General features: G+C 35.2%; 1 protein-coding gene and 4 pseudogenes across 1 annotated transcript; 1 reads left to right on the top strand and 4 right to left on the bottom strand.

The window, feature by feature from the left end:
- Positions 1–15,479: 15,479 nt before the first annotated feature.
- LOC110261951 (olfactory receptor 4C3D-like) lies at positions 15,480–16,406 on the bottom strand. The gene has a single exon (XM_021100534.2). The coding sequence runs from the start codon at positions 16,404–16,406 to the stop codon at positions 15,480–15,482; it is 927 nt and encodes a 308-aa protein (XP_020956193.2).
- A 16,012-nt stretch (positions 16,407–32,418) lies between these two features.
- LOC110261950 (olfactory receptor 4A15-like) lies at positions 32,419–33,473 on the bottom strand (annotated as a pseudogene).
- A 5,881-nt stretch (positions 33,474–39,354) lies between these two features.
- Positions 39,355–46,172, bottom strand: LOC110261949 (olfactory receptor 5D3-like; annotated as a pseudogene).
- An 8,478-nt stretch (positions 46,173–54,650) lies between these two features.
- Positions 54,651–54,776, bottom strand: LOC146400479 (U2 spliceosomal RNA; annotated as a pseudogene).
- A 4,769-nt stretch (positions 54,777–59,545) lies between these two features.
- Positions 59,546–60,460, top strand: LOC146400478 (olfactory receptor 5J3-like; annotated as a pseudogene).
- Positions 60,461–72,089: the final 11,629 nt, after the last annotated feature.

Genomic DNA, 72,089 nt, shown 5'->3' with positions numbered 1-72,089 from the left:
TGTCAATGGACTGAATGCCCCAATCAAAAGACACAGAATGGCTGAGTGGATAAAACGGCAAAAACCTTCAATATGCTGCCTACAAGAAACTCACCTTAGGACAAAAGATACATATAGATTGAAAGTGAAAGGCTGGGGAAAAGTATTTCATGCCAATAGACATGACAGAAAAGCAGGAGTTGCAACGCTCATATCAGACAAAATAGACTTTAAAACAAAAGACATAAAGAAAGACAAAGAAGGACACTATTTAATGATTAAGGGATCCATCCAAGGAGAGGATGTTACTATCATCAACATATATGCCCCAAACATAGGAGCACCCAGATACATACAACAAATATTAACAGACATAAAGGGAGATATTGATGAGAATACAATCATAGTAGGAGACCTAAATACCCCCCTCACATCAATGGACAGATCCTCTAGACAGAAAACCAATAAAGCAACAGAGATCCTAAAGGAAACAATAGAAAAGTTAGACTTAATTGATATCTTCAGGACACTACATCCAAAAAAATCAGAATACACATTCTTCTCAAATGCTCATGGAACATTCTCAAGAATCGACCACATATTGGGACATAAAGCGAATCTCAATAAATTTAGGAGCATAGAAATTATCTCAAGTATCTTCTCTGACCACAATGCCATGAAATTAGAAATCAACCATGGGAAAAGGAAAGAGAAAAAACCTACTCCATGGAGACTAAACAACATGCTACTAAAAAACCAATGGGTCAATGAGGAAATCAAGAAGGAAATTAAAAACTATCTTGAAACAAATGATAATGAAGACATAACCTCTCAAAATCTATGGGATGCTGCGAAAGCAGTGCTCAGAGGGAAATTTATAGCAATCCAGGCCTTTCTCAAAAAAGAAGAAAGATCCCAAATTGACAACTTAACCCTCCACCTAAATGAATTAGAAAAAGAAGAACAAAGAAGTCCTAAAGTCAGCAGAAGGAAGGAAATTGTAAAGATCAAAGAAGAAATCAATAAAATAGAGACTCAAAAAACAATAGAGAAAATTAATAAAACCAAGAGCTGGTTCTTTGAAAAGGTGAACAAAATTGATAAACCCCTGGCCAGACTCACTAAAAAGAGGAGAGAAAGAACCCAAATCACCAAAATTATAAATGAAAAAGGAGAAATCACAACGGATACAGCAGAAATACAAAAAACCATAAGAGAATACTATGAACAACTATATGGCAATAAGTTTGACAATCTGGAAGAAATGGACAATTTTCTAGAATCTTACAGCCTGCCAAAACTGAATCAAGCAGAAACAGACCAACTGAACAGACCAATCACTAGAAATGAAATTGAAGAGGTCATAAAATCACTCCCTACAAATAAAAGCCCAGGACCAGATGGCTTCACAGGTGAATTCTATCAAACATATAAAGAGGAATTGGTGCCCATCCTCCTTAAACTCTTTCAAAAGGTTGAAGAAGAAGGAATACTCCCAAAGACATTCTATGAGGCCACCATCACCCTCATTCCAAAACCAGGCAGAGATACCACCAAAAAAGAAAACTATCGCCCAATATCATTGATGAATATAGATGCAAAACTTCTCAACAAAATCTTAGCCAACCGAATCCAACAACATATCAAAAAAATTATACACCATGACCAGGTTGGGTTCATCCCAGGTTCACAAGGATGGTTCAACATACGCAAATCAATCAACATCATACACCACATTAACAAAAAAAAAGTCAAAAATCATATGATCATCTCAATAGATGCAGAAAAAGCATTTGACAAAGTTCAACATCCATTCATGATCAAGACCCTCGCCAAAGTGGGTATAGAGGGAACATTCCTGAATATAATCAAAGCCATTTATGATAAACCCACAGCAAATATAATCCTCAATGGGGAAAAACTGAAAGCCTTCTCACTCAAATCTGGAACAAGACAGGGATGCCCACTCTCACCACTGCTCTTCAACATAGTTTTGGAAGTCTTAGCCACAGCAATTAGACAAACAAAAGAAATCAAAGGCATCCATATAGGAAGAGAAGAGATCAAACTGTCACTGTATGCAGATGACATGATTCTATACCTAGAAAACCCTAAGGACTCAACCCCAAAACTCCTTGAACTGATTAATAAATTCAGCAAAGTGGCAGGATATAAGATTAACATTCAGAAGTCAGTTGCATTTCTGTATACCAGCAATGAAGCATTAGAAAAGGAATACAAAAATACGATACCTTTTAAAATTGTACCTCACAAAATCAAATACCTCGGAATACACCTAACCAAAGAGGTAAAGGACCTATATGCCGAGAACTATAAAACCTTAATCAAAGAAATCAAAGAAGATGTAAAAAAATGGAAAGATATTCCATGTTCCTGGATTGGAAAAATCAATATTGTGAAAATGGCCATCCTACCCAAAGCAATCTACAGATTCAATGCAATCCCTATCAAATTACCCATGACATTTTTCACAGAACTAGAACAAACAATCCAAACATTTATATGGAACAACAAAAGACCCAGAATCGCCAAAGCAATCCTGAGAAACAAAAACCAAGCAGGAGGCATAACTCTCCCAGACTTCAAGAAATACTACAAAGCCACAGTCATCAAAACAGTGTGGTACTGGTATCAAAACAGACAGACAGACCAATGGAACAGAATAGAGAATCTGGAAATTAACCCTGACACCTATGGTCAATTAATCTTTGACAAGGGAGGCAAGAACATAAAATGGGAAAAGGAAAGTCTATTCAGCAAGCATTGCTGGGAAACCTGGACAGCTGTATGCAAAGCAATGAAACTAGAACACACCCTCACACCATGCACAAAAATAAACTCCAAATGGCTGAAAGACTTAAATATACGACAGGACACCATCAAACTCCTAGAAGAAAACATAGGCAAAACACTCTCTGACATCAACATCATGAATATTTTCTCAGGTCAGTCTCCCAAAGCAATAGAAACTAGAGCAAAAATAAACCCATGGGACCTCATCAAACTGAAAAGCTTTTGCACAGCAAAGGAAACCCAAAAGAAAACAAAAAGACAACTTACAGAATGGGAGAAAATAGTTTCAAATGATGCAACTGACAAGGGCTTAATCTCTAGAATATACAAGCAACTTATACAACTCAACAGCAAAAAAACCAATCAATCAATGGAAAAATGGGCAAAAGACCTGAATAGACATTTCTCCAAAGAAGATATACAGATGGCCAACAAACACATGAAAAAATGCTCAACATCGCTGATTATAAGAGAAATGCAAATCAAAACTACCATGAGATACCACCTCACACCAGTCAGAATGGCCATCATTAATAAATCCACAAATAACAAGTGCTGGAGGGGCTGTGGAGAAAAGGGAACCCTCCTGCACTGTTGGTGGGAATGTAAACTGGTACAGCCACTATGGAGAACAGTTTGGAGATACCTTAGAAATCTATACATAGAACTTCCATATGACCCTGCAATCCCACTCTTGGGCATCTATCCGGACAAAGCTCTACTTAAAAGAGACACATGCACCCGCATGTTCATTGCAGCACTATTCACAATAGCCAGGACATGGAAACAATCCAAATGTCCATCGACAGAGGATTGGATTCGGAAGATGTGGTATATATACACGATGGAATACTACTCAGCCATTAAAAAGGATGACATCATGCCATTTGCAGCAACATGGATGGAACTAGAGAATCTCATACTGAGTGAAATGAGCCAGAAAGACAAAGACAAATACCATATGACATCACTTATAACTGGAATCTAATATCCAGCACAAATGAACATCTCCTCAGAAAAGAAAATCAATCATGGACTTGGAGAAGAGACTTGTGGTTGCCTGATGGGAGGGGGAGGGAGTGGGAGGGATCGGGAGCTTGGGCTTATCAGTCACAACGTAGAATAGATTTACAAGGAGATCCCGCTGAATAGCATTGAGAACTATGTCTAGATACTCATGTTGCAACAGAAGAAATGGTGGGGGGAAAAACTGTAATTGTAATGTATACATGTAAGGATAACCTGACCCCCTTGCTGTACAGTGGGAAAATAAAATAAAATTTAATATAAAAAAAAAAAAAAAAAAAATGTGGCTTTGGGCCCTTTAGAATGGTACTCTAACCAACTCAGGTAAGAAGCTTGAAATAAATTTATCAAGCACATAAAAAAAAAAAAAAAAAAAAAAAAAAAAAAAAAAAAAAAAAAAAAAAAAAAAAATAAAATAAGCACCAGTCTAAAAACAAGATTTGTGAATGCCCAATTCTTGTGTCTGTGACTTCTTCAAATTGTGGAGACTTGCTGGCCATGGGATGATTTGTACTGAGTCTCCTCCTTTCCACGTGATGTATTGTACCCAATTGCCCTTAAATTGTACTCACTAAATTTAGTTAAAACAAAGATCTTAGAACATGATGTATAGCTGCTGTACCTTGTAAAAGTTAACCAATGTACTTTTAACACTATGATGTAATCTGTAGTGAAAAACTGCCTACATAATCAACCACTTATGCCAATAAAATTTGAGCAGTCCAGCGCCCTGAAAGAAGGGACAAAGAGGCTGTCTCCATTGCAAAAGCCGACATCCATCCCTCTCCTTTGGGAAAAGTGTACACTCCCTAGATGCCGAAGCTGGCCTCCAGCACAGGTTTCCTAAATTCCAACGTCTTTTATTTTTTCCCTATAAGTAATAGTTGATATTCCCACTTGTTATTCAAGCAAAAGACATTGTTTTGTTTGCACAATTGATCTATGTAATTACCATAATAAGCCTCATCATTTTCCAAGTAATACCTGCATAGGGAAATGAAGTTGTTAAGAGACCATAATCAAACACATCCTTTGACTCTGTCATCCAGCTTTTTTTCATATATATAAAAATCGCACAAATAAAGACTAATGATATAGGATTTTTTAAGCTTCTGTTTTCCACATGGATTTCATCTGTCTCTAATTTTAGTCCTAGATCATAAAAGTAGATTGTGTGGGGATATGGCAAGCCTTACTCCCTGCATCTGTCAAATCTATTTGGTAGCACAAGAATATGGTGCTGCTTCTTGTTTACTATTTTGGAAAAAAAAAAAGAGAGATTTGTTCCAAATACTTGTACTCCATCCTTTATAATAATAACTTTACTCAAGCATCTGGGACCCCAGATGAAAATTTATGCCCTCTGAAGAAAACACATAGTCTACTAGATATGAAGAACTGATCCACTATGAGAGTGCTGAATCAATATACTCTCACCTTATAAAATTAACAAAAATAAATACAATTAAATGAAATTGTAAGACCAGAGGAAAAAATTTCTTCCCCTCAACATAGCAGAACCCAATAGGAAGAAGAAAGACTTCTTTCCTTGTAAGTTGTTTAGCCAATGAAGAGCCATGGGATCTTTATTTAATTACTTAACTCTCCAAACTCTCCTTTCTCCTCTATAAAAGCATTCTCTTTTTCTTGCCTTGATGGGAATTGCCCCTGATTTGTCCTGGTTGCAGGCCCCAAATTGCAATTCTTCTTATCCCAAATAAACTCATCTTTGTGCAAAAATATCTGGAGGTCTTTTTGTTTCAGGTCAACAATCAGTGGAGAATGATGGTATTACCATCATCATAAGTGAGTGTTAGCTTAGAACCTACTTGAAGTAATCTTCTGAATTATTTGACTATTTTCATTTTCCCAGAGCAAAATTACCTTGGTAAATGGTCTCAGATTTCTCAGAGGAAGGTTAAGTTTAAGATCTACACCACCTACTTATGATAATGCAAATTTCTTATTCAAAAATACATAAAATGTTATTTCTTTAAAAAAATCTATGGATGTGGAAAATATTCACCTTTGATGATTGGATGAAGAGCCATGATTTTTCTGAATTGAATTCTGGTGATTCAGTTCATACCTCTATTCACCAACTCAGATTATATTTTACTATCACCAACATCATCATCACTGTCAGATTATTTGGATCAGGTTTCCATAACAAAATACTACAGAATGGGGAGCTTACACTACATACATTTATTTTCTCACAGTTCTGGAGGCTGGACATCTAAGATCAAGGTGACCACAGGGTTGGCATCTAGTGTGGCCTCTCTTCCCTGCTGTAGATGGCCAGCTTCTCACTCTGTCCTCACATGGCCTTTCCTCTAAGCAAACATGTAAACACTAGTTCTATCCTATTAGGACCCCACCCTTAGGATATTAAGGATATTAAAAAGCAATAGCTATATCAGTCTCCACTGTTCAAAGCTTTCCAGCCTATACATACAGTATATGAATAAAGAAATTTTTAGATGACTTCATCATCAACTGATCCCTAACTGAAACTTCATCAGAGATGCTGAGCCTGAAGTACCCAAATAAACTGATCAAATTCCATACCAACTGGAGCCATCTGAAATAATATAGTAAATGCTGTGGTTTTAAACCACTAAGTTTGGGGGTGATTTCTTTATAAGGCAATGGTATATTAATTACTGCAGTAATTTAGACACTCTAGTATTAGATACACTAATTGAACTAGATTGACTGGTAAAAAATAGAAAAATAGGTAAATACAGTTTGTATATGACAGTAGTGTATTACTGGGTTGTAGGACACACATGTTATGGAATCAGATTCAGCTACTTGGCTCTTTTTTAAAAATCAGCACTCAAATGTTAGCAGAAATGAAAGGTGCTTTAAATCAGAATGTGATATCAGTCTTCTTTTTTGTCCACTTTTGTGGTCACTGTGCACTGTGTCAGAGAAGAATTCTCTGTATAGGCTCAGTGAGAAATAGGATCTATCTGTTGCCAATCCTGGTCTGGCTCCTGTCACTGCTGAGTATCCAAAATTCTATTAGTAAAGTCCATAACTAAATCCCTTATTGGGCACAATTCTCTAGAGAAACCAGCCAAAAATTTGTGGCGACTTAGGTCATTAAAACTCCTCAACATGGGCATTGTCTTCAGGCAAAATGGGTGAAGGATCCTACCTTTTCACTGTTATGGCTCAGGTTGCTGATATGGTGTGGGATTGATTGCTGGCTGGGGAAATTCCACCTGCCATTGGCACAGCCAAAAACAAACAAATGAACAAATAGAAACAAACAAACAAAACCCTCCTCAACTCAAGCAAGATGGTATTTTGTCATAATAGATTCTGGGTATGTATTTGTCTCCTCTATAGTAGTTCTTTGACTTGCTTTTTATTTCATGGAGCAGAATCTGGTTACCCATTGCCACAGCACTTCACCATCATCTCTCATAAGGACACATTTTATAGTAAATAAAGTAAAGCAAATCACTTGCCATCATAGAACTGACTGGTGTAACTATACCACCCATCACCCAGAATCATTAACAGAGATGAAAATTGGCTTTTCCTGCTAAAGACTGAGATATAGTGCCATGCCATGTAGTGCCATGTGGAGGACCCTACCCTAAAGGTTGGGAATACTGTCTGATATATGTACCATTCAGTATGTGATCAGTAAGATTTGGCCATTTTATACTTTATGCTATGCATACTTATGGGGAAATATTCCCATGCTAATAAATTTTCCCACATAAAACTTTCCCTGCTCCTTTCCAATAGCTAAAAGATCCATTTCCATGTATCTTCCCAGATTCTACAATTTTTGTTTAAATAAGTTGTTCCTTCTAGAACAAGACTGTGTTTCCTCTTTGAGCTCTACTGATGCCTCAATCTAATTATTTATTTTCAAGCCATGAGAGACAGCACTGGAAATGGACATGATGTCTTTGATGAGGAAGCTTATGCAAAGCCTGAAAAGGTTGTCTGCCAACAGCACCCTGGCAACAGGAGCAATAAATTCTTTTTGAAAGGAGAGGAGAATAATTGATCACTATAGTCCACCACTAGTTCCACTTGAATCCATTTCTTATATACAATGTGATCATGGCACATCTAGGGTCCTGTTCTTGAGGGAAACTTGGATGAGATTGTTAGAGGAATGAACTATGCCCCTTGTCATTGCAGCTGATCTTAGAGCTTCAACTTCGATTATCACATTTCACTTTCAATTTAAATTTTATTTCATTTTCCACCATAACCCTGACTGATCTCCATGATTTAGCTGGAGGTCTAGTCTAGAAATTTACTTCTGACATTTCTCGTCACCTGTTCACTATAACTTTCTGTCTTTCTTGGACCAGGGTTCCTGTATTTTCTCCCTTTCTCCAACCATTAGAGGAGAGCAGCAAGATGCCACCACCTCTTGGATCACCTGAGTGACAAAAAAAAAAAGGTTTTTATAAAAACATTATCAAAAGGAATTTAATAACCAGATATGAAAATGAAAAAATAAGAGAAAGCACAACCATCCAAAAATGACTCAAAAAGAAATAAAAAATCTAAGTGCACACCTATCTCCCAAGAAACTATCCTGTTATTATAGATATGATATGATACAGAAAACTCTAAGAAATCTTTATGCAGAGAATGTAAGAATTAATAAGAGAAATCAGGATTTTTGTAGGCTTACAGACCCAAGCAAAACATTAAACTGTGTTTCTACATATTAGCATCAATAACAATTAAAGTATAAAAATAATTTAAATGCCTTGTATAATAGTGTCTAAAAATGTAAGTACTTATGAAAAATGAGAAATATCCCTGCAGTAAAACTATGAATCTTGTCAGAAATAAAATCTTAAACACTAAATAAATAGAAATATATCATGCTCAGGAATTAGAATATACTTCAGGCATGACCTTTAGGAGATGAGTACAATTGTATTTTCCAGAATTGTGAGCAATGATATCCACCCTATGTGTTATCCTGCAATATGACTTTGCCATTTTCCCATCAAATGTCATCATGCTTTTTTTCCACAACTTCAAATCTGGGTAGGCCCTGTGAGTGCCTTGATCAACAGAAGACGGTGAATTTGGGAGTAAGCCAGTTTTGGACATAGCCCTTAACTGGCTTGACACTTTCTGCTTTTTCCACTGGGATCCCTGGGCACCATATAAAATGTCTGACTATTCCAAGGGAATGAAGCTGCCATCTTGCATCTAAATGGATAAGAGAGGAACACTATGGGCACCTTCCAATCACCAATTATGAGATACCATGAATGCAAATTAAGCTATCCTGAATCCTACAGTTTTCCAAATCCAGACTCAATAAGGGAGGCAGAATAATAAGATTCTTTGACCACATTCTTCCAACCATATTAGTGGCAGATGATATTTTGTTTCAAATCTAATTCAGAGAAAGAGAAAATTTTATGAATGATGTCTTTGTCAAATAAAACAGTGTATTCAGACCACTTTATTACCTAGTTCTCTGCAATTCATTAATAAGAGGTAAGAGTGGTACATACTCTCAGCATCTATGTTAACAGTGATATCACCCCAAATATCTAGTGTCAAGTTATGAGTGCATGTTTGAAGTTCATGGATTATGAATTATGCTAAGTTTATATGTGAAATTTGGAGTATGAGTCTTTCTAGAAGGTTATGAAATAGTATAATCAAAAAAGGAGATGGGGATATTGAAAAATTGCAGAGGTATTACTAGATATTTTGAACTATCTGGGAAGGTGAATGGGTCACATTTATGAAAATATAACTCCAAACACAGCTAGAAAATTGGAGAAGATTTTATGATTGCCCAATTGGGAAAATAATTAAGATTTGGTGGTTTTTTCTGCATACACACCTTGTTCATTCAGATTATTTTATAAAACTTAATCTCCTTATGATTACTATTATAACTTAAAAACATTATACTTCTACCTTGAAATGATGAGATATATAAACAAAATAATATATGTAAGATAACTTTCAGATAGAAAAATAAGAAATATACTTGAATTTTTTTGTGTGTGTGTGCTTTTTTAGGGCCGCACCCATGGCATAAGGAGGTTTCCAGACTAGAAGTCAAATCAGAGCTACAGGTGCTGGTCTAGGCCAGAGCCACAGCAATGCCCCATCCAAACTGCATCTGTGACCTATACACAGCTCATGACAAAGCTGGATCCTTAACCCACTGAGCAAGAACAGGGATTGAACACTCACCCTCATGGTTCCTAGTAGGATTCATTTCCACTGCATCACTACAGGAACTCCTATACTTGAAATATTAATATGGTCTGTCTTTGTTTAGAGAAGAGAACTAAGTTTTCATGTCGTTTATTTTTTTCTAAAATATTTAATCTTTCCTAACAATACTGAAAAAAAAGATTATTATTTAAGATAGAAACATGAGAATATCTTACACTAATATAAATTCATAATTTTACCTATAACTTATCAAATATGATATGAGATCACATATGTGGAAACTAATATAAAGATATAAAAGGAATTATTCACAAAACAAAAGCTGACTCAAAGATATTGAAACCAAACTTACAGTTACCAAAGGTGAAACCTTGGGTAAAGGGATAAAGTAGGGGGTTGAGCTTAACATACACATCCTATTATATACAAAACAGATAAGTAAGAGAGACCTGCTGTGTAGCACAGGGAAATCTACTCAATATTGTGTAATATACCTATATGGGAAAAGAATCTAAAAAGGAATGAATGAATACACATATATGTAAAACTGATTTGCTTTGCTTTACACCTGAAAGTGACACAAGATTGTAAGTCAAATATATTCCAAAAATTTTTTAAATAAAATTAAGGAATAAAAAAACCAAGAAAGATCTCCATGTTAAGTGCATCTATTTTTTTACCTTAAACCATGAGAAGAATTTAACAGAATTCTAAAATGCCTTCTATAAGTGATGAACATATTAAAATCATATGATCATAGCTTGATATTAATAAAAAAATTATAAAATTATATGATTAATTATTTTATGTGAGTATAATTGCCAATTAAAAGAATATAGATTACTTCTATGAAAAACACAACTTTATAACCATATACAGAAAAATCATTAAAAGCTTCAAAAATGTAATATTAAATAAATACAATATTTAGAATGCTACCATTACCAAAACAAAATTTTATTCCCATATAGCTTTAATCACTGAATTCCATGTAAAAACATTATCAAGGTATAGTTCCAACCTTACATAAACACTTTCAAAGATGGGAGGCAAATAATATACTTCCTAAGGAATTTTGGGGACTCAACATAATTCTAATACCAGACTAGAACAAGGGAATCACAAGGAAAATAATTAGATTAATACCTCATATTAGCAAAACCAGAAAATTCCGAATATGATATTTAGTTTGATTATTCTGGATATTTTTTCTTCCTTTCTTTTACTTTTTTTTTTCTCTTATATGGCTTATGAATCAGTTCTTGAGAAATATTTAGTCTCAGGATAATTATGTCCCACTACTGATGCAAAATCATTCTAAGTAATCAACACACACACCTGTACTATAAACTATGAGATTTTCCAGCTGGTGATACGAGGCACTATTTCTGGTCCAGTGTGTGTACCAAGCACACTTCACTGTAATCCATCTGGGTAAATCTTTCTGCAGCCTCAGGTAGTTTCCTCAAATGCATGCACTCATCAGTACTCTGATGAGTATTTGAGAGAATCCTCTTTAGTTGCCCAGATTTTGCTATATCAATCCCCCATCTACTATGGCCCCCTGACTCCAACCCCCAGGTCCATACATCTATCCTCTACAAAATCCTATTCTCAGAATCCTAGCTGCCTTGGTCTCCTCAGAACCTCAATTTGATATCTTCAATTCAGGGAGTCTAACAGGATACCTTTTAAAATATCCCTCTCTGTGCCACAACATGGAAAGTTTTTAAAGGTAACAAGCTGGAAAAATCATAGAGCTCAACTTGTTTTCCATCTCTCAGTGATCACTGTTAATTATTTCTGACATATAGTGTCTTTAAAATAATTATTACATATTTTTCTGGTTTGCTTATTTTTCAGAAAGAAAACTTGAGTAACATATCAGTTTTATTCATAATTTCAAATAGCTAGAAGCAACTAAAATATCTTTTAGTTGAGGAAAGGATAAAAAATGTGACACATCCATACAATGGAATAACACTCAGCAATGAAACAAGACTATTGCTAGACACATTGTTATGCATAAATCTTAAATACATGATACTGGAGAAAGAGGCCAGATTTAAAAGACTACATAGCAGACATGATCTTATAGAAAATGCAAAAAAAAAAAAAAAAACTGCACCCTGAATAGTTACACCTAATTTAAAAAATCAAAAAAAAATTGCAGGATAAGGAGTTCCCATCGTGGCGCAGTGGTTAATGAATCCGACTAGGAACCATGAGGTTGCGGGTTTGATCCCTGCCCTTGCTCAGTGGGTTAAGGATCTGGCATTGCCGTGAGCTGTGGTGTAGGTTGCAGACGTGGCTCGGATCCCTCGTTGCTGTGGCTCTGGCGTATGCCGGTGGCTACAGCTCCAATTAGACCCCTGGCCTGGGAATCTCCATATGCCGCAGAAGCGGCCCTTTCAAAAGGCAAAAAGACCAAAAAAAAAAAAAAATTTGCGGAATACAAAATCAACATACAAAAATGAGTTCATTTGTCTAAATTAATGATGAACTCTCCCAAAAAGTAATTTAAAAATAATCCTAACTACAGTAGCATAAAAGCAATTAGGAATAAAATTAAACAAGGAAGTGAAACCATGGTACACTGGAAAATACTTAATATTGATGAAAAAAATGAAAGACACACATAAGTGGAAAGATTGCCATGTTCATTCACTGGAAAAATACATATTGTTAAAATAGCCATACAACAAAAATCAGTGTGAAAAAGATCAGCAATCAAATAAAACAAATAAATTTCATTAATAAGCAGTTGTAGAAAAGGATTACAAATCATTTTACAAATGTGAATTGATGCCCAAATGGTTGGCATTTTGGAAATAACTATGAATGTATTTTTAATTTTTTGAAATATAGTTGATTTACAATGTTGTATTAGTATCAGGTGTATTAGTTTCAGTGGGATTGCTGGGTCATATTGTAGTTCTATATTTAGTTTGTTAAGGAAACTCCGTAGTGTTTTCCAAGGTGTTTGTGCCAAATTATATTACCACCAACAATGTATGAAGGAAGGTTCCTCTTTCTCAGCACACTCTCCAGCATCTATTGACTTTTTGATGATTGTCGTTCTGGCTTTTTTTTAAAGAGGTACCTTATAGTAGTTGTGATTTGCATTTTTCTAATAATTAGTGATTCTGAGCATCTTTTCATGTGCTATTTAGATCTACTGCCTAATTTTCCTTTTTTTTTTTTTTTTTTTTTTTTTTTGGCTTTTTAGGGCTGCATCCATGGCAATGCCAGACCAGAGCTGTGTCTGCAATCTACACCACAGTTCAGGGCAACTCTGGTTCCTTAACCTAATAAGCATGGCCAGGGATCAAACCCTTGTCATTATGGTTGGGTTCATTAACTGCAGAGCCACAATGGGAACTTTTTCCATTTTTTTATTATTTGAGTGGTATGAGTGCTTTTTATATTTTGGGAAATGAATCCCTTGTAGTATTACTTACAAATATTTTCTTCCATTCTGTAGGTTGTCTTTCATTTTTTATTTTATCATTTCCTTTGCTGTGCAAAACTTATAGCTTTAATTAGGCTCCTTTTATTTATTTTTGTTTTTATTTCTATTACAGTAGGATGTGGATCAAAAAAGATATTACTGAAATTTAAGTTATAGAATATTCTGCCTATGTTTTACTCTGAGTTGTATAGTATCTGGTATTACATTTAGATCTTTAATCCATTTTGAGTGTATTTTTATATGATGTTAGAGAATGTTTTAATAAAGTTAAAATTTCTTATAGCTATTCAATTGACCCAACACCACTTATTAAACAGGCATTCTTTTATCCATGGTATATTCTTGCCTCCTTAGAGAGAGCCAGGCACAACTTAGTAAACATAATCACAGTAATACTATGTTTGGGTATTAATGTCTGGTTAAATTATGGTAGATAGAGCTCTAGTTGACAACTGAGTTGTAAAATGTGATATTTGTGAGAAATTACATGAGTTGGAGTGTTGCAGTCAGAGAAGCTGTGACCTACAAGGAGTTATAAAGTAGGATGATAGGATGATCTGATATTCTCCACATGCATAGAGGAGACTTGCACATATTCTATACTTTCTGAACATTCATCCTAGGCATTTTTGTTTTATGAATACCAACATTAGTACTTAATTTCATTAATGGGAAAGAAATCTAAAGAAGATTTTTTTCTTTTACCAAAAAAAAAAAAAGAAAGAAAAACCTCTTACCATACTAATATTGGTCTTTTGCAAAAGTGAAGTGGCATAACTTGAACTTACAATAAAAGGAAAAAAAATAGTATTGCTGAAGTGTATTTCTACATGTGAGATTAGGGTACAACATGATTGTTCTTAAATGACAAAGTGAATCATTAAGACTGCAGGTAATTTTCTTATCTATAGACCTGAACATAACACAATCATGCTTCATTTGAAAAAAAGTAAGGCTGAGATTTAAAGACCTGGATTGAAAGTTTGTAGTTGAAACTTTTAAAAGGAAGCTACATTCTAATTTTCCTGACATACTTTATAGGGAAATCACATGTTGTATGAGGCAAGTAAATTAGTTGAACTCTCCTGGCTTCAATTTGCTTTTCTGTAAATGGAGAAAAATGAACCACCAGTTTAGTGTATTGATAATTTAACCAAAGTGACTATACCTGATGGTAAGGAGTTCATTTTATGAAAATATACATAATAGACATGTAGAGTAATAGCTTTAGAACCTAATCATATAATATTTTGTTGAAATTTCATAAAAGGTGCTTCCCCTTACTTCAAATGAATCTTCAAGTCTTAATATGGAAAACGAAAACATTTCCTTTATATTCAAGAAAAACTGTGAAACATAAGGATTTTTAAGGAAATTGAGAAAATTAAGATTAATTTGAAAATTCAGGGGTTTTTTTGGACCAAGGAAAGAATAAGATTGTAAATTATTCATATCTCCTTTTCTAAATTCCTCCCTTTTTGTTTTTGGAAAATTCACATTACATACAAAAATTCAGCTATGATTCCTTCTTGCAACTGTCCCTTCTCTATGTACTTACTTAAAAATTTGTATCCTTTATTTTCTTTACCACAGGCTAATCAAAATTAGAAATTCTGAGATCAAAATCCCATGGAAAAGCTGATTTCATCTAAGTAACATAAGTTAAGAACTTAGTAAAGTATCAGTAAGCCTGAGAAAAACATACTCTACAATCACCAAAGTGGAAATTTATAACTTTATTTCCATTGTCTGTTCTGAAGCATGGGCAATGAACACTGAAGCCTCGGTAAAGTAAAAGAAAAATTATCAAAATTCCTAATAAATGTCCAACCATTATTAAATAATCAAGAAATGCTCATTTGGGGCTTTTTTTTTCTGTCCATTATCTACAAAGTTTCCTAGTATTCCTTCATAATTTACAATAGGTGTAATCTTCCCTATGTGTATATATATAAAACATCACTTCCTTGGAATCTTTTATATCTTAAGTTACTCTCCTCTTTAACAAACTCCTTATAGCATTTTTCACCTCCATGTTTCTCACTGTGTAAATGATAGGATTTAACATGGGGGTGAGGATTGCAAAGAACACACTCACCAACTTGTCTGCAGGGTAAGTGGCCACAGGACGTATGTAAGTAAAGATACAAGGGATAAAATAGAGTACCACCACTGTAAAGTGGGAGCCACAGGTAGAGAGGGCTTTGCGTTGTCCTTCAGAGCCAAGGGATTTAAGGGAGCTTAGGATGACCATATAGGAAATGAATAGCATGAAAAAAATGAGCATGCACATGCCCCCACTGTTAATTGCCACCACCATTCCAAGCCTGTAAATGTCACTGCAGGCAAGTTCCAACAGTGAGAAGAAATCACACATGAAATGGTCAATGACATTGGGACCACAGAAGGTCAAGTCATGTGTGAAAATAATCTGCACAGTGGAGTGCAGGATCCCCCCTATCCAGGCCACCACAATTAGGAGCTGGCAGAGCCCATGTTGCATGATGTTCCTGTAGTGAAGAGGTTTGCAAATGGCCACATAGCGGTCATAAGCCATGGCCATGAGGACGATGACCTCTGACGCTGCCAGGAAGTGTTCCAAAAAGAGCTGAGTCATGCAGCCACCCCAGGATATGGTTGTCCTCTGATACAGCAGGTCAATGATCATTTTTGGGGTAGTGACAGAGGAGAAGGAGGCATCTATGAAGGACAAATAAGTGAGAAAGAAATACATGGGAGCTGAAAGTGTGGGGCTGAGGGAGATGATGATTACAATAAAGAGATTTGCCAGCAAGGTAAATAGGAAAATGAACAAAAAGACAATGAAGAGTATTTTCTTCAAATGTGGATTCTGTGTGAGTCCCAAGAGAACAAATTCAGTCACATTTTTGGGAGACATGGTGAGAGACATTCAGCAAAGGAACACCTTCCTGAGGCCTGGATTACCTACAAAGGAGTAAAAAAATGATGCCTGTTAATCATGAAAGGGTTTTTGTTTGAATTTCTTAGTACACATAAATAGCAGTCACTGTAACTGTGGGGCATGTCATTGGCACTTTTGCTCCTGGGCTTATTTCTGTTCTTTCTTCCTCTGTCAATGCTGATTTATATCTCTTCAGATAGCTGGTACCTGTCACCTGTAAAACATCTACAGGGCAACACTGGATGTGTAATTTACTGAGAAAACACTGTACTATCTATATTAGATCTAGATTTTCCTCTTGGTTCCAACTCCAAGTGACGTTTTAAGTCATCTCAGTGTCCCATGCTTCTGAGTCCTCCTCTATGTCTGTGAGCTTATGCATGTAATTATCAGATGTATCTTGTAACCTGAGACTTGCCACATGCAGGTAAGAGTCAGAACCTCTTCCAGGATAATTTATATTTGGACGCTCACCTTTAATTGTGGGAAGAAAGACACTATCAATGAATATCTATCACAAGCAGAAAATGCATGTCATTGGTGACACAATTCCCCTGGTGCCCACAAAGACACATTACTATTCAGGTGTGTTTTCTCACTTACTATAGTTCCTGGCATGATGTCTGTACTGTCTGAAACCTATTAGATGATAAGCAAATGCTTAGTGAACTGCCTTTCTCCATGGGTAAGAATAAACCTGTTCCCCATGAGGAATTCAATTGCTCCCGTTCTCTTCTCTTTTATCATTACACTTGACTTTATGGGAAACACGCAAAAACTTTTGAAAGGAAACTGCATTCCAGTTTAATAATTTCTGATACTTTATAGCTTAAGTATGAAAATATTAATTGCCTCCAGGAAATATTATGTTACTGGGTCATTTACTTTGAAGATAATTATGGTGTTTTGATGATTTTTTTTATTCTTTCAAACTCTAATCCGCATATAATTTAAAATAGTAATATTTAGTAAATTTACAGCTTCAGTAGACTTGGATTAAGAAGAAAAATGCAGGAGTTCCCTTCATGGCTCAGTGGTTAATGAATCCTACTAGGATCCAGGAGGATCCAGGTTTGATCCTTGGCCTCACTCAGTGGGTTAAGACATTGCCAAGAGATGTGGTGTAGGTTGCAGGTGTGGCTCTGATCCTGTGTTGCTGTGGCATCATAGACCAGAGGCTGTAGCTCTGGTTCGACCCCTAGCTTGAGAAATTCCATATGCCCTGAAAGAAAAACAAAAAACAAAAAACAAAAAACAAAAACCTCTTGTGTAAGTGTTCAGTACAGAAAAGTCTATAGAGCAAAGGAAATCCTTATTTTCAAAGTCTAAAAGTAAAAATTAAATATGGAAACAGAAAGAAATAGCCTGCTAGACAAGATAGAGAGAAAATATTTCTATTAATATATACACAAACCAACACACATATAAAATTTATTATTTAGGATAAGTACATATTATAAGTTTACTCATTCAACAGATATTTATTGGACAGTTACTATGTCTATTAATGTATGTTTGTTTACACAAAGTCATAAAATTGTCCTCGTTAAATGTTTTTAAATGCCTGAAATTTTATTACTGAACAGCAGCAAGGCATCCATCCATGACTGAATGACCTTCCCACACTTTTATATTTCTGCTACATGCATTCTCATGCCTTCTTATCTCACCTTTCCATACCATCCATTACCCATCATTCCTGGTTATAGGCTACTGCATTATTAATAGTATCGAAATTGGGGACATAAATGTCTCAAAGAAAAAAAGAAGAGAAAACATAAACATAATAAAATGTATTCTGAAAAAAATATATTTTCCTTTAAAGATAAATGGGTAAATGGTTTTAATTTTTAAATATTCAAGATGAAAACTTTATGCATATGTGGAAAAAAGTTGAAGTAGTTCTATTGCATTACCTTATTCTGCGGTGAGCTCCCCCAACAGATTTTAAATGTGAATCACGTACACAAAGTAAGTATTAACATAATTTTTAAAAGTGTTTTTTAAATAACTATGAATTCTTTTTTCCTATGGCTCCACCATACTCTTGCTACAGGAAAAATTTTTAAAAGAGAAAAATCAGAGTTCTCACTGTGGCACAGTGGCTTAAGAATCTGACTCAAGCTGCTTGGGTCACTGCAGAGGTACTGGTTCAATTCCTGGCCTGGCACACCTGGTTAAAGGATCCAGCATTTTCAGGTCACAGCTGCAGTTTGGATTCAATCACTGGCCCAGGAACTTCCACATGTTGCAGATGTAGCCCTAATAATAATAAAATAAACATATTTTTAAAAAGAGAAAAGAAGTCATTATATTTACATATACGGTCAGCACAATTATTAAGAACTGTGGAAAATTTAGAAACCACATGGAATTTTCAAAATTCATGAAATGGATATTTAAAATATAGTTCATCTCTGATTAATGTTTAGGTTTTAACAGAGGTGTTTTTCAAAAATTTCCAACATCTTTTGAAAGTTATTATTTTGTATTTTTAATTGGGGAAATTTTTGATGCAAATTTGAATTATATAACATCCTAATTTATTTATAAACAATCGTTTTATTCTAATTTTAATATATATCTATAAGAAAAAAATGTATTTTTACCTCTAAATTGGTAGTATTATAATTGAGTCTACCTTTCTTGATATTTTGCATGCTGAAGAGGGAGTTTAAATCTCAGATAGGTGAGAATGAAGGGTGATTATAGAATTCATAAGATCCATTTAAACCTGAGAGTCTGTGATATCATGATTTTCTAAAAAATGAAATCTCACCTATGAACTTGCCTGACATGATTCCATGGCCAGGACCTCCAGCATCTGTCTGTTCACCAAGAAAGAAGTTGGAAGATTTAAAATGCCAATTAGCTCAGCTGCAATAAGGGTCTTTCTTGATACATAAACTGTACCTTTGAATAATTCCTTCCTCTTGAGCCTTAAAAGTGCTACCATATATTTTATTGCAGGCAGATTCTGTGAAGTTTCTCTGTTGTGGCTAATTGGACCTCAAGGGTATTTCACCACCATTAGCAGATCTTGCCAGGAAACCAATTATCTCATGTAACTTAACTGAACTTCAAAGGATAACTTTTATAGCAATCACCTTTAATTTTGAACTCCCCCTTAGGTCTATGTGAAGACAAAACACTAAGAGAAAAGAAAACATCATGCTTTATTATGATAGGATGTTACATTAATTATGTCAACTAAAAAGGAGATGTAAAATCATCTGACAAAAAAGATGTAATTAAAGTTAGAAATTTTGAAATAAAAACATTCATTTAGAAAAGAATAATTAAAAACAATGGGATTAATTCTACATCTAAATTTGTATTTTAAAAGTCAGTAATTTTCCTTCTTAGTACCTGTCCTATGTTACAATAAATTTATATAGAAAGCAAGAAATCATTTGATTTCTTATCTGTTTTATACTTCAAAATGGATTTGAGAAACACATACAGGTTTGTGAGTAGGCATATAACAATATACTGAGACATGCTGTGAGGGAAGGTGTCCATTGCTGTACAAATCACAGCAATGTTTTAAAGACCCTGAGTTTCAAAAATCTTCAATTATGTTTTCTTTACAGTGCCTTTCTTATAGAATTGACCTGTTGGAGTTGTTTTTGCCTCTTTTGGGAAAAAAATAATGTTGCAATGATAATTATAACTTAATGAGGGTTTATTAAAGTGTCAGGTACTATGCCATTGGCATTAATAAACAATTTCATTGATATTTTGTAAAAAAAAAAAAAAAGCACTAAGAGAAGAGAAAACAAAAAACAAAAATCAAGTTGACCACTTCTGAATCAAAGTATTTGATAGCAAATGACCATAAGATAGAGCCTGAACATCAACTGCTGTATCAGTTAAACACTTAGGTGGGTAACTATCTGATTTAAACTTTATTCACTATAATGTATTTTAAGTGATTTACTACTCATGCTAGTCATAATTTTGAAATATTGTTTTCATATATACATTAAGTGGTAATTATGTACCAATATAATACTGGCACTTTACACTTGGTATAGTTTATAGTAGTTTTCAAAGTAGTTATATCTTGTGTCAATTCTGGATTAGATTAACATGATGATTATGATAATAATTCCATTAACCATTAAATTCATAAATGGTAAAATGCATTTATTTTTCATATAATCTTTTTTGGATATGCCCATGGCTTACAGAAATTCCTGGGCCAGGGATCAAACCTATGTCACAGCAGCAACCCAAGCCATTGTAGTGACAACACCAGATCCTTAATCTGCTGTGCCACAAGAAAACACATATTTGTCATATAAATTTAATCCCTCAATATTCCTCTGTAATAGAAAAATAGGCAATAATGTCCACAATTTATAATAAGAAAATATAAGACAGGGTATAAGGACACCATTTGCCAAGGGGAAATTAAGAAGCAAAGCCACTAAATTCTGACCAAAAACTCTTATATTTAAGTTATTGTTTTGCAACTAAACTGTCATGATATTCTTATGCTACTACTAACTGTAAGGTTGACTTCATTATCTATTAGAGAAATAAATGCCAATATTGAAATTATTTTGTAAATACCTTTAAATCAATTCAACTCAGGAATACGCTCATATAGAAGAACACCATACTCAAATGTGCTTTCTTTAATAAGAAAAGTAAATTGCATGTCCCTCTGGATCAGCTCCAGAAGATGTGGTCACTGAGCAGCATGTATCATGGAGGAAAACAGTTTAAGAAAACTGAAATCATATGACTAAACCAAGTTTGATTAGATACCCTAAATATTATATTTCCCTGATATTAGGTATGATGGCAATTGCAAAAGAAAGTTTGAAGATGTGAAACTATCAAAAGAGCCAATATGGTATTTTGCTGAATGAAATGTCATCACATGACAACACTAATTCAAAACAGTGCTCTAAGTTACCTTTTTGTTTAGTTGAGAAATCCTTTTTTTGTGCAGTGAAAGAACAGAGACCACTCCAACAGAGAAAAAGGCAAATTAGGAGTCTTTATTACTGGCCAGGGCCACACACTGCCTAAAAGCACCTTGAGTGTGAAGCCCCGAACAAAGAAATGGACCACATTTATAAAGGCAAATTTACATCCAGGTTGTGAGGAGGTACACATGCATAAGCAGGGGTACAGAAGCAAAGCAGTGGTTAAGTTATTTAAACCTTAGTTAGTAATAGTGTTTAGGTTAAATAGTAACGATTTAGGGCAAGGGTTGTTTCCTGACTTCAAGCAGGCAGCTTATGCCAGTGCCAATAAAGTGGTTAGATGACTAACTATGTAGCAGCTGCAGTTCTCCTTATTAGCAAACTTTGTTTTCTAAGGAAGAGGGTGTCAGCCGGAGGCTTAGGTGCTAAGTTGATTATATTACACTGGCACTGTGGAATGTCAACAAGGCCCAGGCCCATGTCCTTCCCTTTCTTTGGTCAACTGTGGAGTAATGATCCTTGTTTTGTTTTACTATATCCCTTATAGATAATCTCCTAAAGCAGTTGTCAGAAAGAATTCCAGGCTCAAGGAACTAAGTGTAAAGCCAAGTTCCTAATAGTGAAATTGTTTTATGGATCTATTTTACTGCACACTTTTGAAAGGCATGTGAATTTAATTGTTACTGATAATTGTTAAGCTAAAAAACTATCATTTCCTATGGCATATAAACAAAAATATTTTTATTTATTTTTTGAATTTATTATTTTTATTATTATTTATCTTTTTAGGACCACACCCAAGGCATATGGAGTTTCCCAGGCTAGGTATCAAATCAGAGCTACAGCTGCTGGCCTACACCACAGCCACAGCAACTGGCCTATACCACAGCCACAGCAATGCAGGATCCAAGCCTTGTCTGTGACCTGCACTGAAGCTCATGGTAATGCTAGATCCTTAACCCACTAAAGGAAGCCAGGGACTGAACCTGTGTCCTCATGGATACTAGCAGAGTTTGTTATTGCTGAGCCACATCAGGAGCTCCCCAAAATATTTTTTTGGATAGCAATCTATAATCAAGTACCAACCCCCTCAAAATTCTGTACAATGTAAAGATAACAGGCTGTGGATTAATAATATTTGGGCTTAGGGAATTCCAATTTTGGCACAGCAGAAACAAATTTGAGTAGGATCCATGAGGATGCATCTTTGATCCCTGGGCCTCATTCAGTGAGTTAAAGATGTAGCATTGCCATGAGCTGTGGTATAGGTCATAGACATGGTTAAGATCTGGCATTGCTGTGGCTGTGGCTTAGGCCTGCAGCTGTAGCTCCAATTAGATCCCTAGCCTGGGAACTTGCACATGCCACAAGTGTGGCCCTAAAAAGCAAAAAAGCAAAAAAAAAAAAAAAAACAAAAAGTATTTGGACTTAAAGCTGACTTACATGTTCATGAGCTAGTTATTTAATTTTTCTGATCCTCTATTTTTTCTGTAAATTAAGAACATTAATTTTTAATTTTACAATGTTGTAACCATTTGAGAACATTTAAAATTTTTCACATCAGCTTAAGTACATTACAGTTAAATTTTATAATAACTGAAAACTTTATCCAACAGAACAAAGTGATATAATTTTAAATATCAGGTATATCAGGTATGTTCCAAGAGAGTGCTGGCAAGTATAATTTTCTATTTTATATTACACACTATCCTAGATACAAGTAGGCCAATATTTTTTTATTACTAACTGCTTATATATGCAGGCATGTTATATAACTATGTAATTGAAATGAAAAAAATTTAATTACTAAAAAACAAGAGATGTTCTGATAAAAAGTTGTCTTTGATATTCTTTAAAATGATTGAAATATCAAATTTATATTTAGAGTAAAACAGATCTGAAGAGTAACCCTGTGATATTGGGTGGATTATTTAACTTTTTTGAATTTCATTGTTCTTCATCTATGAAATGGGAATAATCATAATACTTACCTTGCAGAGATGCTTTTAGTGTCAAGTGAGAGGTGTGGGAAGAAATTTATAGTGATAAATATGAAAATGTAAAGGTCATGATAGAAATAAAAGCTGCCTATTAGGTCATTTATTAACTGAAAATGACATTCCTATTTAATAACATATGGCATTTTTGATCTCTGTATTCTTTACTATGTAGTTCATAGTGCTAAAAATGAGAGTAACAATAGTATAGAATACTGCTATGGCTTTCTCCATGGAAAAAGTAGCAAAAGTGTGCAGATACAAACAAATAGAGGCACAAAGGACAAGACAGCAACTGTGATGTGGGAACTACAGGTACACAGGGCTTTTTTCCTCCCTGCAGAGCTGTGAGTTCTCTAGGAGCACAATATGACTAAATAGAATACTAATAACATTACAGAAGTGATCACAGGTATCACTCCACCAATTGCAGCAACCAAGAGACCAATGAGGATAGTGTCAGTGTAAGCAAGTTGGGTCATGGGGAAGTTGGGTCACACATGAAGTGGTCCATGATGTTGGGACCACAGAAGGGAAGCCAGAAAGTGACTAGGATCTGTCAAAAAGAGTGAAGAAAACCCATTGCTCAACACACCCTCACCAGGAGGCAGCATATGTGGTGGTTCATGAGGGTCACATAATGCAGAGGTCAACAGAAGGCCATGTAATGATCACAGGCCATGACCACAAGGAGGACAATCTGAAGCTCCCCAGAAATGTTCAGTAAAATCTGTGTCATGCAACCACTGAAGGAGACAGCTTTTGAGATCAAATCAGCTATTGTTTTATGGATTATAGAAGAGGAATAGTAGGCATCTAACAAAGACAAAACGTCATGAAGAAATACATTGCAGAATTCAAAGATAGGCTACAGATTATAATAACCACAATAAGCAGGTTGCCAGTGACAGTAATATAAAGAATAAATAACACCAAAAATAGGGTTATCTTCATCTGAGGTTTCTGCGTAAGTCCCATTAAAATAAATTCAGTCACATTCATACTGCCTTTTTTTTTTTTCCATTTCAATGCTGGTGAAGAATTCAAAAGTAGAGAATTAACCTGTAAAGGCAAATTTTTCAATAGGAAGGTCATGAGAAATACCTATTTTAGGTTTTTAGAGAAGTCCAAAACATGTTAATCATAGAAGCTATTTTCCCATGGGTTGAAAGAGAAGAAACATACTGCTTTTTCTATTTTATAAAAAGAGTTAACTTTTGAGACAGTTTAATTTAGCTCATTACAAGGATGCTCAAATCCTCCTTCAACACCTTCTGACAAGTGGTCCCAAGGCCTTTGCTGGAGGACATCCAGACCCAGGGAGCTCACCATGTAATAAAATAACTGCTTCTCAGCCATTAAAAAATGTGAACAACTTTTCATTAAATTTAAAAAATAAAGTATTTGTATAAATATTTGTTCTGATTCTGTACACTTTTGATACAGAGATTAAGTATAATTCACCCTCCTCTTCCATTTGAAAGCCACTTAAATAAGTCTAAGGACACAGCTCTGTGGTCTTTTTCACCTTTTTATCACCAGTGCTTTTTTCAGTATCTGGTTCATGGTGGTTTTCAATAAATATTAAGTGAGTAAATAAGTTGGAAGACTCTCATTTCCTTTGTATTTTCTTTTTCTTTTTCCAGATAACTCCATAAATAGCATTTACTTCCTTTCCTCAAAATTAAATATGAATGAATGGCTGCAATGTTAAAAGATACACCATTTTCACTCATTGAAATCACTCATTCTCTACCCTGAGTAGCTGATTTTTCTTGTCTATTTCAACCACTTCCCCTACCTTGTGGCCAAGAGATAGTACTAGCTTAATATTAAGGGCAAATGAGAAAAAAAATGAAGGAATATCATAGTGTTGTGGCCCTGGTTCCCTGTTGTAGTTTGTTAATGTCTGGGTGCATTTTACTGAGTCTGCACTCTGGGATGGATCTTCTTGGTTCCTGAGATCTCTCTCTGCTCTTTCCAGCCCTATTATGGTAATGACTTTCTACCATTAGCTTCTTACCAATTAGCCCTAGGGTTTTTATCATCACTTAGTTTTCCTAAACTGTATTCATATTTTGATAAACTTTTTAATCCCCCAGTTTAAGCATGCTGTTCTTAAAATTCTAATGGATGCAGGCTTTTTATGTTTTTTCCTTTATAAAAATATAAATACAATTGGGAAAATAGTTTTCTGTATATAAATTTATTTTATTCATATGGCATCTGAACTTCTTTCATGTAGAGCTGCTAAATAAATGCTACCTTGTTAGGAAAAAAGTATTGTGAAAGACAGAAATGTAACATGAAAAATTCTCTGTGTTTTCTATATCAATCCCTTTGGAGCCCTGAATCTGTGGGATGTATACTATTACTGACTTTAAGCTATTTTACAACTCTTGAAGTTATAGGAAACTGACAATAATGCAAGTAATTCTCGTTCATAGAAATTCAAATGTTGTCTGGTAGAAGTTAGATTAATTTCTCTGACCATTTACAGACAAAGCCAGTTTTGTATTATTTGTAAATTCATTTCACCTTCCTTATTGAACAATGTTGAGTGGTACATTTGATTTTTCAATTGATTGTAATATCTTACTAATATTCAAATTAATCAATGAGCTAAATAAAATCTTTGTTATGTGCTCATTTTACATTTGTATAAGAGTCATGATTTTACTTTTTTTAAAAAAGTATTTTCCCCCTGGATATTAGTGTAATGACTGTTTTTGAATGATAACCTAAAAGATTCATAAAAATCTATATATTCTTACCCTTTGTTTGTTCATCATGGGTTTTCTTTTTTATTTGATTTGGGATTTGTTCCATGAATCACTTTGTAGAAATCTCCTTTAAAACTTGTTTGAACTCAGAATGCTGCCTGCCATATCAGTAAACAAAGGATGTTGCAGCCCTCAGCCATTTAGTCACCTGCCATGGGGGAAGTGAGGATGGAAACATAATGCCTAGCATCCAATCATCAGACATTGCAACCACCTCTCCTACAGAGAACCCTGAGGATTCTCAGAATGAGAAAGCACAGGACATTGGCCCTCAAAAGCTAAGGTGGATATCAAAGGAATAATTTCAGTGAACCCAGACTCTTGCATCTTCCCATACATAGAAAGGCACTAAATTCCTTTACTTGAGATCTCATTTTCTTTAATTAACAGTGATTTTTTGACAGTCCAACTGACTTGTCTTTGTTGTAAAAACTCCTATATAACCTGGCTCCCCTTCTTGCCTCTTTGGAGAAATTTCTCAGAGTTATCTGAGATGATGTGTTCTGGCTTAAGTCCTAAGTTTTTCCCACAAGGTAAAACATAACTCTCAATGTTTAGGTTGTGTATTTTTTTTTCAGTTGACACTTCCTTTGAAAAGAAATGTTCAGTAGCTCTTTCTTAGGTTTGTTTCCAATTTTGTGATGTCTGAAATATTACATCTTCTGAGATGATTAAGGACTAAGGAAATTAAGCCTATGTTCCTCTTGATAGATGTTGTTATATGGTAAAATATAAAATTCTGTATGAAGGTTAACAATCTTTATCATAGGTAATGATCAAAACATAATATAGACTGCTTCATAATGCTAAGCCTGATGTGAAGAATCCTATACAAATTATCTCATTTATTATTTTCTTACAAAAATAATATGTAGTTCAAAGATAGGAAAACTGAGACATAGAGAAGTTAAGATTTGTACCCCAAGACATAGTCAGTGAGGAACAGACTGTAGATGTAATTCAAGACTGTCTGATGTCAAGTCTCAATCTTGATATTGGACTCACATTACCTCCCAAGTAAAATCTTACCAAATTTTAGCAGGATCCTTCTTTAATATCCATCTTTCAACAAAGTCTTTCAAAAGTTTGGTTCTCATCCTAATTTGTGGAGGCATTAAAAAAGTATTCAAAACACACTTGGCAGTTTGAAAGATCTCAACTTCTTCCTCTGAGAATTTATCATCTCCTCTCTCAGGAGAATTTAAAATTATAAAGGTGTTTTATTTAATTTGCTAAATCAGTTAACATATAACTAACTCTGTCTATTTCTAATATGCCCTATATTTGTTATTGTAAAAAGAAGAACCAAAAAACTTAAAGTCAGCAGAAGGAAGGAAATTATAAAGATCAAAGAAGAAATCAATAAAATAGAGACTCAAAAAACAATAGAGAAAATTAATAAAACCAAAAGCTGGTTCTTTGAAAAGGTAAACAAAATTGACAAATCCCTGGCCAGACTCACTAAAAAGAGGAGAGAAAGAACTCAAATAAACAAAATTATAAATGAAAAAGGAGAAATCACAACGGATACTGCAGAAATACAAAAAACCATAAGAGAATACTATGAACAACTATACAGCAACAAGTTTGACAATCTGGAAGAAATGGACAATTTTCTAAATCTTACAGCCTGCCAAAACTGAATCAAGAAGAAACAGACCAACTGAACACACCAATCAGTAGAAAAGAAATTGAAGACGTCATAAAAACACTCCCTACAAATAAAAGTCCAGGACCAGATGGCTTCACAGACGAATTCTATCAAACATATAAAGAGGAACTGGTGCCCATCCTCCTTAAACTCTTTCAAAAAGTTGAAGAAGGAATACTCCCAAAGACATTCTATGATGCCACCATCACCCTAAAATGTATAATTCCTTTAGCACTCATTAATCAAAATCTTCTTTCATATTTAATCTCAACAATAATCTTATGATATGAATACATTATTCCCAATTCATAGAAAAGCTGAGGCTTAGAATACTTTATGTCACTTGTCTATGATGGTGTGCCCAGTAAATAGAGCTAAAATCCTGTTTCTGTTGTTTCAGTTCCAAGCACTTAACAATCTCAGTTAAGAATTCTCCAAAATCGGAAATCTCTGGAAAGGGTTGGACATGTTTCACTATAAGCTGAATAATTATCCTGGATTTCATATTATATTATGAATGAGCTTTCTGAGAATTCAACTACGTGGAGGCCAAAGTATGATCTGCTAATAAGTTAACAAATAATACATTCTTAGTTATTTAGAATTGAACGGGTTATTAGAGAGTATCTAACCCATCATTTTATTTTGCATACAAAGAAACTGAAATCTGGGGAAGGAAAGGAGCATTTTGAAAATTGCACATTCTGATTGGAAGAATAAAGATAAGAATTGAGGTTTCCTAAATTTCAACCTGTTTTATCTTTTCCCTGTCTGTAATAGCTGATATTCTCACATGTTATAGAGTAATTCAAACAAAAGACATTGCTTTGTTTGCCCGGTTGATCTAGGTCATTACTTCAGTGAGCCCCATTGTTTTCCTAGTGATATTTTGCCTAGGGAAATGAGAGCATTAAGAGATCACAGTAAACACATCCTTTGTTTCAATACTAAAGGATTTCCTCATGTAAAGAAAAATCACACAAAGTAAAAATTAATGATACAGGGTTCTTTTTTTAAGTTTCCATTTCCACATTATTTCTCTTATCTCTCCATTTTACTCCTAAATCAAACAAGTAAAATTACATGGAAATATGGTAATACTTACTCTTGTGCTGTCAAATCTCATTGATAGTGCAAAAATATGGCAGCGCTTTTTGCTTACTATTTTGGTAAAAGAGATAGTTCCAAATACTTCTATTCTGTTCTTTATAGTATAATTACTTAATCATGAGAGACCAAATATAGAAATGTATGCCTGCTTTAGAATACACAGAGTCTCCTAAATTTGCAGAACTGTCCCACTGAGAGAGCTTTGGGCCAATCTTCTCTCATTTTGTAAAAAAAAAAAAAAATATATATATATATATATTAAAAAATAAAAAATAATGAACCGAAACTCAATTAAATAAAGAAACTATAATGGGGAACTCTTATGCCATTCAACAAAGCAGATCCTGACAGGAATTAAAAAAGACTCCTTTCCTGGCAAGGGCACAACTATTGAAAAGTTATGGGCCCTTTATTTACTTTAGCCTTCTCAACTCCCTTTACTCCTTCATAAAAACATTTTCTTTCCCTTACCTTGGGAGGAATTGCACATGGTTTGCCACAGTTGCAGGTCCTAAACTGCAATTCTTGATGATCCAAATAAACTTGTCTTTCCTGGTGAAAAATCTGGCAGTCTATTTGGCTTTCTGTCTAGTGGAGTACCAATGCTGGTATTCTGCCACCCATGAATAAGTGTTATCGTAGAACCTATTTCAAGTAATCTCCAGAATGTTTTGAGTGTTTCTATTCACCTAGAGTACAATTACCCTGGTAAATGTTCTCATATCCCTTAGAGGAAGTTTAGTTTGAAGATCTATAGCACTTCCTTGTGGTGATATTCCAGAGTACTTATTCTAAAATATCTAATGTATCCTTTGTTCAGAAATCTCTGGATTTGGAAATTATTCACATTTGGTGATTGGATGGGGAGCCATGATTTTTTTTTCTGAATTGAATCCTGGTGATTCAGTCCAGTTTGGACCTCTGTTCACCAAACCTAGATTATATATCATCATCACCATCATCATCTTAGTCTGCTCAGGTTTCCATAACAAAACACTACAGCTTAAATAATAAACATTTATTTTCTAACAGTTCTCAAGCTGGATGTCCAGGATCAAGGTGACAGTAGGGTTCACTTATGGTAAGGTCTCTCTTCCCAGCTTGTAGATGGCCACCTTCTCACTTTGTCCTCACATGCCTTTTCCCTAAGCAAACATGAGAGAGCAACCTCTGGTGTACATTCCATTTCTTATAATGGCATCAGTTCAATTGGAGTAGGGCCCCCTCTCATGATATCAAGAAGCAGCAGCTATTTCAGTCTCCACTGCTCAAGGCTTTGCAGCCTATATATAAGTTTTATGAATAAAGAAAATTTTGAGACAACTTCAGCCTCAGCCAATTTCTAAATGCAACCTAATCAGAGATGCTGAGTCTGAAGTACACAACTGAACTGATCAGATTCTAGACCCACTGAAACCATCTGAAATACAAAAGTGAATGTGTTGTTTAAAGCCACTAAATTTGGGATTAATTTTTTAACTGCAATTATATCTGAAACCCTGCTATAATTTAGACACTATAATACTGGCTCATGGGTAGCTACACTGATTGGACAAAATGAAAAGCTAGTATGTAGAATAAGTAAAAGATTTTACATGTTGAAGTCAAATGAAAGTTGTGGCATTGCAGGTTAGTTGGAAACAGAATAGTTATTCAATACATGTACTGAGAAAACTAATTTATCCTTATGATAAGAAAGGAAAGTATATATCCATCACACACCATACCAAAAATATATGTCCTATGTGGTTTAAAGATGTAAATATGAAAAAAAAAACTTTTCAATGTTTAAAGAAAATTATATTTATACTCACAGCAGGGAAAGGCTTTGAAATATACATGCAGAGATATTTATCCTGAGACCAGCTTCCTTATCCTTTCATTATAACATAGGTGATTAATCCTTGACCCCTACCATGGTCGCTTACTAGAGTGAGCATGGTCAAATACAGTTGTCAACTCCTTCAAATATGATTTTTGATGTATTTAGGTATCAGCAGCTTCAAATAAAATAATAACTTTTGATGTATTTAATTCACTACATTAGAGTCCTTTGCAATTTAATGATCCAGAGTACTTTCAATTTCCTTCAGTGAAGAATAAATGAGACTTTATGGTTGGCATTAATTCAATATATGTCAAATAATAGTAGGCATTAACAATATTAAGTACACTAAGTGAATCCAATCACAAAATAAGAAAGGGAGAAAGGCATATATTATGCCTTTAAGCTAAGCAGTGGTTTGAATTCTAACAAGAAACCTGAAATGTCAGAGCCTTAAAGAATGATCTTTGTAATATAGTATTCAATCTCCAAATCTACTATAGAGAAATTTGTAAACAGAGAGGATACTTTGATTTATCACTTAAGTCAAGAATATATAGTTTGCAGAGAATCAGAAAGACATTCGTTATGTAAAATCAAATAATCTGTGCCCAAAATATTAAACATTTATTGCATTAAAAAAGTACCCAGACGAATTTAATTTAATGTAGGCAGACTCTGGGGCTATATGTGATATGAATGACTTAAACACATATTTCAACTGCTCAAGGAGGCCAGTTGATCTAGATGAACAGGTGGGGTTGGAAAATCATTTTTTCAGTCTAAAACTTGATAAAAATGGACAAAATTAACCATCTGCTACCATTACAGCCTAAGGTTAACAAAGGTTATTTCTTGTGGATTTATACTCAGCTATGAACATGTGCTGTGAAATTTTATTTTATTTTTTTAAATTAACTATACTTTAATTTTACAAATTAATTAGTTAAAAAATTTACTGAGTATGTTTAATTGCACAAGACTCTAGGCTAGATTCTGAGGACAAAAATACAAAAAATAAATAAATAAAAAGACCCTGTCCTTAAAGATTTCAGAGTCTAGTGAAAGAAAAGGACAATGTCATAAAGAAATACAGTATAATGTGATAAGGGCAATAATAAAGTATGTACACAGTCTAAAGTTTAGCGCAATGGAGGCATGGTAATATGGAGGTACAGAGGAATTCATGGTCAGCCATATTTTAAAGAGTATATGGGAATTTGCCATGTGGCCAAGGGAATTAGAGATAGAAGGAAAGAGATACATTTTTTCAACAAACTTCCTAGTTTGGGACAGATATTATGGGATAGATACTTTGAAATAAGCAGTTAAATTTTAAATTAATTAATTTGAAGAGAACATTTGTTTTATTCTATTAGATTAACATGTTTTTAACAATATTTAAACTTTAATTTTAAATTTTATTCTCTGGGATTAAAAGATAGTAAGTTTTATTAGGGCATATTTCTCTGTACTTTACCACACAAAGAAGAACTTGAAATAAAACCAAAAATTTGTTGTCACTAAAGAATCTTAATACAGTATGATTGCCTATGTAAGAGATTAAACCTATGCAATTCTCTTGGCCTTTAGGACTACAAAATATCCCACTTCCATAAAGATTATTTTTATAGTGTTTTCAGAATAAATAGACAAAAAACCAAAGGAAATGACTTTTAAAATGTAATCACTAATCATGGAAGTATTCCTTGATTCTGTAAAGGAATGAATATCACATCTTTACATGATGGATATAACCTTCTTCCAACTAAGGTAATGTTTCTACACCAAAATTTTCTCATGTCATTTTTCATGTCTGCATTTCTCAGGGTATAGATTGAGGGGTTCAACATGGGAGAGATGAAAGTTGAAACCACCATCATGGATTTACCAGTGGGAGAACTGGCATTACGTCTTGCATACAGGAAGATACAGGGAAGAAATAATAAAATGACCACAGTTATATGGGATGCATAGGTGTAGAAGGCTTTGTGATTCCCTTCCAAACTATGAGTCTTAAGTGAATGTAATATTACCACAGTTATATGGGATGCATAGGTGTAGAAGGCTTTGTGATTCCCTTCCAAACTATGAGTCTTAAGTGAATGTAATATAACCCCATAGGAAATTAAGAGATTAAAGTGCATATTGTGCCAACACTAGCTATTATAGAAGGTCCAATGAGGTGGGTATTTGTGCAAATAAGTTTCAGTAAGAGGTACATGTCAAGGCAAATTTGTCAGTGATATTGGGGCCCCAGAAAGGGAGCTGATAAATAAAGAGAAACTGAACCAAGGAATGTAGAAAGCCTCCAGTCCAGGCCGCCAGCAGCATGAGAAGACATATCCACTTATTCATGTTGATCAAAAATTGAAGACATTTACAGATGGTTACATATCAGCCATAGGCCATCACCACCAGGAGAGTGACTTTGGTACCAGTGAAAAGATGGCTATAAAGAATTGATTCATACAAGCCTGGAAGGAAATAGTCTTTTTCTCATGAAGTGAGTCAGTGATCATTTTGGGAGCAATGGCAGTAGAACACACAGTATCTATAAATTATAAGGGAGCTAGAAAAACATACATGGGGGCATGCGGTGACCAGCTGCCCCCACTAGCCACAACAGATTGTTCACTATGGTCAAAATGTAGATAAGTAAGAATGGGACAAACAGAATATTTTGCATATCTGGGTTTTGTGTGAGCCCCAAGAAGACAAAGTCAGTCACATTACTCCTATTTTCCATATGTTCTCCCAAAGGTGTTGATCAGTTGTCAGAGGCTACAAACAAAAGTGACGATAATAAATTTGAAAGAATGCATGATTTGTGTCAAAAATGAAATGCCTTAATAGTGTTCACTCTGCAAGGCCTCACACAGAGTAACTCTTTAGAAAATGAGACTTTGGCATCTACTTTCACAAGTACTCCTGTCATTTTCTCAAATTCTTCGCTTCAACTACAGTAATTAGATTTCAGTATTCTAACTGGGAGGAATATATGAGTAGCCATGTCTGTGAGATGACCAAGCAAACAATAATAATAATAAAAAAACCCGCTTTCTCCAAAATATATCTCACAAAGATTGCATTTTTTACTTTATATATCATTTTCTTTTTTTTTTTTTCCTGATTGCATTTTGGCCTTCTGAAATCCACTGTGAAAACAATCTAATCTCTATTGACTTTATTTATATAGTTATACAAATACCTAGGTATGGAGCATAAAATTATAGGCTGACATTTGATGACTGCCTTTCTGTGTTACTATGAGCTACAAAAATGTTGAAAAATATCACACACACCAGTGAAAGAACCAGACATTTTATGAGTGTTCATTAAATGCTTATTAAGCTCTATTTGCTTAAAGTGAATTTCAAAAATTATGAATGCAACTGAGAAGGAATATATGAAGAAATCTTCTCAACCAAGAAAGCACAATGAAAGTAATTTTTTTTAGAAATACACATGCACAGGAACAAACACATACACAAAATAAGATTTATTACAACCTAGGTTACTGAAGGAAAAAATTTGTACAAATCTAAGTGAATGAGTACTACATAGATAATTTTGCTCTTTTCCAAAATGGGTTAGAATTGAAGATTATTGCTAAGCAGAGCTCAATTATGAATGTCAAAGATTTTAGGAAAAATCAGTTGTATAGTAGTAAGATTTCTGCACACCGCATCTAGAAATACTATTGTATTTTGCTCAGTCATTTTAGGAAAATCACATATTGATGCATATTCTTACTGGAAAGGTGATAACCTTTCCAAATGTGTGAGTTTCTAAATTCTGATCATTGAAAACTTTATTCTCAATGGCAGGCTAACACTTTGGCTTGTTGACCCTCTTTGTATTTATCAGGGTGAACTAGTATGTATTAAAGATTATTGGATTATTTAGTAATACATAGATTAGAAAATTAGACTAATTTTATTGTTGTTGTTGCTCATATTATAAGTACTGGTTATCTGAATCTGTGTGGAATATGAGACATTCATTTTCACTTGAGAAAAATAAATTATTCATTAGACCTTTCAGATATGATCCAAGGCCAATTTAACATGTAATATTTAAATTTTATTTTGGCAAAATTATTTCAAATGGTGCTCCATTTCAGCATCTATAGTTACAGATTATCATTTGTGAAGGGCAGGAGATTTTTCTATCCTATGTGCCTCTGGCAAGCCAATTTGTACTCAAAAATAAGAGGGAGAATAAAAATACCAGGAGAGAAAATAACTACTGACTGATTAAAGGCAGATAAAATACTTAGCAATGATTCTGCAAATGTTAGCCAATAACAACCGATGTCTGAATTTTCAGTTTAATAAAATAATGTTAGTATGACCCTCATAAATACAGATGTTATTTCAATTTTGTTTTACCAGGTCAATTTAGAAATAAACAATTATCTCCTTCATATTTGTATGCTATTTTTGTACTCAGGAAATGTATTTCCTAAATTCAGAAGAGGGAAAGGTCAGGAAATTGGAAAAGAGCTAATGATAGACCAGCATAATGAAAGAAGCATGGGGTTGGAAGCAGATTTAAATTCAGTTCCAGGTTTACCATTTACTGTGTGAACTTTAGTAAATCACTCAGACTTTCTGAGCTTCAACTACTTTATCAATAATGATAAGATGATAAAACATATTACATAGGTGTGTAAGTATGAAATTAAGAAAAGATGTTAATATACTTAGCACAGTCTCATAATTGTGGAGTTCAGAAGAAGTTGGTTTCCCACCCTCACCCCTTTTAAATCTTAGTGCCATGACTAAATGGTGTGTGTGTGTACACATTTTTTTTTTTTACTGCATCCACTACATGTGTTAGTTCCTGGGCCAGGGACTGAACCTGTGCCACAGAAGCAACCCCAGCCACTGGAGGGACAATCCATGATCCTTAATCCATGGCACCACTAAGAAACTTTCCAAATCAGTATTATTTTTTTAAAAATTTAAAAATGACAAAAACAAAACTGAGAAATAATAATATCCAAACTGGGCTGCAATAGAAATATGGGTACGACTTGGGACATCTTAAGAGGGGAGCTCAGCTCTTTTTCCTGAATTTGAGGGCATTCTCAGACATTATAATATTCTTTTTAGAAATTTTATTATGACATCATTCTAGACACATGGTGAATATTCTCAATGCAAAAATCAGGATAACATCCCAGGAAAAGAGGTTTGAGATCAAATTTCAGCAATGAGAGCCTTCAGGAAGATGGACTCAGGAGATGTCTGGCACTGATACTGACAAAGAGTGTCCCCTACATTAGAGGTTGATGGATCTCAGAGTTAAACATTTGAGAAAAAGTTAACACAAGATAGGCCAATGACCTGAAACCAACTCACCCACAGATTGTGTTTCTACTATTAATAGACTCCAGGGAAGTTCCCACTCAGAATTCAAACACCATGTAAACACTAAGAAGTTGGTCCATAAAGCAAGAATCCACAGTGAAGTTAAATTCATGTGATTGGAATGTATTTCTTTCTTAATATCCAGAAAAACTTAGAGAAAGGAAGAGTTGGAGAGAAAAAGGAGAGATTTGGAAGCTGAATATGATTCCTCTGAACATAATGTAGGGCTTCTGTTTCCTTCCATGATCTTGAGAATTTAGACCCCAGAGAATATGTACTGAACTCTTTCTTTTTATAGAAGAAAATCAGAGATTTGATTGAATGCTCTCCTAGCTGGTTATCTACAAGAAGGTTGTTTCTTCCAAATCACTGGAAGGTGTACCTAACCTAGCCTACTTCGTGAAGTTCTTTTAAAAAATGAATTACAGAAAAATATACAAACTGAATTAGAAAACATGATGACTACAGTGAAATCCAAGGTGAAAGATAAATCCAATCAAATGCAACCATTCACAGTCAATTGCTATTGAATTTACTCTGATTTTTCTGTCTTTTTTGGGTAGACAGTGCATGTGCTTTGAGATGTATAAACAACATGACTTTAAATCTGACTTTTTTTCTTTATGTAAATAATTTTTACAGTCTTTGGAAACATTGATGTACTATTGACACTAAAGTTGTGTCATCTTCTAAATATGGACAATTTACACTTCCAAGCTTATATTAACACAGCTAAATAATATACTCTCTTAAAAATGACAAGTGCATTTTGAAAACATGTTTAATTCTCTCGGTGTCAAACAATCAACTGGTTCCACTACCCCCAAGTGACACCCAATTAGATCCTCTCCTCCTTCCCCTGGGCCCCTGACAACCTGACTGAAACTTGCCAGGAAACCATGGCACAACAGAGGCTGTTGATTACCAGGCATAGAATTATTTACTGTATTTATTAGCATGGTCTTGATCCAGAATCCTGTGGGTCTGCATGATTATTCTTTCACTGGGATAGGTTTGATTTCTGCAATGCACACTCCCCTCATCACTGACACCTCTGCACCTTGGACCAACTCTTCAGGAGCCAATTCTATACCCAAGTCTCTCAAACTTGCAGCTTTCTCTTATATTAGTTTTCTTTTTGTTTGTTTGTTTTTGTTTTTGTTTGTTTTTTGCCATTTCTTGGGCCACTCCCACGGCATATGAAGGTTCCCAGGCTAGGGGTCGAATTGGAGCTGTAGCCACCGGCCTACACCATGCCACAGCAACATGGGATCTGAGCCATGGCTGCAACCTACACCACAGCTCATGGCAATGCTGGATCATCAACCCACTGAGCCAGGCCAGGGATCGAATCCACAACTTCATGGTTCTTAGTCGGATTCATTAACCACTGCACCACGACGGGAACTCCATCTTATATTAGTTTTCTATGCTGCATAACAAGTTACCACAGTCAGTGGCTTACATTTCTTCACATATTTAAATCATAGTTTCTGTAGCATAATAGTCTGGGAATTTTTGATTTGCATGGGACAAAAAATTATTGAGTTATGTGAGAAGTTTTGCATAACTTTATAAGATACTGCCAACCTATTTTCAACATTACTGAACATTTACCCTCATTGGAAGTGCATAAGCATTCAGCTTGCTCCACTTTTTCACCAATATCTGAAACTTATTCATTTTAGCCATTCTATTGGGAGTATAGAAGTATCTCACTGAGGCTTTAGTTTTAGCTGTAATAAGAATATTATTGATGACTAATGATGCTTAATATACTTATATATGTTTATAGAATATTTGTATATTCCATTTTGTCAATCATCTGCTCAAATATTTCACCAACTCTTTTTTTTTAATTAAATACCAACTCTTTAATTAAATCGTTTTTCTTCTGGTTTAAGTATAAATAGTTTTTGGCACATTCTACCTACAAATCCTTTATCAATTATATATATACATATTGCAAATATTTACTCATAATCTGAGGCCTAAGATTTCATTTTATTAATGGTTTCATTTACCCTTAATAAATGTTTACCTCATGTTTAATGGTGATGAAACTCCTTTTATCAATTTTTAATGATCCAACTTCTTTATATTTCATCCAAAAAAATTCTCACCCAAAGTTTTGAGATTTTTTTTTTGTCATATGCTATTTTTTTGGTTTTATTTTTTATGTTTACAACTCTGATCCATTTCATTTTATTCATGCTAATAATTGTGTATTGTCTTAAATAAAAAGTAAAGGCTCACTTATCCATGAGGATATCCAGTTATCTCAACATTGTTTTGGAAAAATTATTATTTCTCTAGTGAATTGTGATGATATGTCTTCTTGAAATTTAAATGACTAGAGAGGATTGAGTCCCTTTGGGGACACTATTAATATTCCTCTGCCTTGATTACTCAAATTTTTGGAATAAAATAGGGATTTGAATTTGGGGAAAGCAGGACAATATTTTATTCAATTTTGTTTGCTAGTCAAAAGGTAATAGGTTTCATGAATAAAAATTTTCTGTCACCATTTTTTTTTCCTTTTTAGGAAAGTTCCCAGCTTAGGGGTCAAATTGGAGCTGCAGCTACTGGCCTACATCACAGCAACAGCCACAGCCACATCAAATCTGAGCCCCATCTGTGACCTAAGGCACTGCTTGGGGCAATGGCAGATTCTTAACCCTCCGAGCAAGGACAGGGATCAAACCCACATCTTCAGGGACACTATGTTGGGTTCTTAACACACTAAGGCACAATAGGAATGCCTGCCATCATTTTTTAACATGAATAGTAAGTTATTCCTTAAGTTACAGTAAACTGAAGCATTTGTCAAAGCCATCTCTTGGGTATCAATTTCCTGGTAATTCTAGAGAATCATCTTAGACCTGGACCTGTCTGATGAGCTGAGAATAAGTTTTACTTTGGAAACACACATATAAAATTATGCTATATATGATGAAGCATTTAAAAGTAATTTACAAATATTGAAGAAAACAGTTGAATAATTTTTTTATTTTATATTTGGGTTTACATGTGGTTTACAGCTATTTTGCTAAACATTGATATATGCAATAATTAATAATTAACAATCAACAATGTGCTACTATATATATATATATATATATATTATATTAACTAAAATCTGTTGATTAAAAGATGTGAACTTGAATCACTAATTGCCCTAAAAGAGTTGAACAATCTGTAGCACAGTAAATCACATTATCTTTGGTAAATAATATAATGAATCTCATAATATCATATTGAGTGACAAAGAAATTTTGTGACAATTAATTTTCTGAATGTGTTTTTTTTATATCTTCATTCTGAAGGCTGTAGATCAAGGGATTCAGCATGGAATCACCACTGTATAAAACGCAGAAGACACTTTAACTGTGAGCCAAGAGGTTTTAGTGTTAGGCATACAATAAAGGAAAAGGATAGTTTCATGGAAGATGGTGATAGCTGTCAGGTGAGAAGCACAGGGAGAGAAGGTTTTCTGACAATATCTTCCCAATAACAAATGGGTCTGGGAAGATAAACTGCAAATATCCATTATCATTCAGGCTATTTATTTATTTATTCTGCTGCACTTGTTGGTATGTGGAAGTTCTTGGGCCAGGGATCCAACTGGTACTGTAGTTGCAGCCTGTGACACAGCTACAGTGACTATGCCAGATCTTTAATCTGCTGTGTGACAAGGGAACTTCCTGTTCACAGGCTATTTCAATAAATGAATGCTCTTCAACATTTGAAAATATTAGCAAAACCCGAGTATATTAAGGAGATTTATAATTCTCATTTATTGGAGTAATTACATTAATAACAAAAGATATTTAGAAAATTATTTCATATTCAATCCTAGCAATTTCAAATAATTTTGGCAAAAATATCTGGTTTAGGATTAGGTTTGTTCTCAAATTGAAACTAGGACTACATTCACAAATCAACAAATATCCTATGAATTTTTTGCATCTTCTCCATTGATCACTGCTGCCAGTTTTTATAATACAAAATTTAATTATCAGAAATACTTCATGCCCTCTTAGTGAAAATTAAAATGTCTCTGACCAGGAGTTCCCACTGTGGCCCAATGGGTTAACAACCCTACATAGTGTCCCTGAGGATGCAGTTTCGATCCCTGGCCTTGTTCAGTGGGTTAAGGATCCAGCATTGCCACAAGCTGCAGCATACATCATAGGTGCAGCTTGGATCTGGTGTTGCTGTGACTGTGGCTTAGCTGAAGTTCTGATTTGACCCCTAGCCTGGCAACTTCCATATGCTGTAGGTGTGGCCTTAAATGAAAATGTCTCTGACCATATAAAAGGGCTATCTTTAATTTTTGGAATAATCTATCAGATCTGGGTTTCCATCTTTTCCATCTAAATTGAAATATACCAAAAGAGACCTGAAAAGACCTGAAACCAGAATATCTCAATTAATTTATGGAGGAGTGCTTTGTACGGTTAATGGACTTCAGGAATTTTCCTTCTCAGTAATGAAAAACTCTTTAAGATATCAACAGGTTTAGGCTTGTAATAAAAGTAGCAGTACATTTCAATGAGAATGCAGGTAAAATGGCATTTTATTTGCAGGACATAATATCAAAGAATAAAAAGAAAAAAACTGAAAGCTAAATTCCCTATCTAAACTTTGCCAAATTGTGAGTCTTTAATTTGCCTCTGTATCTATGAAGATATAAACTGTAGAGAATTATAATTGGAGTATTACTCAGTGAATCACAAAAACCATATAATTATTTGAAACTGTCTCTTGTGTCACTATGGCAGATGCATTTTCTTCCAAATCATTAGAGGTAATTATACCACTGCATCTATTTCATTACTTACTTTTAGATTTTGAATTATTGAAATAACACATTGTTGTTGAAGTAAACATGAACTATAGGATTTTAAATAAGGAAAAGAGAACAAAATCTAGAAATGATTGTTATGAATGCAACTGAATTTCAAATCCTATATTCAGAGTAGAGTAGAGAAAATTGGCCAACATGACCTGAAGCAAAGGATGAAGGTGACCCTCACCAGTGATATAATGTACTTATCATTTACCACCCATTGCAGACCAGAGGTGATTTGGGAGACATGCCAACTTAAAGCAATGTGGTCTCCTGGACTGGATCCCAGAAAAGAAAAAGGACATTAATTTTAAAAACAAATAAACAAACATAGAATCCAAATAAAATTTTGATTTTTAGTGATCATAATATAACATTATTTCTTTTTTTATTTTCTTAAATTTATTTTTTATTGTTATTTCCTCCAACACATTTTTTTCTACTGCATAGCATGGGGACCCAGTTACACATACATGTATACATAATTTTTTCTCCCATTGCTGTGCTGCATTGTAAGTATCTAAACATAGTTCTCAGTGCTACACAGCAGAATCTCATTGTTAATACATTCCAAAAGCAATAGTTTCCATCCATTAACCCCAAGCTCCCAATCCATCCCACTCCCTTTCCCTCTCCCTAGGCCACAAGTCTATTCTCCAAGTCCATGATTTTCTTTTCTGTGGAAAGGTTCATTTGTGCTGTATATTGGATACCAGATATGAGTGATATCATATGGTGTTTTTCTCTTTCTGACTAACTTCACTCAGTATGAGAGTCTCTAGTTCCATCCATGTTGCTGTAAATGACATTATTTTGTTCTTTTTTATGATTGAGTAGTATTCCATGGTGTATATATACCTATATACCACAATTTCCTAATCCAGTCATCTGTTAATGGACATTTGGGTTGTTTCCATGTCTTGGCTATTGTGAATAGATCTGCAATGAACAAAAGTTTATTTTACTGTGGTAAAAACACTTAAGATCTACTCTCTCTCTTTTTTTTTTTTTTTTAATGTTTTAGGGTCATATCTTTGGCATGTGGAAGTTCCCAGGCTAGGAGTTGAATGAGAGCTGTAGCTGCCAATCTACACTACAGTCACAGAAACACAAAATCAAAGCTACATCTGCCACCTATACCACACCTCACAGCAACCCAGGATCCCTGACCCACTGCGTGAGGCCAGGGATTGTACCCACATCCTCATGGATACTAGTTGGATTCATTTCCACTGTGCCACCACAAGGGAACTTAGAGATATACTCTCTTAAGATTTTTTTTTCTTTTTATGTATTTCCCCAGGCCAGGGATCAGATCTGAGCCAGTTGTGACCTACTGTGGGAACACCGAATCACTCTGCTGGGCTGGGAATCAAACCTGTGTCCTGGCACTGCAGAGATGCAGATGATCCTCTTGCACCAGAGCAGGATCTCCTTCAGATATTTTTAAGGGTACCATACAGCATTGTTGGCCTCAAACATCATTTTGTATAGCACATCTCTAGATGTTATTCATATTATTTGATTGAAACTTTGTGCCCGTTGATTTGTAACTTCCCATTTCCCCCTCCACTCGCCTCTGACAACTAACATACCCTTCTGTGAGTTTATGAATTTGATTATATTATATATACCATATAAATGGAATCACATAGTATTTCTCTTTTTCTGACTGGATTATTTCACTTAGCAAATATTTTCAGTGTTCACACTTGTGGTCATATATTAGAGAATTTCCATTTTTTAAAAGCCAAATTGTCTTCCATTGTTTATGTATACTACATTTTTTTTTATCCAAAACTACAGAGATGTTTAGGTTGTTTCCACATCTTGGCTGTTGTGAAGGGTTCCGCAACAAATGTGGGAAGGCTAATACCTCCTTGAAAACTTGATTAGAATTTTTTGATAAATATCCAGAAGCAGGATTACTGGATCATACAATTTAATTTTTAATTTGTAGAAAAATTCATACTGTTTTCCACAGCAGCTACACCATTTTCATTCATACCAACAATGTACAATGAGGTGTGATGAAAATTCTCTGAAATATATTTGCATTTTATTTAGTAAACTGAAAATTATTAAAAATTTATTTTTAAAATACCAGTCACTTAATAGTCCCATTTTATTGTGTCTCTAACAATACAAGCAGCTCTGCTTTATGCCAACTCACCATCCTTTCTGAACTGATGCAGCATAAAAGTAATAAGCAGCCTCTCAGCCTCCAGCCCTCCAACTTTGAATTATTTTGCTACTCCCCTTTCAGACTTTGTTTTTAGTGTCTGTGGCTGTGAGTGTGTTGGACTAGGTTGCAGGGTGGTGTTTGGGGGTAGTAAGTAACACTTCTGCACACGTATTACTAAATAATAACTAATTTAGTGAATGTAAACTTACATAATATTTTCTGATAATACATATATTTCACAAAGAAGTAAATAAAACACAAAAAAATCTAATTACCTAGACCACAAAATTGGTATTTGAAGTAGTCCAGATTCAAATATAATCCTCATATAAAGAGAATCTAGAAAATCAGAGCAGCCTTAGAACATACTCCTAAGTATGTCCTATAATCTTAGCAATTATTGTAAGTTTTTTTCAATGGTTGCATTAACAATGAAGAATTTAAATTGTAAACCAAAATGATGTATTACTACTCATCTACCAACTTGAAAATAGTGAAATGTCTCATGGAAGTATTAACTTTTGGCGAGAATGGGCAATAAGTAGAACTCAGGTATAAGATGGATAGAATGTAAACTAAAACATAGGCCTTATCTCACAGAATGACAGCTTATAAAGCAATGCAGCACATCCTTGTGTGAAAATGTTCATAGCAGCATTTCCATTAAAGGCAGAAAAGGAAATATCCAGGAGCAGAATTGCTGGATCATATATATGGTAGTTCTATTTACATTCTCTATTTACATTCTCAATTTACATTCTCACGAACAGTGCACAAAATTTCTCTTTTTTTCATCCTCTCCAACACTGGTTATTTGTAGAATTTGTAGAATGAAGAGAGATGGGGCAATTTAGGGATATTGAATTAAAACACACAAAATATTCTGTATGCAATAAATAAGCATCAAGGATATATTGAAAAGTACAGTAATCGTAGCTATGATCTTGTAATAAGTTTGTTTTTCTTTTACAGGGCTGTACCCACAGCATATAGAAGTTCCCAGGCTAGGGGTCCAATCAGAGCTGCAGCTTTCGGCTTACAATGAAGCCAAAGGAATGCCAGAGCCCAGCTATATATGCATCCTACAACACAGCTTGCAGCAATACGAGAACCTTAACCTACTAAGCAAAGCCAGCAATCAAACCTGCATCATCAAGGACACTGCATTGGGTTCTAAACCCACTGAGTCACACAGAAACTCCTTTTGTAATAATAACTTTTAGTGGAGGATATCTTATAAAAATACTGAATCACTATACTGTATACCTAAAACTAATATAATACTATCAATAAACTATAATTCACCATAAAAGAGGAAGTAGCCAACCTCAATTAATAGCAGTACAATAAGTAAATTATGATATATTAATTTTAGGAAACATGCTTTAGCAATACAAAATGAAGTGCTGTTACATGTAATCACTTACATATTCTTTTTTTAAAAAAATGCTAAACCAAAGAAGCCAGATATGAGGGCATACTCTAAAATTCTATATGCATTTCAAAAGGAAGCAAAAGGGTAACTTTGAGACTCTCATAAAATATTCTCAGGGGTTGTAACTGAAAAGAAACATTCTGAATATGACACAGTTCTTAAAGCAGATTGCTCCTCGTGGTGTTAGAGAGGCACAGCGACTAGAAAGTATTTATGGAAATGTAAAGTATTGACAGAGATTTATCTTTAATTTCTTGGAGAAAGTAACATACAGAACTCCTATTCAGAGTTTAGTCTGCTTGTTTTCCATATTTCCTGATGTGAGAGAAAGAGGGAGAGAAAAGCAAGGCAGCAGAAAAGAAGGGAAGATAACACAGAAGGGTAGTTGTTTACAGACTTCTGTACAGGCTTTAGAGGAATATTTTTAAGCCTCTTACATTCTGGGAGTGATAAATAAACAGAATTTTATTTATTTTTTTCTTTTGAACTGAAGATGATTTTTTAAAGAATAGTGAGATTTAATGATCATATATATACACATATATTATCTAATTTTCTCAATAAATTGTAATCCCATTACTAGAAGAAAAAAATTAAAAATTAAAAGGTATAAACACATTTAAGAAAATAACTCCTTCTCTCTCTTTTGTCAAAATTACATTGAGTGAGAAAACAGTGGCTCGGCATTGATTAATTTTCTGATTGATACTTTCACTTCCTGATTGATACTTTCACTTCATCATTTCTAAGGCTATAGATAATGGGGTTTAGCATGGGGATCACCACTGTGTAAAACACAGTGGCTATTTTGATGAAGATAAATGATCTTTTGGAGCTGGGTGCACAGTAAAGAAGAAAGGTCCTGTGTAAGATGGTGATGGTGGTCAGGTGGGAGGCACAGGTGGAGAAGGCTTTTTGGAGCCCACCAGCAAATGGCATATTGATAATCATAACAATGATGAAAGGATAGGAAGAGAGGATAATCAGGAGGCTATAAGCCTTGTTGACTGTGGAAATGATAAAACCCAGCATCAGGTTGAAATAAGTGTCAGAGCAGGAGGCAGAGATGATGGCAGAATACTCACAGACAAAGTGGTTTATGATGTTAGAACCACAGAAGGATAGTTCCAAAAGAGAATATGTGAGTGTAAAGGATTATAACCCACACCATGAGTAAGATGAGGCTACCAGGAGAGTACAGAGCTTAGGAGACATAGCAACCATGTAGAGCAGGGAGTTACAACAGCCACAAACAAGTCGTAGGCCATCATGGCTAACATGAATATTTCTGTAAACACAAATGTTCAGCCAAAGAAAAACTGCATCGTCCAACCCATGTAAGATATAGTCCTTATGCCCACAACCAAGATCTCTAAGAGTTTGGGTGTAATTACAGAAGAGTAACAGAAATCAGGAAAGGAGAGATGGCTGAGAAAAAAGTACACGATTCTGATGATCACAATCATACCCATGTTCCCCACTACAGAAACTGTGTCGATGGCCAAGAAGACCAAGAAGAGGGGCACCTGGAGGTGTGGGTATTCAGAGAAGCCCAGGAGGATGAAGCTGATACCAACACTCTGATTTCCCTCTTCCATCACTCTGGTTCCTGCTAGAGAAAATCAAATGTCCTTCCTGAGCAACCAAATGTGACAGAGCTAGTGGCTATTATTTTTTTTATTTTCCCTCAGGCTGGGCTCTGGCCTGGAACAGGTGGGTGGAGTTTGGGGTTTCCCAGGAAGGCAAACAGGGCCTAGTTGGAGCCCGAAGGCTGCACTGTGTGTCTTTGGGTGTTTGTGGGGGAGTAGTTTGGGTCCTGATAGAGGGTCAGGGCAAGGATAGACTAGAATGATCTGATCATCAGGGGTGGCTCAGGGAATGCACATGTTTGAATTTACTCAGCTATTCCCCACTTCCCTCCACATGAATGTCTTTATTTTATTTTATTTTATTTTATTTTATTTTATTTTATTTTATTTTACTTTATTTTATTTATTTACTTTTTAGGGCCGGACCTGTAGCACATGGTGGTTCCCATGCTAGTGGTCTAATCGGTGCTACAGATTCAGGTCTACACCACAGCCACAGCAAAGCCAGATCTGAGCTGCCTCTGCCACCTACACCATAGCTCATGGAAATGCTGGATCCTTAAGCCACTGTTCAAACCTGCTATCTCATGGTTCCTAGTCAGATTCATTTCTGCTGTGCCATGATAGGAACTCCTGAATATTTCTTTAAATAGATCCATTTAATTAATACTGTTGACTATGACTAGAAATTCTTATGTTTGCTCTGACCGTTTTAAATGGCCAAGATGTCTTCACTTTCCCTCTCACTTTTCCTCACTTCTACGTTTTTCTTGTCACTTTCCCTCTCAGACCATCAGATAAGCCCCAGTTTTACATCCTTGTAATGATTTCATCAACAGGCTTAACCTCGTTAATAGGTCATTTGTTGCATCTTCTAGAGATTATGAGTGACATCTTGTAAAGATCTTAGGCTTTGTAATATGGTCAACTTGGGTTCAAATTTGGCCTGAGCCACCTATTAATATGTGTCTCTGACAAGTTGTTTAATCACTTTGCAACGCAGTCTCTTATCTATGGAAATATGATAATAAAATAAGCATTCTTTTTATTTTACACTTTTATATAAGGCATAACTTTAGATAGCTATTTTTTAAACATTTAAGATTAAATTGGACATGTAGTAAGTGTAATCTCAAATTTAATTTCTTCTCTTATTATATTTCTAATTCCATTTTTAAATGTGTATCCTTTAATTTCAAATATATGACTTCAAAATACCCTGGAATGCAGCACCAGTTATAACTTTAAAAATCTGAAGTAGTGCAAATAGAGGATATGACATGGAGAGACATAGAGGAAATAGCTGTCTTTCCTGATTCTTTCCTAATGCTTTCTTAGATGCACATTTCAATTAACACCTAAAGCCAGTCATGCATAAACTTTCTTTTCTCCATTTTTCTTCCCTATCCTTATCTGGATTTCTGTGATTCACTTTTCTTCCCAGGTTCAGGTTTTGAGAAAGGCAGTTAGGACTAAATGAAAGTATTCTTAAAAATGTGCTCCCAGCTTTATCCCTAGCTACCACCACCTACTCACCTAGGTAACAATCATCTTTATTTAGCCTGCCTACATCCATCCTTCAGGACTATCTTTCATTAAATCTGAGTCTAGATTTGTGATTAGATCCTTAGACCTTTTCAAAATTACCTCCTTACAAATTACTCGAAATATTGCCTTTCTGTCTGGATTTCCATAATCTATAATGTCACTATATCACCTAGATTCTTTAACTGATACTCCTTTTGTTTAACTCATACCAGCAATTTTGATTGTTTTTGCATAAAACACATTTTTGTAATTTTATATTTTCATTACATTGAACACATTGTCCTCTACCCCCATAAGATTTTAAGCATTACTACCTTTTAATATCAAATTCCTGGCAAAACTCTTCCAGACAACATCGGTGATTAATCCATAACTCAAAGTTATTTTACTGCTCAAACTTGCTTCCACCTAAGTGGTTTTAAACTCAAAATTTGATTGCAAAGTCTGGTATATTTCTCTACAGTTTTATGGGTTTCTTTTTAATATTTTCCAAAAATATTTTTTAAAATCTAGAACAGGTAATATTACTTGAATATCTGTACAGTAAGTTACAGAAGGAATATTCAAAAACAAATGCATTCCAAGAATCTTAAAGATGTAAGAAATAGAGTACGGTAACTCATATTTTTATTCTTAACTGAATTAAATGCATACTATTGTACTGCTATTGGATTTGTAAAGGCATTTCTCTGCCAAAAATATTGATGATTGCAGAGTTTCCCACATCAGAATTAAATTATTGCACTTAGTTTAACAACTAACCAGAATGCAGATACTCTTTTTAGATTTGACTGAGATCTTCTTTGATTTAAATAAGATTCTTAAAATTTATTTCCAAAACACAACTTTGATTAAAAAAAATTGTTGTAACTTATAATAGTAGTGGGTCAAAACTTCTTCCAAAGTATATTCCAGTAAAGTCTTCAAAAAAATTACATTTTTCTCATTAAACAATAAATGAAGGACACCGTAGAGAAACTCTCAAGGGTGAGCCAGACTTTCAACTAAATTTGGGATCATGCTGTATATTTGCATCTACCTGAGTGACTTTGGGGAATCACACCACAGAGAATTTTGATTGAGGTGTTTGTCATGAGCTACAAACAAGACAATTTAAGAAAATCCTTTATTCCTAATTTAGATTGTAATTTATTTAAATTGTTAAATCGTATAGGAATGTTGAACATGCTGATACTCTGATCTTAGAAAAATAACTGTAGCAATCAACCTATTATCTTACATATTGTGTATTCATCAGGGAAAATATGACTCCAAAATTCACAAAGAGGAAATCACAATCACTGACCAATAAGCCATCCATATTACCATTAGTGTGTTATATTCAATTTCAGTCTTTCCCCTTCATTTTCTTATTTAGACATCTATCTTTTTGTAAATAACACTTTCAGTGTCACATTGAATGTAGATCTGATATCATGGCCTTTGCATTTAACACTGAACTTAAACTATCAAAAAAAAAAAAAAACCTCCCAGATACATGTTGCTGGAATTTGCCTGGTTTATTTATATTCAGATATTCTGCAAAATAAATGTAAACACTCAAAAATAGTTAGAAAAATAACTTTTCTGATTAACTTTCCACTCACAGGGGTTAGTCTAAACAACTTCCTCTCTCCTGGCCTTTGTTTCCATGACTGCTCATGAAATTGAATAAGATAGAATACCATGGTTTTATTACTACATCATATGGAAGGGCCACTAACACTAGAGAAATCTTAGCCTGAAGAAAGGACACCTCAATGTTCATTAGGGAATCATTAATCATTAGACTCCATCCCCACTTTCCTTTAAGACTCTTCCACATCTTTAGACATTAGACAAAAAAGTCCCTGAAGGTAATCTATGTAAGAGAAAACATATGCTCTGTATCCTACACAGGGAAAGCATGTGAAGACTGTTGTTTCCTCTTTGATTCAAATTACATTAACAGGTGAATAAAATCTGGCCCATAGATACTGATTGTTTCATAGGGATCACTTTTCCCTAAATTGCTATAAAGTGCTGTATCTGAAAAAAAAAAAAAAAAAGATATTTTCAGGAACACCTTCACACCTTCAGGAGTTCCCTTTGAAGCTCAGCAAGTTAAAAACATTACATAGCCTCCATGAAGATGCAGGATTGCTCCCTGGCCTTGTTTAGAGCTTAAGTTTCTGGTATTGCTGCTGGCATTGATATAGGGAGCAAATGTGGTTTGCATCCAGACTTGCTGTGGACCCCCTAGCATGGGAACTTCCGTATACTGCAGGTACAGCCATAAAAAAAAATAAATAAAACATTCATTATGAATAAAATTATTTTTAATTTTTAGATATTTTTTTAAATTTTTTAATTTTCCCACTGTACAGCAAGGGGATCAGGTTATCCTTACATGTATACATTATATATGCATTACAATTACATTTTTCCCCCACCCTTTCTTCTGTGGCAACATGAGTATCTAAACAACATTCTCAATGCTATTCAGCAGGATCTCCTTGTATATCTATTCTAAGTTGTGTCTGATAAGCCCAAGCTCCCGATCCCTCCCACTCCCTCCCCCTCCCATCAGGCAGCCACAAGTCTATTTTCCAAGTCCATGATTTTCTTTTCTGAGGAGATGTTCATTTGTGCTGGATATTAGATTCCAGTTATAAGTGATATCATATGGTATTTGTCTTTGTCTTTCTGGCTCATTTCACTCAGGATGAGAGTCTCTAGTTCCATCCATGTTGCTGCAAATGGCATTATGTCATTCTTTCATATGGCTGAGTAGTATTCTATTGTGTATATATACCACTTCTTCCGAATCCACTCATCTGTCGATGGACATTTGGGATGTTTCCATGTCCTGGCTATTGTGAATAGGGCTGCAATGAACAGGTGGGTGTATGTGTCTCTTTTAAGTAGAGTTTTGTCCGGATAGATGCCCAAGAGTGAGATTGCGGGGTCATATGGAAGTTCTATGGATAGATTTCTAAGGTATCTCCAAACAGTTCTCCATAGTGGCTCTACCAGTTTACATTCCCACCAACAGTGCAGGAGGGTTCCCTTTTCTCCACAGCCCCTCCAGCACTTGTTATTTGTGGACTTATTAATGATGGCCATTCTGACTGGTGTGAGGTGGTATCTCATGGTAGTTTTGATTTGCATTTCTCTTATAATCAGCGATGTTGAGCATTTTTTCATGTGTTTGCTGGCCATCTGTATATCTTCTTTGGAGAAATGTCTATTCAGGTCTTTTGCCCATTTTTCCATTGATTGATTGGCTTTTTTGCTGTTGGGTTGTGTAAGTTGCTTGTGTATTCTAGAGATTAAGCCCTTGTCAGTTGCATCGTTTGAAACTATTTTCTCCCCTTCTGTAAGCTGCCTTTTTGTTTTCTTTTTGGTTTCCTTTGCTGTGCAAAAGCTTTTCAGTTTGATGAGGCCCCATGGGTTTATTTTTGCTCTTATTTCTGTTGCTTTGCAAGACTGACCTGAGAAAATATTCATGTTGTTGATGTCAGAGAGTGCTTTGCCTATGTTTTCTTCTAGGAGTTTGATGGTGTTCTGTCGTATATTTCAGTCTTTCAGCCATTTTGAGTTTATTTTTGTGCATGGTGTGAGGGTGTGTTCTAGTTTCATTGCTTTGCATGCAGCTGTCCAGGATTCCCAGCAATGCTTGCTGAATTGACTTTCTTTTTCCCATTTTATGTTCTTGCCTCCTTTGTCAAAGATTAACTGAGCATAGGTGTCAGGGTTTATTTCCGGGTTCTCTATTCTGTTCCATTGGTCTCTCTGTCTATTTTTTTAAATTTTTTTTGCCATTTTCTTGGGCCACTCTCATGGCATATGGAGGTTCCCAGGATAGGGGTCGAATCAGAGCTGTAGCTGCCAGCCTACGCCAGAGCTGCAGCAACGTGGGATCTGAGCCACGTCTGCAACCTACACCACAGCTCACGGCAACACTGGATCATTAACCCACTGAGCAAGGGCAGGGATCGAACGTGCAACCTCATGGTTCCTAGTCAGATGTGTTAACCACTGTGCCACAATGGGAACTCCCTATCTGTAGGTTTTGATACCAGTACCACACTGTTTTGATGACTGTGGCTTTGTAATGTTTTTTGAAGTGTGAGAGAGTTATGCCTCCTGCTTGGTTTTTGTTTCTGAGGATTGCTTTGGCAATTCTGGGTCTTTTGTTGTTCCATATAAATGTTTGGATTGTTTGTTCTAGTTCTGTGAAAAATGTCATGGGTAATTTGATAGGGATTGCATTGAATCTGTCGATTGCTTTGGGTAGTATGGCCATTTTTACAATATTGATTTTTCCGGTCCAGGACCATGGAATATCTTTCCATTTCTTTACATCTTCTTTGATTGCTTTGACTAAAGTCTTATAGTTCTCAGCATATAGGTCCTTTACCTCCTTGGTCAGGTGTATTCCGAGGTATTTGATTTTGTGAGGTGCAATTTTAAAGGTATCGTATATTTGTATTCCTTTTCTAATATTTCATTGCTGGTATACAGAAATGCAACTGACTTCTGAATGTTAATCTATATCCTGCTACTTTGCTGAATTTATTAATCAGTTCAAGGAGTTTTGGGGTTGAGTCCTTAGGGTTTTCTAGGTATAGTATCATGTCATCTGCATACAGTGACAGTTTTATCTCTTCTCTTCCCATGTGGATGCCATTTATTTCTTTTGTTTGTCTAATTGCTGTGGCTAGGACTTCCAAAACTATGTTGAAGAGCAGTGGTGAGAGTGGGCATCCCTGTCTTGTTCCAGATTTGAGTGAGAAGGCTTTCAGTTTTTCCCCATGGAGTATTATATTTGCTGTGGGTTTATCATAAAGGGCTTTGATTATATTCAGGAATGTTCCCTCTATACCCACTTTGGCGAGGGTCTTGATCATGAATGGATGTTGGACTTTGTCAAATGCTTTTTCTGCGTCTATGGAGATGATCATATGATTTTTGACTTTTTTTTGTAATGTGGTATATGATGCTGATTGATTTGCGTATGGGAACCATCCTTGTGAACCTGGGATGAACCCCACCTGGTCATGGTGTATGATTTTTTTTGATATGTTGTTGGATTCGGTTGGGTAAGATTTTGTTGAGAAGTTTTGCATCTATATTCATCAATGATATTGGGCGATAGTTTTCTTTCTTGGTGGTATCTCTGTCTGGTTTTGGAATGAGGGTGATGGTGGCATCATAGAATGTCTTTGGGAGTATTCCTTCTTCTTCAACCGTTTGAAAGAGTTTAAGGAGGATGGGCACCAGTTCCTCTTTATATGTTTGATAGAATTCACCTGTGAAGCCATCTGGTCCTGGACTTTTATTTGTAGGGAGTGATTTTATGACCTCTTCAATTTCATTTCTAGTGATGGGTCTGTTCAGTTGGTCTGTTTCTTCTTGATTCACTTTCAAGCAGGCTGTAAGATTCTAGAAAATTGTCCATTTCTTCCAGATTGTCAAACTTGTTGCCGTATAGTTGTTCATAGTGTTCTCTTATGGTTTTTTCTATTTCTGCTGTATCCGTTGTGATTGCTCCTTTTTCATTTATAATTTTGGTTATTTGGGTTCTTTCTCTCCTCTTTTAGGTGAGTCTGGCCAGGGGTTTGTCAATTTTGTTTACCTTTTCAAAGACCCAGATCTTGGTTTTATTAGTTTTCTCTATTGTTTTTTGAGTCTCTATTTTATTGATTTCTTCTTTGATCTTTATAATTTCCTTCCTTCTGCTGACTTTAGGTCTTTTTTGTTCTTTTTCTAATTCATTTAGGTGGAGGGTTAAGTTGTCAATTTGGGATCTTTCTTCTTTTTTGAGAAAGGCCTGTATTGCTATAAATTTCCCTCTGAGCACTGCTTTCGCAGCATCCCATAGATTGTGAGAGGTTGTGTCTTCATTATCATTTGTTTCAAGGTGTTTTTTAATTTCCTTCTTGATTTCCTCATTGACCCATTGGTTTTTTAGTAGCATGTTGTTTAGTCTCCATGGAGTAGGTTTTTTCTCTTTCCTTTTCCCATGGTTGATTTCTAATTTCATGGCATTGTGGTCAGAGAAGACACTTGAGATAATTTCTATGCTCCTAAATTTATTGAGGTTAGCTTTGTGTCCCAATATGTGGTCGATTCTTGAGAAGGTTCCATGAGCATTTGAGAAGAATGTGTATTCTGCTTTTTTTGGATGTAGTGTCCTGAAGATATCAGTTAAGTCTAACTTTTCTATTGTTTCCTTTAGGATCTCTGTTGCTTTATTGGTTTTCTGTCTAGAGGATCTGTCCATTGATGTGAGGGGGGTATTAAAGTCTCCTACTATGATTGTATTCCCTTTGATTCCTCCCTTTATGTCTGTTAATATTTGTTGTATGTATCTGGGTGCTCCTATATTTGGGGCATATATGTTGACGATAGTAACATCCTCTCCTTGGATGGATCCCTTAATCATTAAGTAGTGTCCTTCTTTGTCTTTCTTTATGTCTTTTGTTTTAAAGTCTATTTTTTCTGATATGAGTGTTGCGACTCCTGCTTTCCTGTCATATCTATTGGCATGCAATATTTTTTTCCCACCCCTTCACTTTCAGTCTATATGTGTCCTTTGTCCTAAGGTGAGTTTCTTGTAGGCAGCATATTGAAGGTTTTTGCCTTTTTATACACTCAGCCAGTCTGTGTCTTTTGATTGGAGCATTCAGTCCATTGACATTTAAGGTGATAATTGATAGATGATTATTTATTGCCATTTGAACCTCGTGTTCCAGTTGATTCTATGGTTCTCCATTCTTCCTTTCTGTTTTTTTTTTTTTTTTTTTGGTTGGATAGTCTCCTGTTATTATCTGCTTGAGTGCATTTTTTTTTTCACTTTTTGCAAATGCAATGTTTGGTTTTGGCTTGTGGTTGCCCTGTTTTTTAAGTATGCTAACCCCTTCCCATAATTATGTGTTTTAGCCTGATGGTCCTGTAAGTTCAAACGCTTCATTACTATATTAAAATTAAGATATTGTCCTTGGATAGAGGATGTATCAGTTATTATACTGATAAGAACAGATACTACACTTGATCTTAGCCAAAAGGCTGAGAAGCGATTAGAATTTATTTTAAATACTAGTGGCATCTAGGCTAAGCATTACAACAACACAGCTGAATAAAATTAATTCTTGGTCTTACATGACAGGTTAGATTACTTTTTTTTCCTCAGTGACAGTCATGTAAGTTAATGGTTTCACTCTGTGAAGTTAATAAACTTAAATGCTTACTGTATATTAGACATTCATTCACAGAAGTTCATATGAAAGATTACTTTTTATTTTTATTTATTTTTTGTCTTATTTTTGATGGCTGCACCCATGGCACATGGAAGTTCCCAGGCTAGGGGTCAAATCAGATTTGTTGCTGCTGGCCTACACCATAGCTATAGCAATGCTATATCTGAGCCGTGTCTGCAACCTATACCTCAGCTCAGGGCAATGCCGGATCCTTAACCCCCTGAATAAGGCCAGGGATTGAACCCTCATCATCATGGGTACTAGTTGGGTTTTTTACCAGTGAGACAAGACAGGAACTCCTGAAAGGTTACTTTAAGAATGTAATAATACCTCCAACAGCACCAACACCAGAAACAGATGTAACATTTGTATAGCCTTTCTCAATTTTCCAAAATCATTTCATATATTATTTGAAATTGTATCTTATAAGGCCGCATTTATGAATGAGGCATTCATGTAAATGTTTTTGCATGAAAGTATTTTTTTAATTTTTTTTTATGTCTGCAACCCACACCCTTAGAATATGGACTCAGGTCAGTGACTGAATCCAAGATGTAGCTGTGGCAACATCAGCTCCTTTAACCCACTGCACTGAGTGGGGATGGAAGTGTGCTTCTATAGCAACTCAAGCCACTGCAGTCATATTCTTAACACACTGAAACACAGTGGTAACTCCTGAAGGTTTTAATTTTCAAGCTAATATAAATAGTAATAATAATAATCAGCAAATTTAATTTTTCATAGTCCTTCACAATTTTTCAAGAACATTCACTGTCTCGTATCCTAGAGTATGAAACACAGAAATGATATAGAGTTAAGGTTATTGAAGCTCCAAAAAATCTGAACTATTTATAATTTTTAAATAAATTCTCTTACAATGTACACTCTGTAAAATAAAGGGCTGAACTCCCAGGACATAAATAAAAGAGCAGTTTACTAAGTGTGAATATATGGGGTGGCGGCTATTTTATGGAAAATAATGATTTTTATTTTTTTCTATTAATGACTTTCAACTTAATCTAACAAATAGCTACCATATTATACTATGAACAGGAGGTGAATGGTTAAATGAGAACACCACCAACAAAAAAAACTGTCCTAGAATTCTGAGGCAAATGATGGTTTGTGCAAATTTGTAGAATATGTACTGGAAAACATACACATGCAAACACAGTATATGTGTGTGTGTATACACACAAGTGTATGTATTCTAAAAGTAAATGAAAGTGGTTAAAGAGATTCCAAATGTGGTTAAATGACACATATAATTGGTCATTAGGAAATAAGCGAGGACTTCATCAATTAGGTAACTGATGCTATTCCATAAATTGTCATGTAAAATATCAGCGACAAAAATTGAGAATGGACACTTGCAGCTCCATTTCCTGAACCTCATACATAAAATTAGTTACAGTACAATATCAATATTTAGAGAAATCTAGGCTCAGCAGAAGGTTGCATATAATTTTCCTCCAAGCACTCAGAGGACCACTATTGAATACATGTTAATTTGAAAAAGTTCATATGTGTAGCCTTGGAGTTTGGGTTTTGGAAATGGCCTAACTCATTAGAAAAATAAGGTGCTAGCATCATCTGGACTGGCTACATTATTGTCATGATCATTTTTTATATTTATTGAGAGACTCAAACCAATGCAATTAATTTATCTTTCTAAGATTTGAGATTTGATATAGTGCCATGAGCACAGAGTGACTACATGCATCCCAAGCTTGATGGCAATTTTCAGTTGTCCTAGGTCAAATGTGGCCTGTGAACAAATTTCAATTCTCAGAATCATGGGCATTTAAGGGTCAAATAGTCAAATCACCAAAAGTCTAACCTGATATTTTGTATGCTATAAAAAATGCTCTAATATCTGTCTACTGCACCCTGACCCCACAAATCGACACTTATCTGATTTACTAATTAAATAAATGTATTTTTTCAGTGTAAGCAAGACATGTTTCTCTTTTTGCTCTTGGATACATCTTCTAAAGCCTTAAGATCCACATTCAGTCTCACTCTTCATTCTTAGGCTCCTCAGATGTTCAGTTTTTGGTAAAATACCATCCTGAGTCTAACTTTTCATATCTTTTTACAATTCTTTATGCAATGTGTTTTAAAGTTCATTATTTTAGTATTTGCTCCTTGGTTTCTCAGTATTGAAAACATGTATGAAAAAAGGTGAAAGAAACATAGATTTTTACACTAGATAATTATTTTGTTACAACTTGTTCTATTATGTCTTAAAGTACAAATTAGGACTATTTCTTCAATTAATCTGGGTCACCTATAATGTGAAAAATATGAATCAGAATATTTAATTAACTAAACTCACAGAATTATTAGCGATGATAGTTGTAAAGTTCCAGGAGTGCACTAGATGTTTAATACAGACAAATCATCCTAGCTAAGATCTTAATTAAATTTTGGCTGCCAAACAAAAGGAAACACTCTGATAAAGCTGCTTAAAACATTTCTTGTGTAGAGTTCCCATAGTGGTGCAGTGAAAATGAATCCAACCAGGAACCATGAGGTTGCAGATTCAATTCCTGGCCTTGGTCAGTGGGTTAAGGATCAGGCATTGTTGTAAGTTGTGGTGTTGCAGATGCTGCTTGGATCTGGCATCGCTGTGGCTCTGGCATAGACCAGAAACAACAGCTCTGATTAGACTACTAGCCTGGAAACTTCATATGCCTTGGGTGAGGCTCTAAAAAAAAAAATTTCCTATGTGTTAGTCTGTTTTCACTATTGCTTCACTTTAAAATCACTGTAATTTTTCACCACCTTTTCTTGTGCAGCTGTGTTTATTGATTTGATTGCATTTGATTCACCTTAGCATCTTAATTTTACTTGCCTCTCTCCTTTTTTACATTTAGCATACCATTTCATTCTATATTTACCTCTTTTATATTTTCCATTCTATCTCCCAAATACCAGCCTACTCAATATTACTAAAAATTATTCTTATGTTGATCCCATAGGGTTAAAAAAATTTTGAACCCAATATTTATTCTAGTGTCTTAATTGGATAAATTACCCCAAAATTAAAATACAATCTGGTATATGAAAACCTTATTCAATATCAGGGAAATATTATTCCCAAAGCATGGATTATAGAACTCCATATTCATTAATATTCAAAGAAAATAGATTTAATTGTCAAATTAATGTAAAACATGTTCTGTATTTCTTATTAGGACTCTCAAAACATAGTTGTATGTTATACATTCCTAAAGTCCTGCCACAAAGAAAGATTTCCTTAAAAATTATTTAACCAATTGTCAAAAGCATTAAATATCAGAAACTTGTTTTTCATGTATTTTGGGTCATGGATAAAACCTAAAATAAAATTAACTAAATATGTAACTTTTCCTGGATAAAAACCCAGATTTGTATATGATCTAATGTGCCAATAGCATATGTATTTTCCTTGAAATTGAACTTGAGAATTTTGACTGCTGGGATTAAAATGTATTTTAAAGGTTTTGACTTAATCATATCGGAAAACAATCTGATATGGACTAATTCAAGCCATTGGATAATAAATCCTTCAGGAAATCAGAGGATTAAATTGTAAATATCTGTTGGAGTAGCAAAGAACAACATCCTGCATCAAGTAAGTAATGTTAGCACAGAAAATGTTTACATTTTTTATTCTATATTCTAGACACTTCCAAATCTCATTTTCCATTTTTATGGACAATATTAATTTTATTAGATGATATCATATACATGCATATATATATATACACACATATACACACACATACTGCTCATTTGTTGTTTTTATTATTTAATATATGTTGTGTGTTTTTTGTCAAAATTAAAAAAGATGTCATAGAGAATAACATCTAGATTTATTTTTCTAGATGTCTCAAGAATTTACCTGTTAAACATTGAGTTTTTTGTTCTCTGTTAAGCAATGCTCTTTCTTAAAATATGAGGTTCTTGACTTGTGTTCTGGAATCTGAAATATACCATTATCTAGGATCCCTCTCCTGAGCATTCTCTGTTAATCATTCCTATTAAGGCACTTCATGGGGATTTTAATTTTTCCAGGAGTTTCTGTGGTGCATAATGCTAGTTTATATCCCTTGGTGAGACTTTGTTCCTAATAAAGATTTTTTGTATTAGGGTAACTATTCATACTTGGCAAGAGTTGAATTCACTGATGATTATTTTTATTAACAGAAAAGCTGCAGTTTTATAAGATGCTAGTAGATGGACTTCACATGTTCAAACCTTACCTTTGCTTCTTTTCTTTTCTTTCTTTTTTTTTTTTTTCTTTTTAGGACTGCACCTAATATAGAAGTTCCCAGGCTAGGGATCGAATTCAAGCTGCAGCTGCAGCCTCCAGGCTACACCACAGCCACACCAATGCCAGATTTAAGTTACATCTGCAAACTATGCTGAAGCTGGTGTCAATGCTGGATCATTAATCCACTGAGTAAGGCCAGGGATTGAACCTGCATCCTCATGGATACTGGTTGGTTTCTTAACCTGCTGAACTACAACAGGAACTCTGATCTTTGCTTATTTTCTTTTTCCTTTCATTCTCTGTAGATCCATCTAAGAGGAGCCACATAAACGGCTAACAGAAATGTCAGTGGGATAACTGAATTCCTCCCCCTGGGGCTGACTGATGACCCTGAACTGAATACAGTCCTATCAGTGCTGTTTCTCCTGATCTATCTCATTACTGGGGTGGGCAACATTTGGCTTATCACAGTCATCCTCATCAGTGCCCAGCTCCATTCTCCCAAATATGTTTTCCTTAGCCAGGTGGCTTTCTTGAATTTCTGTTCCTCAGTCCACTCCTAAGATGTTGGTGAACTCCCTAGAATGACAGAAAGTCATCTCTTACAGGTGTTATCTTCTTCAGGATTCCTTTGTCAGCATGCTCCTAACCACAGAATACTTCCTCCTGGCTGCAATGGCCCATGATCTGTAATTTGACATTTGCTGCCCACTTCACTACAAAGGTCTTATGACCACTATGTTCTGCATGCACCTGGTGATGGCTTCCTACCTACTAGGTTGTGCCCACTCACTCACCTACTTGACTAACTTGTTTGGTCTGTATTTCTGTGGGCCCAATGTCACTAGCTGTTTTTTCTGGGACATCCCATTACTTTCTACTCTCCTGTTCTGACACCTGGTACAGTGAGGTTTAGGAACAACCTCAATGGCTACCTTTTTCATGGTGGTTAGTTGCTACCAGGGAATCCTCACTGTCCTTAAGATACAGTCTCTGAAGGTCAGATACAAAGCCTTCTCCACATGTGCCTCCAGCCTCACAGTGGTGACTCTTCTATGGAACAATAATATTTACTTACCTGGGGATTTGCCTCAAGGTACTCACAGGATACAGCCAAAATCCTGTCTGTGTTCCATACCCTTTTGCTACCAATATTAAAACTTCCTATATACAGTGTAAGAAACAAAGAGGCTGAAGAAGCAATGAAAAGCATTATGAGAAAAATCTTCCCTCAGTGGCCATGAGTTTTGACATAGAAACAAATATTGATTGATGCTACAGGCAGAAACATAATTGATATCTGGGTGTTGTTGGAAGAAAAGGAGGATAGTATTTTAAAATAGCATGTCTAAGACAGGATTAACATGGCAGAATAGAAGGACTGGAGCTCAACTTCTCTCCTAAAAACAACAAAGTTCACAACTAAAGACTGAGCACTCTTCACCAAAATGGACCAGAAACCTTAAAAAAGATACCCTAATCCAGAGGAAAAAGAGGAGGACACATCAAGAGGTAGGAGGGGTGATTTCACGATATAAACAACCCCATACCTCCTGGGTGGGAAGCTCAACAAACTGGAAACTAACTGGTTTACAGAGACTCACCTACAGGAGTGAGAGTTCTGTGCCACACAACAAACTCTCACATGTGGGGGTCTGGCCCAGGGATAAAGAGCCCCAGAGCATCTGGCATTGAAGGACAGTGGGGCTTGTGTGCAAGAGCTCCATGGGACTGGGGGCAACGGAGACCCCATTCTTAAAAGGCACACGTAGATATTCACGTGCACTGAGTCCCAGGGCAAATCAAAGTCTCCAAGGGAATTGGGGTCAAACCTGACCACAGTTCTTGGAGGACATTCTGGGAAAACAGGGGTGAACATGGCTTGTTGTGAGGGAGGGACATTGAAAGCAAAGCTCTTGGGAATATTCAGCAGCTGCCTTTCTCTGGAGGTGGCCATTTTGGGAAAATCTGGCCCCACCCATCAGCCAGCTGCTGAGAAGCCCCAGGGCAAACAACAACCCAGGTGGGATCACAGCCTTCCTTTTATCCTTCTTTTTGTTTCTTCCCCCTCCCTCCCTCTTTCCCTTCCCTTCCTTCACACCCTCAGTAAACAGGCTACCTAAAGACCCCTCAGGCACACAGCTGCCTCTAATCCCATCCAAAGACTAAGCCCCACCCATCAGAGGGAGTAGAATCAGCTCCTCCAACCAGGGTGCAGGCATCAGCCTCTCCCATCAGGAAGCCTACACCAAGCCCCATATTGACGTCAGCCACAGGGGGGCAGACACCAGAAGGAAGAGAGGCTACAACTCTATTTTCTGTAAAAAGGTCACCACACCAAAAACCTATAAAAATGAAAAGACAGAGGACTATAACTCAGATGAGGGAGAAAGGAAAAACCCAAGAAAATCAGCTAAGACATGAGGAGATTCTCAACCTCCAGGAAAAAGACTTTAGCCTGTTGATCCTGAAGATGATGCAAGACATTGGAAATAAACTGGAGGTAAAGATGGATAACTTACAGGAAACACTGACCAAAGAGATACAAGATATGAAACTTAAACAAGAAGAGATGCAAAATACAATAACTGAAATAAAAAAATTCACTAGAAGCAGCTAACAGCAGAATACAGGAGGCAGAAGAATGAATAAGTGAGGTGGAGGACAGATTAGTGGAAATTACGGATGCAGAACAGAAAAGAGCAGAAAGATTGAAAACAAATGAAGAGAGTCTCAGAGAACTCTGGGACAATGTGAAATGCAACAACATCTGTATTATAGGGGTGCCAGAAGGAGAAGAGAGAGAGAGAAGGAGACAGAAAAAAATATTCCAAGAGATAATAGCTGAAAACTTCCCTAACATGGGGAAGGAACTACTCACTCAAATCCAGGAAGCACAACGAGTACCATATAAAACAAACCCAAGGAGGAACACCCTGAGACACATACAAATCAAACTGACCAAAATTAAAGACAAAGAGAAAATCTTGAAAGCAGCTGGTGAAAAGAAACAAGTAACCTACAAGGGAACCCTGATAAGGCTATCAGCAGATTTTTCAACAGAAACTCTGCAGGCCAGAAGGGAGTGGCATGATATACTTAACGTGATGAAAGGAAAAAACCTCCAACCAAGATTACTCTACCCAGCAAGGCTCTCCTTCAGATTGGAAGGAGAAATCAAAATCTTCACAGATAAGCAAAAGCTGAGAGAATTCAGCAACACTAAACCAGCCTTACAACAAATACTAAAGGAACTTCTATAGGCAGAAAAGAACAAGAGAAGAAGGAAAGGAAAAAGAGCAGCAAAAACAAATCCAAAGCAATTAATAAAATGGCAATAAGAACATACATATCAATAATTACCTTAAATGTGAATGGACTAAACACCCCAGCCAAAAGACATAGACTGGCTGAATGGATACAAAAACAAGACCCATATATATGCTGTCTTCAAGAGACCCACTTCACTTCTAGGGACACACAAATTGAAAGTGAGAGGATGGAAGAAAATATTCCATGCAAACAGGAATCAAAAGAAAGCTGGAGTAGCAATACTCATATCAGACAAAATAGACCTTCAAATGAAGAATATTTTCAAGGACAAAGAAGGTCATTACATAATGATCAAAGGATCACTCCAAGAAGATGATGTAACAATTTTAAATATCTACACACCCAACATAGGTTCACCACAATATATAAGGCAACTGCTAACAACCTTAAAAGGAGAAATTGACAATAACACAATCATAGTGGGGGACTTTAATACTCCACTTATAGCAATGGACAGATCAACCAGACAGAAAATCAATAAGGGAACACAGGCCCTGAATGAAGCATTAAACCAGATGGACTTAATAGATATTTATAGGACATTCCATCCAAAAGCAACAGAATACACATTCTTCTCAAGTGCACATGGAACATTCTCTAAGATCACATCCTGGACTACAAATCCAACCTCAATAAGTTTAACAAAATTGAAATCATATCAAGCATCTTTTCCAACCACAATGCTATATGACTGGAAATCAACAACAAGCATAATGTCTTCAAGGTTCATATATAGAATTTCATTCCTTTTAAAAAAGAAAAAAGAAAAAATAACAAAATGTCATTGTACTACCAATTCTACAAATAAAAAATAATAAAGAAAAAATAAAATAGGGAGTTCCCATCGTGGCGCAGTGGTTAACAAATCCGACTAGGAACCATGAGGTTGCGAGTTCGATATCTGCCCTTGTTCAGTGGGTTGACAATCCGGCATTGCCGTGAGCTGTGGTGTAGGTTGCAGAAGTGGCTCAGATCCCTCGTTGCTGTGGCTCTGGCGTAAGCCGGTGGCTACAGCTCTGATTCAACCCCTAGCCTGGGAACCTCCATATGCCACGGGAGCGGCCCAAGAAATAGCAAAAAGACAAAAAAAAAATTTTTTTTAATAAAATAAAATAGCATATCTGCAATGATATATCCCTTATTGGCTTTTGGAAACATGCATGCATGTAATATATATTGTATCTTTTGCATGCATATGCTTATATACAATGCAATATACTCTGTAAGATAGAAAAAAACTTTTATTCTACCCTCTTGGATTTTTTGCATAAGTGCACATAAATGAACCTGACAAAAGTTTGATTAACAAGAGGATAGACAAAGTATATTTATTTCTGTTGGCTCAGTTAATAGATTTTATTGGTTATCATCAAATTTGTGCTCAAAATAAGCAGTTCTGATTCCAAGTGAAGAAGAGGGATGTGGAGTGGAAGGAGAGGGGTGGAAAGGATTTATGCCACCACCCTCAAACATCCTCAAGGTGTCCCAGGCGCTGGCTAAGCCCAGTGAGTGGCCTTGGGGCCTGACAGAATGTTTGAGACCTCAGTTGCTTCAGGGCCAGCTGAGCAGAGGCAAAGGCACTGGCTCCAGACTGGTCAGCAGATGGCCATGCATTGGGTCCTTCCTGCATGTCCTGAGTGACTCCTGTTTCTCAGTGCCCAAAATGGCATAGGCCAAGGATAGCTTTGCCTAGTCTCAAAGGAAAGCAGATGTGGGAAAGGCTGTAGCTGCCAGTCTGCCCTAGGGAGCACCAGGTGGAGGGTGGAGCACTGATTAAGAGCCAAGCACTCCAGCTCCTTCTCAACCTTTGCTGCCCACATCCAGGGGAACTCAGGTCAAGAGACCTGTCCCCTATTCCTTTTGAGTCACTCCTTTCCTTCTATGCCCCTGTGGTCACTCTAATGAGGGCCTTTCCTTTTTCAGGTGTTTCTGAAATCTCCACCCGACCTGGGGTCTCCCCCTGTGGTCCCTCCCTTCCCACCATCTATCTCCCGGGGCACCTTCCTAAAACATTAAGCTGATTTTTTCCATTCCTCTCCCACCTAACCCCAGGACAGCTCTCAGTGCCATTATCTTCCACTGTCCAAATGTATTTATATGTATATGAGGGTATCAAAAAAGTGGCTTTCTCAATAATTAGATATAGAGTTTATATACCTAACTTAATATAAGGAAAAGATAGGGAGGCATGGCTGCTATGGGAAAAGTAAATGAGCTTCTAAGGGAACAAGTGGGAGACAACAAATTCTGTGATATTATTTATTTCTCATAGGACAGGTGGGCTTCTACAATTTCTTCCTGGCAGACAAAACAGCCCCAAAGAGAGATTTATGGCAGCTTCACTATAGTAAGTTCTGCCTTCAGTCAGATAAAGGAAGTTCTGAGAAACCCTCCCTCTGCATTGCTTGAATCCCAATGTGTCTCCCATAAACAATGATTCCTTACCACTGTATAATTTGGATACCTTATGCTCCCAAGTTATCTTGACTCTCCAACAACTTATGTAATAAACTGACACCATATTCTACAGATTGGTTAGTTATGAAATACAATTTTCATTTTTGATGGAATATAGAACCAGTAGGTGATAATTACACAAACATACAGAATCACACAACTCAAAGAGAAGCGGTTAATGAACTCAATCTTTACAACTCTACAACAGCTAACACATTTTATAGCTGAGAAACACAGGATCAGTGCAGTTAAAAACTTATCCAAGATAAAAAAAAATCAAGATTTAAGAGATACAATTCAAACATACACGTTCATATATTTGTACACAGAACTCTACTATTTTATGTAAATAAATTTCATGTACATATGTCATATTCCATATTGGCCTAGAACAGTTACATTTTGAATATTTAAGTTTAAAGAATAATTCCATAGTCACCAAGGATGTTTTGACGGAAACTCCCTTTGTGGATTTAAATAGAAATAACAAAATAGCAAAACAAAAATAGTCTATAGTAGAACATTGGAATTTGCTAAAAATCCACCTTTAGGAAATGTCCATAAAACAGTAGAGCCATTTTAAAATAATGACAGTATTTTTTCAAACAAAATGACTTTTAGAACCTCATATTGCTTATGTTCATAATGGCATTGTTTATCCTACTTACTCAGACCTGTATCAGCAGCTTAGTCCACTACTATTGTCATCACCACAGTTGATAAGAAAGGAAACGTCTTTGCCAGTGACACTTCTGCAATATGTAGTGGACAACAGTTTTGAGTTTGTGTAAAGGATGTTTATTATCTATCAAATGCAATGATACTTACCTCATAGCAATAACTCTTATCTGTTAAAATATGTCTATGGAATTTTCCCCCCTTATTTCTTGACAATTACATTCATGTAAATATGTAACAAAATGTGCTAAATCAAATTTTATTTCATTGTTTCTATATGGTCCATATTTTCTTTCAGGATAATTGCATTGTCAAATATTTTAATTGCATATCAAAACAACAACCATGTATTTCCAAAAAGACAATCAATGGTATTGTTATAACCAGTTTGCAAAAGTAAAACTATCTCTTAATAAGAAAATCCTTAGGATATGGTAAATAGCTTTCTTAATTATACCTCATAATCACAGAATAAAATTTAAATCTATATTAGGCCCAAGAAAGTTTCTACATCCTGGAGTATATAATTTGGGTTTAATATTTTCCAAGTAATTTATAGCCTAATAATAAATTTTATATATGAAATGTCTTCATTTTTCTAATTGTCTTCATCTTTATTTCTAATAATGGAATTCTCTGGTAAAACACTTGTAAAATTTTTATTTTGACATTTTATTCAAATACTTCTCTAAAGATTTGTAATAAAACCGAATTCTTTATCAATGCAATTATATGTATTTAAAAGTTTAGTGGGAGTTCCCATCGTGGCGCAGTGGTTAACGAATCCGACTAGGAGCCATGAGGTTGTGGGTTCGGTCCCTGCCCTTGCTCAGTGGGTTGATGATCCAGCATTGCCATGAGCTGTGGTGTAGGTTACAGATGCAGCTCGGATCCAGCGTTGCTGTGGCTGTGGCATAGGCTGGTGGCTACAGCTCTGATTCGACTCCTATTCTGGGAACCTCCATATGCCACAGGAGTGGCCCAAGAAATAGCAAAAAGACAAAAAAAAAATAAAATAAAAAAAAGTTTAGTTATTACACCCTAATATACATAAACGTATAATGAATGTACTACATAATAGATTCTCATAAGGCAAAAACTCAAAGCCAATAATGTGAAAATGAAGATACAAGAAGTGATTGTTCTTTTATCAAATTATCAATTGAATTCATGAGAAATAATGTGAGAACATAGGGCTTCTCAGGTTTTTTTTTCATTGAAAAATGGACTTAAGAACATGGTCATTGAACTAAAATAAAGAAAATAAGGAATATACTCACAGAAATTAGAATTTGCCAAACTGTTCTAGAATGCCTAACACTAATATGTATCAAAAAGTTGCAGTTTGGGCCTCAAAGATATTAATTCTAGTTACCTATCTAAAGGAGACAGATCAATGTGTAGTCTGCATTACTTCAGAAAAATAAAATCATGAATAGTGTGAATGTAGAACAGAGGAAGAAATAGTTGAATAAACATGGCTGTCTGAATAGATTATTACCAAGCTATTTATGTTAAGGACGTATTGATTGAATAATTAATGTAATCTGTGTTGTGCAAGATATTTTATATGTATTACCTAATTTCATCTTCACAAACACAGGCAGGTATTACAACTGTCACTTTGCAGACAAAGACACCAAGGATCAAAGAGATTAACAAATGTTCACATGGCCACAAAGCTAGTAATTTTCTCAACACAAATTCAGGAATACACTTCCTAGATCTAAATATGTTCAACTATCACATAGTCTTCAATTGAAAGGTTACAATAACAAAGACTAGAAAATGTTAAGTCATTAAAAATAGTAGGTACTTTTTGTATATTCCTAAAGGAAAAATATTACTGTATATGTGGAAATAGAAAATATTGTCCATATCCTAATTTCCAAATACCATCCTCTCAATAAAAACAGCAGAAACCACTTGGAGAAGTGGTTTCTAGAGCTAAGTCTAGGAAAATTAAAAAAAAAAAAAACCTGGAGGATGTGGGAAGTGCAAACATAACAAACAAAAAAACTTGTTCAAAAAGCAATGCATGCAGGATCTAATCCAATGATGGTTTCATTAGCAAAGCTGGAATGATTTGGGCAAGAAAATAAGTGATTTTGGTATTGGCTAATAAACCCAAGGAACAAAATAATGATCAATGATTGTATATTCATATAAATAAATATAAATAAATATGAATGACTTCTCTTTACAGTATAATTTCAAATGAAATATGTTGAAATAATGAGGTAAATGGCAATTTACTGTGAAAACATCACCATAGAAATTGGTAGAGGCAACATATTAATGAAATATTTTTAAATTTTCTTCCATATGTATGATTTACATACATGTATATCTCTCTATTTTTAAATACATGTATATATATATTATATATGTGTGTGTGTGTGTGACAATATAAAGAATCATAACCCTACAGTATGGAAATCTCACATACACTATGCTACCTAATGACCAATTTTAAAACCACCAGTAGTTGCACCTATCAACACCATGTATTCTCTTATTATATGAAAAGGGCACACATATCACCATGCTGATGCTTTTTCCCATAATGAATAACTCAAGTTAGTCATGAGGAAAAACACCAGGCTGACTTAAATTGAGAGACATTCTGCAAAATACTTGACCAGGTATCTTGAAAAGTGTCAGTCAAGAAAGAAAAGAAAATGGAACAATCACAGATTGCAGAAAACTGGAGACAGGATCCTAATTGAAGAATATTCTAGATTGGATCCTGGTTAAAGAAAAAAAAAGATTTAGTAGGAATAACTGGTGAAACAAAGTACATAGTTTAGTTAATATTGTATCAATGTAAATTAATTTATGTTAATAATTATGCTATAATCATGTAAGATATTAGCATCTATGAAGCTGGCTAGACTGCATATGGAAACTGTAAGTCTGAAAATATCTAAATAAAAAGTTAAATATAGATGATTAACAACTACAACTTAAAAGAGTATTATAAGATATATGAATTGAATTGAGCAAGCACTTGTTACATGTCCATTGAACCTATAGCATGGTCAACCATAGCCTTTCTACCAATTATATAATGGTAGCCAAAATATCTGTTAGCACACCAAATATCAGAATATTGAGAAAGCAGAAAATTTTTGACTCTTGAAAGGGGTAATCAACTCTATGTAATGTATAACTAGAGACACTTTTATTCTCATCCTTGCAGTCCCACAAAAAGCACAATACCTCTCATTTAACATTTCCTTAATAAAAGTGTGTTGAAAGAATAAATATCTGAGTTCTCTCATGGCCTTTCAGTTAAGGATCCAGGCTTTTCACTGCTGTGGCTCAGGTCACTGTTGTGGTATGGATTGGATCACTGGCATGGAAATTTTGACATGCTGTGGGTGAGGCAAAAAAATTATGATAATAATAATAAGATAATGGATGGAAATTTGAGGTTACAGGTCTACAACCCAATACTTTCAAAGTTTTATTTTTTCAAGACAAAAGTATAGGGGAAAATGTAATATCATTTTTAATCTAATATGTGAATATGTTGATCAACATTTAATTGATATGTCCCTTCTGTAATAGATTTCATTCCTCTTTTTAAATCTCTATAGTGAGATGCTTTTTCCCCAATTGAGAAACTGTCTTGTTTCATCATTGTAATATAAAACTGTAGGGAGCCAAGAAGATACAAGGAGCCAAGGAAGGGAGCTTGCCTGAATGGTGCAAAAATGAGAGCAGGCTCCTAATCAGAAAAAGGGGCCTGCCTGAATGGTGCAAGCCAAAGGTGGGCTTCTGGTCAGGATAGAAGCCTGTCTGTACAGTGAAAAACCGAGGGCAGGATGAGGCCTGCCTGTAGAGTGAAAAACCAAGGACAGGCTGAGGCCTGCCTGTATGGTACAATCTGAGGGCCGGCCTCAGGTTACATGGCTCTCATGCTGATGTTGATGGGGAAGAATTGAGGCTTTCCTGGGAAAACAATTTCCATGTTTGTGCCAGAGAACATGGATTGTTTCTCGGGTGACCCAGTCTTCCCTGTTGTTTTATTTGTTATTTAGGTTTCCTCAGTCTTTCCTGATTATTTGCTTATTATTCTTATTTCCCATTCTTATTTTCCTGCGGTGATTTGTGATTTAACAAAATTACAACAATAATGTAATAAGAATTTCATCCTGAAGGACTTTCCCTTATTTAAATCCAATTTAATTAAAACATAGTGTTTATCTACTAACTAGTTATACAGCAAACTTTAGAGTTAGGATTTTAATGAGGTTTATAGAAGTTGCACACATATTATTCATTATCAAAATAAACCTAGCTGTGAATTTTGTCCTTGATTTTAGAAGACTTTAGTGACATCTGGCTAAGTTGATTTGTATTTTCTCATACTGTTTCCCTGCCAAGGACACTTTGAAGATAGACACTAGTCTGAAGACAGGATTTTTTGTGTCTGTAACTTCTTCAGCTTGTGGGAACTGGCTGGCCATGAGATGGTTTGTGGTGGGTCCCCTCTTTTGACATGATATGTTGTGCCTGTTTCTCCTTGAATTGTACTCACTAAATTTAGTTAGGCTGAAGATTTTAAGACATGACATATTGCTACTGTACCATGTGATCAAAAAACAAAGCCTAATAGTTAACCAATGTACTTTTAACACTATGATGTAATCTGTAGTAAAAAACTGTCTATATAATCAACCAGTTATGCCAATAAAGTTTGAGCAGTCCATTGCCCTGAAAGAAGGGACAAAGAGACTGTCTCTGTTACAAACACTGATGCCATTCATCTCCTTTTGGGATGTATATACCCTGGCTGCTGGACCTGGTTGTTGGAGCTGGACTCTAACATAAAGCCTTTTCTAAAGGTGAGTAAAATGAGATAATATAATAACAGTAGAAAAGAAAATTAATTTAAAAAGTCTGTGAGATATTTCTAAGCTAGTATTTGTAAATAGTCCATGGATATGAGGCATTTTGAAAATTTTACTTGTGTGGATCAATCTCAGACTGCCCAACCTGGAATCTTTGTAGGGGTGTGGGCTAGGGAGTTGCTTAAAAACATAAAAAGCAAATGGAATAATATTTTAATTAAAGTTTTCATGGTACTGAATGATCAGCTGAGCATGCAACTGAGAACATGAGCTTTAACTGTACATAAGATTTTTTTATTTTCTTAGATGGTATACTTATCCTGAGCCATTTATTGGGGGAATGTTAACATTAAGCACAGCTAATTAAAAAATCACTGAATACAGGAGTTCCCATCATGGTGCAGTTGTTAACGAATCTGACTAGGAACCATGAGGTTTTGGGTTTGATCCCTGACCTTGCACAGTGGGTTAAGGATCTGGCGTTGCTGTGAGCTGTGGTGTAGGTTGCAGACATGGCTTGGATCCCACATTGCTGTGGCTCTGGCATAGGCCTGTGGTTACAGCTCCGATTCAACCCCTAGCCTGGGAACCTCCATATGTCATGGAAGTAGCCCAAGAAATGCCAAAAGTAAAAAAAAAATCACTGAATACATGCATTAAAAATAAGCATATATATGATTCATTGACATAGGTGGTAACATAATTTCAATGCATATTAGCACCACTAAAATCAGATAGGAAAGCTCACTTCTCTATGCTGGGAGAGTTTATCTTGATAGCCAAGAAGGGGCAGTGGTAATCTGATATTTTCTAATACCATGTATCTCATTTATATTTCATAATGCTTTAGAAAATGTGTTATATATGTATGTGTTGCTATATAACATATAAATAAATATCAAAATAAATATAAAATTTTAAAATTACATTAATTGCAGTTTTTAGTATATCTATGGACATTAACACTGAAATATACAAAAGTAAGGAATATTTATTTCCAAGCATTTCCATGAGAGATGTATCCCAGGAAAATTAGAAATAGATCGTGGGGAGATGGGATTAAGATGGTGGAATATAAGGACTGGAGATCAACTTCTCTCCTAAAAACAAAAAAATTCACAACTAAAGACTGAGCAATCTTCAACCAAATGGACCAGAAATGTTAAAAAGATATCCTGGGAAGAGGAGGCAGGATGGCAGAAGAGTAGGGGGACATGCTCGCCCTCTCCCACAAACACACACACAAAAAACACATCTACAGGATAAACGACTTGTACAGAACAGCAATCAATCGCTGGCAGAAGAACCTAAACTCCAATAATGGCAAGAATCTCATGACATTAGTAAGTAAAACAAGAGAAAAGAGGAGAGTGAGAGAAGGTGAATCCAAGCTGGAAGGTGCTCCCAAAAGGGAACTGTGGAGGAGAAAGGGATCCCACACCCTGGAAAGTCACCTACTTGATGGAAAGATTGACCAAACTGGAGGAATCTCCAGATGCAGAGAAGAGTGTAGCAGTAAGTCAGAGTTCTGAAAAGCAGAGCGAGA

Source organism: Sus scrofa, chromosome 8 (assembly GCF_054392235.1).
Source record: "Sus scrofa isolate SSC_HxYL_T2T_F1_AM1 chromosome 8, Sscrofa_HxYL_maternal_Yorkshire_Landrace_v2.0, whole genome shotgun sequence".
NCBI lineage: Eukaryota > Metazoa > Chordata > Mammalia > Artiodactyla > Suidae > Sus > Sus scrofa.
This window is presented reverse-complemented; position numbering and strand designations above follow the sequence as displayed.

What these genes read in the sequence shown, in the direction of transcription:
- LOC110261951 (XM_021100534.2), bottom strand. Translation starts at nt 16,406, where the DNA reads ATGTCTCTCACCATGTCTCCCAAAAATGTGACTGAATTTGTTCTCTTG.